This window comes from Coregonus lavaretus (genome assembly GCF_964263955.1).
Source record: "Coregonus lavaretus genome assembly, contig: HAP1_SCAFFOLD_4063, whole genome shotgun sequence".
Classification (NCBI taxonomy): domain Eukaryota; kingdom Metazoa; phylum Chordata; class Actinopteri; order Salmoniformes; family Salmonidae; genus Coregonus; species Coregonus lavaretus.
Window position 1 is genome coordinate 1 of NW_028160592.1, and position 54,462 is coordinate 54,462.

The 54,462-nt window shown below is 42.6% G+C and overlaps 1 protein-coding gene across 1 annotated transcript; it reads left to right on the forward strand.

Moving 5' to 3' along the window:
- Positions 1-12,548: 12,548 nt before the first annotated feature.
- LOC311121646 (TOX high mobility group box family member 2-like) lies at positions 12,549-47,979 on the forward strand (the record flags this gene model as incomplete). Its single annotated transcript, XM_084196107.1, has 3 exons — positions 12,549-12,812; positions 45,077-45,316; positions 47,749-47,979. Coding segments are annotated over 3 exons (735 nt in total), but the record flags the coding sequence as incomplete, so codon positions are not given.
- Between the last annotated feature and the right edge of the window lie 6,483 nt (positions 47,980-54,462).

The window sequence follows — 54,462 nt, forward strand, 5'->3', positions numbered from 1 at the left end:
TAATGGCAGTCTTAATGTGTTTTTGTAGGCCTTTCACAAAACCAAGGCTGAGTCCCAAATGACACCCTATGTTGTGCACTACTTTTGACCAGGGCTCATTGGGAATAGGGAATATGGTGCCATTTGGGACGCAGCCACAGTTGTTGATAAGGAACCAGTTGGATAAAACATGTCACAACAGGCGTGATGGAAACAGAACATTTGCCCGTAAAGTTTCCAAATGTCAACAAAACTAAATGCGCTAGACAAGGTAGGATCTTTTTATGTCAGTAAAATTAATTATACATTACATTACAGTCATTTAGCAGACGCTCTTATCCAGAGCGACTTACAGTTAGTGCATACATTATTTTATTTTCATACCCCCTGTGGGAATCGAACTCACAACCCTGGCGTTGCAAACGCCATGCTCCATCAACTGAGCTACATCCCTGCCGGCCATTCCCTCCCCTACCCTAGACGACGCTGGGCCAATTGCGTGCCGCCCCATGGGTCTCCCGGTCGCGGCCGGCTACGACAGAGACTGGATTCGAACCAGGATCTCTAGTGGCACAGCTAGCACTGCGATGCAGTGCCTTAGACCACTGAGCCACTCGGGAGACTTGAGAAATTATGTGAGAAATGGCGGTGGAAACGCCTTTATGCAAAATTATTTACGTATTAACCATCATATCGAAGTAATCTTGGAGTCATGCAATGATATTATGTGGTTAAAAATGCGATTGAAACCCATTTAGCATATTTTTGATTAGGTAGATGAGAATTTTACCGCAAAAGTTATTTTTAAGTCAATTTGATGGAAACACATCTCAGGTGGGAAAATGCACATATTGTTTTAAAGCTGATTTTAGAATATTCGAATGAAAATCTGTCGCTAATTGAATGGAAACCTAGCTTATGAGATGATAGGCTAGCTTACTAACTACTAGTTTCACTTCCCTTAGACTTTAACATGAATAGCATCACATTAGATTCACAGCTTTTAGCTCAAAGCAGGTAAATACATCCTAGTCAAATCAAGCTTTATTTATACAGCACATTTCAGACATGGAATGCAACGCAATGGGCTTTACAGGAAGAAACTATGAAAAAAATATGAAAATAAAAGCTGAAATATGTATTACACAACAAACACAAGATAAAAAACTAAAGATTTTAAGATATTTTTTTAATATGTCCCCAGTTTCGGCCCCCCTCAGGTTCTCTGGCAGGCTATTCCAGAGGCTGAGGACATAGTAACTAAAGCCTGCCTCTCCATGCCTCTTGGTTCTAGGCTTTGGGATAGTTAAAAGGCCAGTGCCAGAGGACTTGAGGGACCTACTGTTATTGTATGAAAAGCCTACCTCAACCCAATCAGAAATCGAGAAATGCGTTCTTTCTGTTTAAACAAACTATTGGTAGAATTAATGTTCAGGTGTAATTTTATGAATTATACACTGAGGGTACAAAACATTAGGATATTATTGAGTTGCACCCCCTTTTGACCTCGGAACAGCCTCAATTTGTTGGGGCATGGACTCTACAAGGTGTCGAAAGCATTCTACAGGGATGCTGGACCATGTTGACTCCAATGCTTCCCACAGTTGTGTCAAGTTGGCTGGATGTCCTTTGGTTGGTGGACCATACTTGATATACACAGGAAACTGTTGTGTGTGAAAAACCCAGCAGCGTTGCAGTTCTTGACACACTCAAACCGGTGTGCCTGGCACCTACTACCATACCCTGTTCAAAGGCACTTCAATATTTTGTTGTGCCCATTCACCTTTTGAATGGCACACTTACACAATCCATGTCTCAATTGTCTCAAGGCTTCAACATCCTTCTTTAACCTGTCTCCTCCCCTTCAGCTACACTGATTGATGTGGATTTAACAGGTGACATCAATAAGGGATCATGGTTTTCACCTGGATTCACCTGGTCAATCTATGTCATGGAAAGAGCAGGTGTTCTTAATGTTTTGTCCACTCAGTATATGTATGTACTGTGTGTGTCTGTTGTGTCGTTCAGTTGTGCTTGTGACATCTTCGTGGAATTGAGTCGTGAAGGGGCTATATTAGAGAATAGGGTGTGTTTGGGACGCAGCCATAGAGTCTGTGTACAATCATGTCTGAGGAATAAGTGTCTCATTCACAGTGGAGAGATGTCCCCTCCCTCTGCCCCTTGTAAAACAATGGCACCAGAGGTCCAAGCCTCATGTGTTTGCCACACGTTCTCAGCAGATGTGCCCAGCTGTGCCCATCGCCAATACACAGCCACATTGACTATTGACTCCAGGCCCGGGAGACTGAGAAAATAGGGAGACACTGAAGAACACAGTTACATCATGGTGGAAATGCTCGCTATTGTTGTGACACACAAACGTAGGTCAACGTGCACACGCATGTATGCATGCATACACAAACACACACACCATCCCCCACCCATCAGCGCTGTACACCAGTAGAAAACAGTCCTTTACTGGTGACAGTGTACAAACAATCATCAGTATAATACACACGTCTGTGTCCACACGACCGTCCTGTCAGCGTCTTCATTATTATTTCCCACAATTACCTTTAAATGATTAAAGATCCATCCACCAACTGTCTTGTTGTTGTTGTTGTTAATATCCCTGATAAAAAACACAACAACAACACAATCAGCCTTCCGTCAGTCAGAATCAGAAACAACAGCATCATTGTCTTCACACTACACCAGCATTGATCCTCACACTACACCAGCATTGATCCTCACACTACACCAACATTGATTTTCAATGTGAAAACAGTGAAACTGGGATAGAAATCAATATAAAAGAGCTGGAACAATGCGCTGATGTCATTGGATTTGTTTATCCGTGATATGCGGTGCACGGAACTCATCTTCTGCGTACCAATTGGCACCCTATTCACTACATAGTGCGTTACTTTTGACCAAGGCCCATAGAGAATAGAATGCCATTTGGGACGTATCCATCAACTAACTATACAGCAGCAGTGGCCCTGTTAAGCCTAGCAGAAGAGACAACGCAACCAATGAATAAAGTTAAAAAGATTCCTCCTCTGAAGAGACATGGCTGATCTCTATTTGAAGAGACATGGCTAATCTCTATATGCAGAGACATGGCTGATTTCTATATGAAGAGACATGGCTGATCTCTATATGAAGTGACAAGGGGGATACTGCAGATATAATATGTGTGCCAAATGTCATTTTGTAATGCTAAATGGCTCCTGTCAGGCAATGAGTTTGATTATGGTCCTCATTTGAAATGTTGAAATCATCTCTCCCCCCTCTCGCTCCCTCCTTCTCTCCCTCCTTCTCCTTCTCTTTCTCCATCCTTCTCCTTCTCTCCCTCCTTCTCTTCCTCCCTCCTTCTCTTTCTCCATCCTTCTCTTCCTCCCCCCTCTCGCTCCCTCCTTCTCTCCCTCCTTCTCCTTCTCTTTCTCCATCCTTCTCCTTCTCTCCCTCCTTCTCTTCCTCCCTCCTTCTCTTTCTCCATCCTTCTCTTCCTCCCCCCTCTCGCTCCCTCCTTCTCTCCCTCCTTCTCCTTCTCTTTCTCCATCCTTCTCCTTCTCTCCCTCTGTCTCCTTCTCTTTCTCCATCCTTCTCCTTCTCTCCCTCCTTCTCTTCCTCCCTCCTTCTCTTTCTCCATCCTTCTCTTCCTCCCTCCTTCTCTTTCTCATCCTTCTCTTTCTCCCTCCTTCTCTTTTTCCATCCTTCTCTTCCTCCCCCTTCTCTTTCTTCATCCTTCTCTTCCTCCCTCCTTCTCTTTCTCCATCCTCTCTTCCTCCATCCTTCTCTTCCTCCCTCCTTCTCTTTCTCCATCCTTCTCTTCCTCCCTCCTTCTCTTTCTCCCTCCTTCTCTTCCTCCCTCCTTCTCTTTCTCCATCCTTCTCTTTCTCCATCCTTCTCTTTCTCCATCCTTCTCTTTCTCCATCCTTCTCTTCCTCCCTCCTTCTCTTTCTCCCTCCTTCTCTTCCTCCCTCCTTCTCTTTCTCCATCCTTATCTTCCTCCCTCCTTCTTTCTCCCTCCTTCTCTTTCTCCCTCCTTCTTTTCACCCACGTCAGTATCAGAGCATGTAACAATCTCTCTCTAAATGACTCCTCGAAACCAGAGCTTTGTTTCTTTTATCTGATCATTTGTTTACTTAGCATTTTTCTTATTGCATTAGCGAGGATCGTGCTTGAGCTTACACTGTTCTCACTGCGAAGCATCTGCACACAATCACTGTCGGAGGGCGTGAGCGTGTTAACTGAACTCACTCTCCACTGCATCATGTCTTGGCTAAGAATACAATAATGAACGCTTATTACATCTAGAATCTATTTCTGCTGGCTAAGCTAACATCTGCCCCCATCATTTCCCAATTCAAATTCATGCAACTTTATTTGTCCTTTATTTGCCCATGATCTTCGTTAATCACATTCTATTGTCTGCACAGTGTCTCCTATCTCCTCTCTGTGTTTAGTCTGGGAACGTTTGAACAACGTTTTGTTCCACTCCAGTGTACAGCAATAATGACCTGTTAGTGGTGGGCTAGCCCCAACCTCACTGAGCATCCTCTCCCAGTCAAATCAACATGTCATTAGAAGAGGGGAAACACAGAGAGACAAAGAGAGATAGAGAGACAGAGAGATAAAGACAGAGAAAGAGAGAGACAGAGAGACACAGAGAGAAACACAGAGAGACACAGAGAGAGACAGAGAGTCACAGAGAGAGACGCAGAGAGAGACAGAGACACAGAGAGAGACAGAGAGAGACGCAGAGGGAAACACAGAGAGACAGAGAGAGAGACAGAGACACAGAGAGAGACAGAGAGAGAAACATAGAGAGAGACAGAGAGAGAAACATAGAGAGAGAGAGAGAGAGAGAGAGAGAGAGAGAGAGAGAGAGAGAGAGAGAGAGAGAGAGAAAGAGGAGAGAGAGAGAGAGAGGAGAGAGAGAGAGAGAGAGAGAGAGAGAGAGAGAGAGAGAGAGAGAGAGGAGCGACAGGGACAGAGACAGAGACAGAGACAGAGACAGAGACAGAGACAGAGTTGTTTGTTTATTATTTGATAAACCCCACACCATGTAACCCCAGCATGTTGTGCAATAACTCAGGCTTGAAATTAGCCACTCCTGTGGCAGCCTTCTATCTTTGCCAAATGCATTAGTACGCCACTCAGAACTCATGCCACATGGGTTAAATGCAAATTGTATAATTTCTGACAGCCAATCAAATCAGAGTGACTCCACGACCCGGGAGTCCTGTTTCGTAACAAAATGCCTGATCAGATGACAATGACCTCGTGACCTTGGACGAGGAGTGAGATGTTGGTAGACAAGAAGGAAGAGACAAGAGGGGGAGACAGACAAGAGGGGGAGACAGACAAGAGGGGGAGACAAGAGGGGGAAACAAGAGAGGGAGACAGACAAGAGGGGGAGACAGACAAGAGGGGGAGACAAGAGAGGGAGACAAGAGGGGGAGACAGACAAGAGGGGGAGACAAGAGGGGGAGGCAAGAGAGGGAGACAAGAGGGGGAGACAAGAGGGGGAGACAAGAGGGGGAGACAGACAAGAGGGGGAGACAAGAGCGGGAGACAAGAGGGGGAGACAAGAGGGGGAGACAGACAAGAGGGGGAGACAAGAGGGGGAGACAAGAGCGGGAGACAAGAGGAAGAGACAAAACATAAAAGGAGAAACCATTAGAATTAGGATGGTTGTTTAAGTCCATGCTCATTTAGCAGTCAACTCCTTTCTCTAGGATGTAATGGACCTTATTAAGAATTTCTATCTTTCATGGCCTTTCATTCTTTAGATTTTTTTTTTTTTTTCTTTCCTTCTTTCTTCATTTGAGTCTCTCTACAATAGGCATTTCGGTATTATTTGCGTTGATAGCATTGCGGGGCATTGTCGCATCCAAAATAGCCGTAGCCAGCAATGGAACAACTAGCTAGCATTTTGCAGCTATTATTCCTGAGATGAGCCCATGACATTGTGTTGGGGCTGGAGCAATGCCTCACTTTCAACCAAACAGAAACTGAGAGCCGTGGTTTCAGATTCCACAAATTTCCAAATAGTAACAGAGTGACGGATAAATAATGAAGCTAGTCTGTCTGTTTGGAGACAGAGAGAGCGAGAGAGAGAGTGATAGGATGGGATGGGATGGGATAGAATGGGGGGCTGAGGGGAGGAGGGAGGTGTAGGATGGAAGTAATTCTAGAGAGGCTCTTTGTGGTGTGCTGATATCCCTGACATGATATTGTAGCAAAATAACACAACTGATGGCTGTAATTAAAGCCTATATTAGAGCTGAGAGAGAGGGTGTGGGGGGGGGGGGGGGGGGAGAGAGAGAGAGAAGAGAGAGAGAGAGAGAGAGAGAGAGAGAGAGAGAGAGAGAGAGAGAGAGAGACAAAGTGAGAGGATTGTCCACAGATTGAGCTGTCCAATTAGGACACACACAAGTAGACATCCTCTCTTGCTTCTCTATGAACTTACATGATGTGTGTAGTGGCTGTGCACAATTATTACCATTAAAGTTATGTGAGATAAAGTCATACTATGCATCATTGAGTTCTTAGATCACATGCAAAGCATGACATCACCCAGTCATTGAGAAGGATTGTTCCATATCGTCATTTATTGTAGGGTCCATTATTTCCTTAGAATTTTGCTGAATATCTTCAAATGGAACAGACCACCCTCTAAAGTAAACAGGGGTGATGATATCCTCCTCTAGTATTGTCCATGGCATCATTTACCAGACGTAGTATTCCTATGAGGAGAATGAAAACGGATGAGGAACCCAAATTCTTCCCCAAGATAAACCTCCCTTCCCTCCTCCGTTCTCTTCTTAGAAACAGGCCGTATGGAAGCGAGAGATAACTCTGACTTTGTTTTCTGGGCTCAGGGTGGGGTTTGGGGTGGAAAGAGGAAAGAGGAAAGAGGAAAGAGGAAAAGAAGGGTAGAAGGGATGTGTAAACATAAATCATAATTTGACAAACCTCATATATAATTATCTTTATAATTATTATTTATTATCATATATAGTTATCTTCCCCTCTGACTCACCTAGTTACTGAGGTGTATATAAGAACAAATATATAGTAAATACTGCTGGAAACTGGAAATGGCCTGAATTTACTGTGGTGGGTCCCATTCCACCTTAAAGTATATTTCCTTTATTCTTTTGCATATATGTATTACCACATTGTTTGCGGAAATGGAGTATATTTTGATGTGATTTCTTTATTTAATTATTAGAGTGCCATGCATCTTCAGGAATGCCCAGCCCACATGGGCTTATAAGACACTGTATTCCTAAAATTATATGTCCGAAGATATAATAATATGACTTCAAATCATTAGCTAGATATCATTTGTGACACAGAAGGCCTTGACTACTGAAGGCAGCCTGTTCAGATAAGTCCCATTCGATGAGCCCAGCTAGTTGAAGCAGCATTGTGGAAAGTTAGCTCAGTGCCAACAAAGATAACCTGGAACGCTTCCCAATCGATGATATTTTCCCTCTCATTCCATCCCCACACCAACTGTCTGTTCATCTGTTTCTCTTAAATGAAAGGTGCATTAAAATGTGCGCCAAACTCTCTGAAGACCTCCACTTTGAGAAACAGTGGAGGTGCCTTTGTTGGAGTCGACGCCGTACAAGGAGGACAGACTCTGGCCTATATGAGCCCTCAAACACATACGTACAGATGTAGGATCTTAATTTGATCACCCTGTTGTAGGAGAACATTTTAAACTTGTTGTGTATTTGATGTTTAAAAAGGCTTCTGAAGTTTCTAATTTCCACTTAGAAATTTCAGACTTGATCTTGCATTACGAAAAATGCATCAACCCCTACAAAAATGTCCACATAATAATTCACATTTCCTGTTGCTGCAGGATTATTTTTCTGCTGTAGCAAACTGACTCAAATTAAGATCCTACATCTGTATATATATATATACAGTGGGGGAAAAAAGTATTTAGTCAGCCACCAATTGTGCAAGTTCTCCCACTTAAAAAGATGAGAGAGGCCTGTAATTTTCATCATAGGTACACGTCAACTATGACAGACAAATTGAGAAAAAAAAATCCTGAAAATCACATTGTAGGATTTTTAATGAATTTATTTGCAAATTATGGTGGAAAAAAAGTATTTGGTCACCTACAAACAAGCAAGATTTCTGGCTCTCACAGACCTGTAACTTCTTCTTTAAGAGGCTCCTCTGTCCTCCACTCGTTACCTGTATTAATGGCACCTGTTTGAACTTGTTATCAGTATAAAAGACACCTGTCCACAACCTCAAACAGTCACACTCCAAACTCCACTATGGCCAAGACCAAAGAGCTGTCAAAGGACACCAGAAACAAAATTGTAGACCTGCACCAGGCTGGGAAGACTGAATCTGCAATAGGTAAGCAGCTTGGTTTGAAGAAATCAACTGTGGGAGCAATTATTAGGAAATGGAAGACATACAAGACCACTGATAATCTCCCTCGATCTGGGGCTCCACGCAAGATCTCACCCCGTGGGGTCAAAATGATCACAAGAACGGTGAGCAAAAATCCCAGAACCACACGGGGGGACCTAGTGAATGACCTGCAGAGAGCTGGGACCAAAGCAACAAAGCCTACCATCAGTAACACACTACGCCGCCAGGGACTCAAATCCTGCAGTGCCAGACGTGTCCCCCTGCTTAAGCCAGTACATGTTCAGGCCCATCTGAAGTTTGCTAGAGTGCATTTGGATGATCCAGAAGAGGATTGGGAGAATGTCATATGGTCAGATGAAACCAAAATAGAACTTTTTGGTAAAAACTCAACTCGTCGTGTTTGGAGGACAAAGAATGCTGAGTTGCATCCAAAGAACACCATACCTACTGTGAAGCATGGGGGTGGAAACATCATGCTTTGGGGCTGTTTTTCTGCAAAGGGACCAGGACGACTGATCCGTGTAAAGGAAAAAATGAATGGGGCCATGTATCGTGAGATTTTGAGTGAAAACCTCCTTCCATCAGCAAGGGCATTGAAGATGAAACGTGGCTGGGTCTTTCAGCATGACAATGATCCCAAACACACCGCCCGGGCAACGAAGGAGTGGCTTTGTAAGAAGCATTTCAAGGTCCTGGAGTGGCCTAGCCAGTCTCCAGATCTCAACCCCATAGAAAATCTTTGGAGGGAGTTGAAAGTCCGTGTTGCCCAGCAACAGCCCCAAAACATTACTGCTCTAGAGGAGATCTGCATGGAGGAATGGGCCAAAATACCAGCAACAGTGTGTGAAAACCTTGTGAAGACTTACAGAAAACGTTTGACCTGTGTCATTGCCAACAAAGGGTATATAACAAAGTATTGAGAAACCTATGTTATTGACCAAATACTTATTTTCCACCATAATTTGCAAATAAATTCATTAAAAATCCTACAATGTGATTTTCTGGATTTTTTTCCCTCATTTTGTCTGTCATAGTTGACGTGTACCTATGATGAAAATTACAGGCCTCTCTCATATTTTTAAGTGGGAGAACTTGCACAATTGGTGGCTGACTAAATACTTTTTTTCCCCACTGTACATACGGCATTGTTCAGATTGGACTTTTAAAGGGGAAAGGGGGAAGAGTATGCATTAGCTGGAGTATACCATGGCTCTGTATACTATACATGCAATCTCACTCTGAATAGAATATGAATGATTTATCCTGCAACTATTCAGTAGGGAATGTCCTTGATATTTACATTTGATCATCAAGGGCATCCGACTAGGCTCCAGAGAAATGTAACATGTGACACATATTATTCACTAGCCCTCTCTTACGGAATTGAAAAAAGCAAAGGATTTGATTTGATTGGAAGAAGTGTTTTTCTACTACGGACAAACAAAACACATTGTCCATGGTCAATGAACATGCCCTTTGTACTTAAGATATAACATAAGCTATAAGATACTTAAGATATAACATAAGCTATAAGATACTTAAGATATAACATAAGCTATAAGATACTTAAGATATAACATAAGCTATAAGATACTTAAGATATAACATAAGCTATAAGATACTTAAGATATAACATAAGCTATAAGATACTTAAGATATAACATAAGCTATAAGATACTTAAGATATAACATAAGCTATAAGATACTTAAGATAAGTGATGACTGTGCAAAGGGCCTTTTATGGTTTAAGTTCTGTCAAGGCTTAGAAGAATGTCTGGTTAAGACTGAGGCTGTGTACCAAATAGGGGTAAAAAAATAGTGCACTATGAAGGGAATAGGGTGTCCTTTGGGACATAGCCTCAATCTTAACAGTACCTAGTGTCTAACCTCATTGTGAAAGATCATGGAGATGTGAGTTCTCCCAGAGGATTCAACGAGGGACTCCCTTCACACAATGGCTCCAATGTTTACAACAGACAAGTTAGTTTCCTTCCAACAATTATGAGGGAAATTCAATCTCCGGAAATGTTTGTTTTCTTGTCCACTAGACCAAACAATTACACAATCTCCAAAGGTTTACAAAAACATCTGTCTTCAAAGGACAATTTAGAAAATTAATATCCATATCCACTAGTTGCGAGGGAATGAAAGCGTGTTTAAGTGTTGTGTTCGTTCAATGTCTACATCCCTCCTTTACAATAAGTAATAAATTGCAATTGCAAGTTCGTTGGTCGTGACCAGATTGAGGCTGGTTTCTTTGTGCCTATTTTTCAGTTTATGTCTTTCATTTGCTGTAGTGGTTATTTAGGATTATACCCAGTTTAATGCATTGGATTCTTTGATCATTTCAGTAAAAGCTATTGGTGGTGGGCTGACTTAATATGTTCTAGTGTTTCTTAACATTACACATAGTTCAATGCATTTGATTATTGGATGATTTTGGTAAATGTTGCACAGTAGACTGGTGATGGGTTGACATTAAGTCATTGTGCCTTACTACAGCGCTTACAGGGAGGGGGGAAAAAGGATTTGATCCCCTGCTGATTTTGTATGTTTGCCCACATAAAGAAATGATCAGTCTATAATTTTAATGGTAGGTTTATTTGAACAGTGAGAGACAGAATAACAACAAAAAAATGCAGAAAAACGCATGTCAAAAATGTTATAAATTGATTTGCATTTTAATGAGGGAAATAAGTATTTGACCCCCTCTCAATCAGAAAGATTTCTGGCTCCCAGGTGTCTTTTATACAGGTAACGACCTGAGATTAGAAGCACACTCTTAAAGGGAGTGCTCCTAATCTCAGCTTGTTACCTGTATAAAAGACACCTGTCCACAGAAGCAATCAATCAATCAGATTCCAAACTCTCCACCATGGCCAAGACCAAAGAGCTCTCCAAGGATGTCAGGGACAAGATTGTAGACCTACACAAGGCTGGAATGGGCTACAAGACCATCGCCAAGCAGCTTGGTGAGAAGTTGACAACAGTTGGTGCGATTATTCGCAAATGGAAGAAACACAAAATAACTGTCAATCTCCCTCGGCCTGGGGCTCCATGCAAGATCTCACCTCGTGGAGTTGCAATGATCATGAGAACGTTGAGGAATCAGCCCAGAACTACACGGGAGGATCTTGTCAATGATCTCAAGGCAGCTGGGACCATAGTCACCAAGAAAACAATTGGTAACACACTACACCGTGAAGGACTGAAATCCTGCAATGCCCGCAAGGTCAAACTTACAAAATCAGCAGGGGATCAAATACTTTTTTCCCTCACTGTACAGTAGCTAGCTATCTACTACGTTTCAGTTATTTACTTAAATAGAGTAAAAAAGAGCTCTCTGAGAATAATTTTTTCTTTGGCTTTGCCCTGTATTCTCTGGAAGGATTTTCTTGAGATAAATGACCACTCCAGTGCAGAGGATGACAGCCTCTGATATTGAATTGATTTCTGAAATGTTGCAGAACTGACTTTTTTATGTATACGCCAAGACATGAATCATAAAAATTCGATTAAAAACCCCTTGAATGGCTGACACCTGAATATTATTTGTGATGATTAACTTGACTCAGTCATTACAAAGGGAGTCAAGTCAGAGTGCCTCAGACAAAATTGCTATTTCATTCCCCATTGAATTTCCCAGGTATTTATTTTATTTTTTTCCCCCTTTAGAATTCAGAATCATATTGTTCCTTATTGCTGCACACAGCAATATGGACCTATTGATAGTACAGCAATACACAGATATGCATACTGTTATTCTGAAAACATGGAAACAAATGATATACAATATTTAATGTACATTTACTGTATTCAGATGTTTGAAAGCTCATGTTACTGTTATGCAGTAGTCTCTTTAAACATGAGAAGCATATAGGTAGGGTGTAATTGGGGACTGGGGGTGGAGTATGTTTTTTTTAGGGAGGTGACCCTTTATCATTGTTATAACTACCATCCCTGGGGTGGGGGGTGGAGGGCACCATTTCCTCATTAAATAATTGACTGTTCTCAAAATGACCTCTCCCCCACACCTCAACCTACACGTTACATCAATCATTCACTGCTCATGGCTAACCTACCTATAAACTACACATACAGTAAAATACACTATCTCACATCATCTCCCTCTCTGCTTGTCCTTCCAGAGCTATTCCGGACAGGGAGGAGGAGGCGGCGGTGGGAACGGTGCGGGGGACGAGGACTACGAGATCCCGCCCATCACCCCTCCTAACCACGCCGAGCCTTCCCTGCTCCACCTGATGGACCCAGAGTCGGGCTACCTGTGCCACTCCCTAGGGGCCCACCACAATGGTATGATCAACCCGTACTCCTACCCGGAGCTGCCCGCCCTCATGATGTCCAATATGTTGGCCCAAGACGGCCACCTGCTCTCCAGCCAAATGCCATCGGTGAGTCCCCCACAAGCTGTTTGCTTAGATACCACACCTGGGTTCAAATACTACTTGAAATCATTTAAAATACTTAATCTGTGCTCGATTTAGTTTGCCTGTTGCAATGGAGCTAGCAGACAAGTTCCAAAAATGCAAACTCAGCCCACCTGGCACACCAGGCAGCCTTAAGCAAACACTCAAAGTATTTGAAAGACTTCAAGTATTATTTGAAGCCAGGTCCGTCTGATACTGATTCACCCACTCCATCATTTGGTGGTACCAACGACTGGTGGTCAGAGGGTTGTGTTCGTTGTCACTTGCCTGAGGAGACTAGTATGTCTAAGAAAGATTGAGTTTGAAACAGATACAGTTTGAAACGATTTTCTCAAAATGGGCATTTCAGCAAATTGTTTGGATGAGAACATAGATGGTTTGGCTCTAGGGAAAGCATAGCGTTTTTTTGTTTAGACTGCCAACTCTTCTGGTTTGTAACTTTTTGAATAGTAAAATGTTACATTAACAACACAGGCTATGTAAATCATTTCTCTGTTCATTTCATATGACATACAACAATATTCATGCAATATCAAGAGGAAGGCAAAGTAAGGGATTGCCCTGTCAGCTCTGACACACAAAGGTTTGTGGGTAAATCCATCATTTTCAAACATCCAATATGAATACACTGATTGCTATACTGCATGAATACAGCCTCACTCAGCCTTTTTACACAAACTGCTTCAATGTGCCACAAATTGTCATCCTTAGCCATAATTGTATTCATGAGAAAGGCAGGAAATCGACATTGTTTCCATGTGTCTGGAATGAGATCATTCTCTATAAAACAGTCAAATACATCCCAAATGGCACCCTATTCTCTATAAGGTGCACTAATTTTGACAAGGGCTCATAGGGCTCTGGTTAAAAGTAGTGCACTATATAGGGAATAGGGTGCATTTTGGGACGCATGGAACATCCACTGTATACACCATCAGAATATCGAAACTGTCTACATAGAGAGTAGAGACAATTTTATGTACCTGGTCAGAGAAAGAAAGTGTCATTTTAACTGAGAAAATTAAATCTACATTTTTATACAGAAACTGTATAGAGACTGAGAGTTCAAGGTATTAACTTAGGACCACTATATCTGACTGTATACTTGGTCATATCACCAATACACATAATTATGGCTTTGGAAATGGCATCTGCACAAAAAAAACAAATATCAGCTTTTCTATTACTATGGAACGTATTATCCAGACAGTAAATATGGATATTTGATTTTTCACAAAATAATGATGGTTTCCTTTGAATGATGGTGTCTTTTGAGAGTCCAATGTATCCATAGAGAGGACATGGAGGGGTTTTCATTGCTACACTACACTCAACAGGACAAGACATTTAAGCATTCAAGAGTTTAAGTGTCTTTGGGTCTTTGAAAAGCGCTATATAATAAAGTATTATTTATAAAGTATTATTATTGTATTATTATTATTATTATTATTATTATTATTATTATTCACAGCCATACATGTCTTCCACTTATAGCAATGGCTGCATCTTATTTGACCCATACAGATCATCCAGTTCGTCAATATACAGTTGAAGTCTGAAGTTTACATACACGTTAGCCAAATACATTTAAACAAGTTTTTCACAATTCCTGACATTTAATCCTAGTAAAAATTCCCTGTTTTAGGTCAGTTAGGATCACCACTTTATTTTAAGAATGTGAAATGTCAGAATAATAGTAGAGAGAATTATTTATTTCAACTTTTATTTATTTAATCACATTCCCAGTGGGTCAGAAGTTTACATACACTTAAGTTTACATACACTGGTATCATTGCCTTTAAATTGTTTAACTTGGGTCAAACGTTTCGGGTAGCCTTCCACAAGCTTCCCACAATAAGTTGTGTGAATTTTGGCCCATTCCTCCTGGCAGAGCTGGTGTAACTGAGTCAGGTTTGTAGGCCTCCTTGCTCACACACGCTTTTTCAGTTCTGCCCACAAATGTTCTATAGGATTGAGGTCAGGGCTTTGTGATGGCTACTCCAATACCTTGACTTTGTTGTCCTTAAGCCATTTTGCCACAACTTTGGAAGTATGCTTGGGGTCATTGTTCATTTGGAAGACCAATTTGCGACCAAGCTTTAACTTCCTGACTGATGTTTTGAGATGTTGCTTCAATATATCCACATAATTTTCCTTCCTCATGATGCCATCTATTTTGTGAAGTGCACCAGTCCCTCCTGCAGCAAAGCACCCCCACAGCATGATGCTGCCACCCCCGTGCTTCACGGTTGGGATGGTGTTCTTCGGCTTGCAAGCAGACCCCTTTTTCCTCCAAACATAACGATGGTCATTATGGCCAAACAGTTATATTTTTGTTTCATCGGACCAGAGTACATTTCTCCAAAGAATACAATCTTTGTCCCCATGTACAGTTGCAAACCGTAGTCTGGCTTTTTTATGGCGGTTTTGGAGCAGTGGCTTCTTCCTTGCTGAGCGGCCTTTCAGGTTATGTCGATATAGGACTCGTTTTACCGTGGATATAGATACTTTTGTACCTGTTTCCTCCAGCATCTTCTCAAGGTCCTTTGCTGTTGTTCTGGGATTGATTTGCACTTTTCGCACCAAAGTACGTTAATCTCTAGGAGACAGAACGCGTCTCCTTCCTGAGCGGTATGACGGCTGTGTGGTCCCATGGTGTTTATACTTGCGTACTATTGTTTGTACAGATGAACGTGGTACCTTCAGGCGTTTGGAAATTGCTCCCAAGGATGAACCAGACTTGTGGAGGTTTACAAAAAAACATCTGAGGTCTTGGCTGATTTCTATTGATTTTTCCATGATGTTAAGCAAAGAGGCACTGAGTTTGAAGATAGGCCTTGAAATACATTGACAGGTACACCTCCAATTGACTCAAATGATGTGAATTAGCCTATCAGAAGCTTTGTCTGCTAGATAACACCATGATTATATGTCATGTATATGTTTGCCACGAACACGTGATACACGCCAGATTGTATACATACAGATATGTATACATACTCATGTACACGGTATTGTTTCGAGGGCAAGGAGAGTATTTGAATGTGATTTATCACTATATAGTGACTTATCACTATATTCATGTGACTTCACATCTGGTGTATACTGTATATTAGTGTTGGTGTATATATTAGTGTTGGTGTATGTAGTTGTATATATTGGTGTATATATTAGTGTTGGTGTATAAAGTTGGTGTATATATTGGTGCATATATTAGTGTTGGTGTATATAGTTGTATATATTGGTGTATATATTAGTGTTGGTGTATTTAGTTGTATATATTGGTGTATATAGTAGTGTCGGTGTGTATAGTTGTATATATTGTTGTATATATTAGTGTTGGTGTATATAGTTGTATATATTGGTGTATATATTAGTGTTGGTGTATATAGTTGGTGTACATATTAGTTTTGGTGTATATAGTTGGTGTATATAATGGTGTATATATTAGTGTTGGTGTATATCGTTTTTTTGGTTACAGCTCATTAAGTACGCGCCGGAGGGGATGGCTGCCATCTTATGGACTCTTAACCAACCGTGCTATTTTGTGTGTTTTTTCGCATTGTTTGTAACTTATTTTGTACGTAATGTTGCTCGTACCGTCTCTTATGACCGAAAATAGCTTCTGGACATCAGAACAGCGATTACTCACCTTGAACTGGACAAATAATGTTTCTTTAATGAGTCGGACGAGAGGGATTTGCTCCAGACAACCGACAGGGCCCTCATCCCCGTCATTCGCAATAGAACGAAAAGGAGATATTGCGGAAGGAGATCGGGGTGCTTGGTAAGGAGCCGGTGACGAGTGGCTAATCTGCCTTTGCCATCGATACTATTGGCCAATTTACAATCGTTTGATAATAAAGTGGACGAACTACAGGCACGAATATCCTACCAACGGGATATTAAAAACTGTAATATCTTATGTTTCACCGAGTCATGGCTGAACGAAGACATGAATAACATACAGCTGGCGGGTTATACACTGTATCGGCAGGATAGAACAGCAGCATCTGGTAAGACAAGGGGTGGCGGTCTATGTATATTTGTAAACAACAGCTGATGCACGATATCTAAGGAAGTATCAAGGTTTTGCTCGCCTGAGGTAGAGTATCTCATGATAAGCTGTAGACCACACTATCTACCAAGAGAGTTTTCATTTATATTCTTCGTAGCCATCTATTTATCACCACAAACCAATGCTGGCACTAAGAACGCACTCAATGAACTGTATACGGCCATAAGCAAACAGGAAAACGCTCATCCAGAGGCGGCGCTTCTAGTGGCCGGGGACTTTAATGCAGGGAAACTTAAATCCGTTGTACCTCATTTCTACCAGCATGTTAAATGTGCAACCAGAGGGGAAAAAACTCTAGACCACCTTTACTCCACACACAGAGACGCGTACAAAGCTCTCCCTCACCTCCATTTGGCAAATCTGACCATAATTCTATCCTCCTGATTCCTGCTTACAAGCATAAACTAAAGCAGGAAGCACCAGTGACTCGGTCAATAAAAAAGTGGTCAGATGAAGACTATTTTGCTAGCACAGACTGGAATATGTTCCGGGATTCTTCCGATGGCATTGAGGAGTACAGTCACTGGCTTCATCAATAAGTGCATCGATGACGTCGTCCCCACAGTGACTGTTCGTACATACCCCAACCAGAAGCCATGGATTACAGGCAACATCCGCACTGAGCTAAAGGGTAGAGCCACCACTAACCCGGAAGCTTATAAGAAATCCTGCTATGCCCTCCGACGAACCATCAAACAGGCAACGCGTCAATACAGGACTAAGATCGAATCGTACTACACCGGCTCCGATGCTCGTCGGATGTGGCAGGGCTTGCAAACTATTACAGACTACAAAGGGAAGCACAGCCGCGAGCTGCCCAGTGACACGAGCCTACCAGACGAGCTAAATTACTTCTATGCTCGCTTCGAGGCAAGTAACACTGAAACATGCATGAGAGCATCAGCTGTTCCAGACGACTGTGTGATCACGCTCCCCGTAGCCGATGTGAGTAAGACCTTTAAACAGGTCAACATTCAGATTACCAGGACGTGTACTCCAAGCATGCGCTGACCAACTGGCAAGTGTCTTCACTGACATTTTCAACCTCTCCCTGTCTGAGTCTGTAATACCAACATGTTTCAAGAAGACCACCATAGTCCCTGTGCCCAAGAACACTAAGGTAACCTGCCTAAATGACTACCGACCCGTAGCACTCACGTCTGTAGCCATGAAGTGCTTTGAAAGGCTGGTCATAGCTCACATCAACACCATTATCCCAGAACCATAGACCCACTCCAATTTGCATACCGCCCCAACAGATCCACAGATTATGCAATCTATATTGCGCTCCATACTGCCCTTTCACACCTGGACAAAAGGAACACCTATGTGAGAATGCTATTCATTGACTACAGCCCAGCGTTCAACACCATAGTGCCCTCAAAGCTCATCACTAAGCTAAGAACCCTGGGACTAAACACCTCCCTCTGCAACTGGATCCTGGACTTCCTGACGGGCCGCCCCCAGGTGGTAAGGGTAGGTAACAACACATCCGCCACGCTGATCCTCAACACGGGGGCCCCTCAGGGGTGCGTCCTCAGTCCCCTCCTGTACTCCCTGGTCACTCATGACTGCATGGCCAGGCACGACTCCAACGCCATCATTAAGTTTGCCGATGACACAACAGTGGTAGGCCTGATCACCGACAATAACGAGACAGACTATAGGGAGGAGGTCAGAGACCTGGCCGTGTGGTGCCAGGACAACAACCTCTCCCTCAATGTGGTCAAGACAAAGGAGATGATTGTGGACTACAGGAAAAATAAGAGGACCGAGCACGCCCCCCATTCTCATCTACGGTGCTGTAGTGGAGCAGGTTGAGAGCTTCAAGTTCCTTGGTGTCCACATCACCAACAAACGAACATGGTCCAAACATACCAAGACAGTCATGAAGAGGGCACGACAAAGCCTATTCCCCCTCAGGAGACTGAAAAGATTTGGCATGGGTCCTCAGATCCTCAAAAGGTTCTACAGCTGCACCATCGAGAGCATCCTGACTGGTTGCATCACAGCCTGGTATGGCAACTGCTCGGCCTCCGACTGCAAGGCACTACAGAGGGTAGTGCGTACGGCCCAGTACATCACTGGGGCCAAGCTTCGTTCCATCCAGGACCTCTATACCAGGCGGTGTCAGAGGAAGGCCCTAGAAATTGTCAAAGACTCCAGCCACCCTAGTTGATAGACTGTTCTCTCTGCTACTGCACGGCAAGCGGTACCGGAGCACCAAGTCCAAGAGGCTTCTAAACAGCTTCTACCCCCAAACCATAAGGCTCCTTAACATCTAATCAAATGGCTACCCAGACTATTTGCATTGCCCCCCCCCCCCCCCCGCCCCCCCTTTTACGCTGCTGCTACTCTCTGTTTATTTTTATTTTTTTTAAATCCACCTTTATTTAACCAGGTAAGCCAGTTGAGAACAAGTTCTCATTTATAACTGCGACCTGGCCAATATAAACCTATGTATAGTCACTTTAATAACTCTACCTACATGTACATATTACCTCAATTACCTCGACTAACCGGTGCCCCCGCACATTGCCTCGGTACCGGTACCCCCTGTATATAGCCTCGCTATTGTTATTTTTACTGCTGCTCTTTAATTATTTGTTACTTTTATTTCGTATTTTTTTGTATTGTATTTTTTTGTGATTTTTTTTGTATTCTTTCTTAAAACTGCATTGTTGGTTAAGGGCTTGTAAGTAAGCATTTCACTGTAAGGTCTACACCTGTTGTATTCGGCGCATGTGACAAATAAAAATTGATTTGTTTTGATTTATAGTTTTATACACTGCTCAAAAAAATATAGGGAACACTAAAATAACACATCCTAGATCTGAATGAATGAAATAATCTCATTAAATACTTTTTTCTTTACATAGTTGAATGTGCTGACAACAAAATCACACAAAAATGATCAATGGAAATCAAATGTATCAACCCATGGAGGTCTGGATTTGGAGTCACCCTCAAAATTAAAGTGGAAAACCACACTACAGGCTGATCCAACTTTGATGTAATGTCCTTAAAACAAGTCAAAATGAGGCTCAGTAGTGTGTGTGGCCTCCACGTGCCTGTATGACCTCCCTACAATGCCTGGGCATGCTCCTGATGAGGTGGCGGATGGTCTCCTGAGGGATCTCCTCCCAGACCTGGACTAAAGCATCCGCCAACTCCTGGACAGTCTGTGGTGCAACGTGGCGTTGGTGGATGGAGCGAGACATGATGTCCCAGATGTGCTCAATTGGATTCAGGTCTGGGGAACGGGCAGGCCAGTCCATAGCATCAATGCCTTCCTCTTGCAGGAACTGCTGACACACTCCAGCCACATGAGGTCTAGCATTGTCTTGCATTAGGAGGAACCCAGGGCCAACCGCACCAGCATATGGTCTCACAAGGGGTCTGAGGATATCATCTCGGTACCTAATGGCAGTCAGGTTACCTCTGGCGAGCACATGGAGGGCTGTGCGGCCCCCCAAAGAAATGTCACCCCACACCATGACTGACCCACCGCCAAACCAGTCATGCTGGAGGATGTTGCAGGCAGCAGAACGTTCTCCACGGCGTCTCCAGACTCTGTCACATCTGTCACGTGCTCAGTGTGAACCTGCTTTCATCTGTGAAGAGCACAGGGTGCCAGTGGCGAATTTGCCAATCTTGGTGTTCTCTGGCAAATGCCAAACGTCCTGCACGGTGTTGGGCTGTAAGCACAACCTCCACCTGTGGACGTCGGGCCCTCATACCACCCTCATGGAGTCTGTTTCTGACCGTTTGAGCAGACACATGCACATTTGTGACCTGCTGGAGGTCATTTTGCAGGGCTCTGGCAGTGCTCCTCCTGCTCCTCCTTGCACAAAGGCGGAGGTAGCAGTCCTGCTGCTGGGTTGTTGCCCTCCTACGGCCTCCTCCACGTCTCCTGATGTACTGGCCTGTCTCCTGGTAGCGCCTCCATGCTCTGGACACTACGCTGACAGACACAGCAAACCTTCTTGCCACAGCTCGCATTGATGTGCTATCCTGGATGAGCTGCACTACCTGAGCCACTTGTGTGGGTTGTAGTCTCATGCTACCACTAGAGTGAAAGCACCGCCAGCATTCAAAAGTGACCAAAACATCAGCCAGGAAGCATAGGAACTGAGAAGTGGTCTGTAGTCACCACCTGCAAAACCAGTCCTTTATTGGGGGTGTCTTGCTAATTGCCTATCATTTCCACCTGTTGTCTGTTTCATTTGCACAACAGCATGTGAAATTTATTGTCAATCAGTGTTGCTTCCTAAGTGGACAGTTTGATTTCACAGAAGTGTGATTGACTTGGAGTTACATTGTGTTGTTTAAGTGTTCCCTTAATTTTTTTGAGCAGTGTATATTGGTGTATATGTTAGTGTTGGTGTATATAGTTGGTGTATATATTGGTGTATATATTAGTGTTGGTGTATATAGTTGTATATATTGGTGTATATATTAGTGTTAGTGTATATAGTTGTATACAGTACCAGTCAAAAGTTTGGACACACCTATTCATTCAAGGGTTTTTCTTTATTTTTTATATTTTCTACCTTGTAGAATAATAGTGAAGACATACATTTGGTTAAGGTAGGGGGATTGTGGAGGCCAGGTCATCTGACGCAGCACTCCATCACTCTCCTTCTTGGTAAAATAGCCCTTACACAGCCTGGAGGTGTGTTGTGTCATTGTCCTGTTGAAAAACAAATGATAGTCCCATTAAGCCCAAACCTGATGGGATGGTGTATCGCTGCAGAATGCTGTGGTAGCCATGCTGGTTAAGTGTGCCTTGAATTCTAAATTCTAAATCACAGACAGTGTCACCAGCAAAGCACGCCCACACCATAACACCTCCTCCTCCATACTTTACGGTGGGAAATACACATGTGGAGATAATCCGTTCACCCACACCGCGTCTCACAAAGACATGGCAGTTGGAAACAAAAATCTCATGTCCATTGCTCGTGTTTCTTGGCCAAAGCAATTGGTGTCCTTTAGTAGTGGTTTCTTTGTGACAGCACTGGAATAAACTTTTCAATAATATGGACTTGATATTTTACCAAATAGGGCTATCTTCTGTTCATCATAGGTACACGTCAACTATGACAGACAAATTGAGGGAAAAAAATCCAGAAAATCATATTGTAGGATTTTTAATGAATTTATTTGCAAATTATGGTGGAAAATAAGTATTTGGTCAATAACAAAAGTTTCTCAATACTTTGTTATATACCCTTTGTTGGCAATGACACAGGTCAAACGTTTTCTGTAAGTCTTCACAAGGTTTTCACACACTGTTGCTGGTATTTTGGCCCATTCCTCCATGCAGATCTGCTCTAGAGCAGTGATGTTTTGGGGCTGTCGCTGGGCAACACGGACTTTCAACTCCCTCCAAAGATTTTCTATGGGGTTGAGATCTGGAAACTGGCTAGGCCACTCCAGGACCTTGAAATGCTTCTTACGAAGCCACTCCTTCGTTGCCCGGGCGGTGTGTTTGGGATCATTGTCATGCTGAAAGACCCAGCCACGTTTCATCTTCAATGCCCTTGCTGATGGAAGGAGGTTTTCACTCAAAATCTCACGATACATGGCCCCATTCATTCTTTCCTTTACACGGATCAGTCGTCCTGGTCCCTTTGCAGAAAAACAGCCCCAAAGCATGATGTTTCCACCCCCATGCTTCACAGTAGGTATGGTGTTCTTTGGATGCAACTCAGCATTCTTTGTCCTCCAAACACGACGAGTTGAGTTTTTACCAAAAAGTTATATTTTGGTTTCATCTGACCATATGACATTCTCCCAATCCTCTTATGGATCATCCAAATGCACTCTAGCAAACTTCAGACGGGCCTGGACATGTACTGGCTTAAGCAGGGGGACACGTCCTACACTGCAGGATTTGAGTCCCTGGCGGCGTAGTGTGTTACTGATGGTAGGCTTTGTTACTTTGGTCCCAGCTCTCTGCAGGTCATTCACTAGGTCCCCCCGTGTGGTTCTGGGATTTTTGCTCACCGTTCTTGTGATCATTTTGACCCCACAGGGTGAGATCTTGCGTGGAGCCCCAGATCGAGGGAGATTATCAGTGGTCTTGTATGTCTTCCATTTCCTAATAATTGCTCCCACAGTTGATTTCTTAAAACCAAGCTGCTTACCTATTGCAGATTCAGTCTTCCCAGCCTGGTGCAGGTCTACAATTTTGTTTCTGGTGTCCTTTGACAGCTCTTTGGTCTTGGCCATAGTGGAGTTTGGAGTGTGACTGTTTGAGGTTGTGGACAGGTGTCTTTTATACTGATAACAAGTTCAAACAGGTGCCATTAATACAGGTAATGAGTGGAGGACAGAGGAGCCTCTTAAAGAAGAAGTTACAGGTCTGTGAGAGCCAGAAATCTGGCTTGTTTGTAGGTGACCAAATACTTATTTTCCACCATAATTTGCAAATAAATTCATTAAAAATCCTACAATGTGATTTTCTGGATTTTTTTTTCTCAATTTGTTGTCATAGTTGACATGTACCTATCATGAAAATTACAGGCCTCTCTCATCTTTTTAAGTGGGAGAACTTGCACAATTGGTGGCTGACTAAATACTTTTTCCCCCACTGTATATAGTTGCTGTATATATTGGCATATATATCAGAGTTGGTGCATATATTGGCATATATATCAGAGTTGGTGTATCGGTGTGTATGTTGTTGAATATATTAGTTTATTGCTGTATATATGTTTGTATCATGTTGTGTTGGAACACGGCTCAAGCTGTTGTTGTGGCCTCTTATTCTACTTCTTCCTCTCCATAAACAATATCTCTGCTCTTGAAATGGATCTAGTACATCTGGAGGTCAGGCCTTATATTCAATCTTGAGCCCTTTTATTCAATCTTGAGCACATTGAGAGAAAAAAAATCCATTAGGTTTCATCTTACCTGCATCAGCCATTCTATTGTGGCGCTGCAGTGAGATCTGTTTTCATCAGAGAGATTCAATACGTGAGCTGGTCAATGAAAAGAGTGCAATAGGGATGGATGGAGAGAGAAAGAGAGAGAGGGAAAGGGGAGAGAGAGAGAGAGAGAGAGAGAGAGAGAGAGAGAGAGAGAGAGAGAGAGAGAGAGAGAGAGAGAGAGAGAGAGAGAGAGAGCGAGAGAGAGAGAGAGAGAGAGAGAGAGAGAGAGAGAGAGAGAGAGAGAGAGAGAAATTGCAGAAAGGGAAAGTAGCTCTCATTTTAAATGGCCAAATATCAACACTTTTCAACACATTTGTTAAGGATTTGAGTGTTGGTGTGAATTAGCATGTATTATCTGAAATCAATGGTTTTGTTAGCTAGTGATGAACCTGCAAGTAAGCATTTCGTTGCACTGTGTGCACCATGTATATCATGTGTATATGACAAGTAAACAAACTTGAACTTGAACTTGAAAAGCTAATAAGCTAAAAGCTAATAATATTAGCTCAAATCTAACAAGAGTGGGAACATCCACTTGTCAGCTAAAGCTGATAGCCTCTTCTTTCTGAACACTCCCAGACCTCCCTGTGTGCTAAATGCTAATGCTAGCTGTGGATGCATACCTACTGTACAGCTTTACATTTTAGTAGACGCTCTTATCCAGAGCATACATTATTTTTATTTTTTTTCATACCCCCCGTGGGAATTGAACCCACAACCCTGGCGTTGCAAATGCCATGCTCTACCAACTGAGCTACATCCCTGCCGGCCATTCCCTCCCCTACCCAGGGCCAATTGTGCGCCACCCCATGGGTCTCCCGGTCGCGGCCGGCTATGACAGAGCCTGGATTCGAACCAGGATCTCTAGTGGCACAGCTAGCACCCCTTAGACCACTGCGCCACAACATCATCCCTATACACCGACACCTCTTCTCCACAAACTTATTTCTTAGGGTTTGTGCTTCTTTTCAAAACTCTGCTCAGCCGCTTACCCAAACACACTTAAAAACACAGAGTGCTGCGAGACAATAAAATGCTCCCTCTCATCTGCATAGGTACTAACTATGCTGTTGTAGTTCTTCCCCCAACTCTTAGGTCTGAAACACGTCATTGACTGTATTTCCCTCATTTCATTGAGAGGCATTTTCAATTCATAAGGGCCTAAACTGATGGTTATGTTGTTGCAGTACCGAGCCCCTCCTGGACGAACCCGATATCTTTCAGAGAGCATTTTCTCTGATGCTCATATGCACTTGGCAAGCCCTCCACTCTCTCTGTTAATGTGCTAACTGTCATAGCATCTTCCATAAGTTCCAAAACAGATTAGACATTTAATATCCACGCTCAGGTTGCACTGATCTTATCCATACAGCTTAGGGAGATACCCATCGGCCGGTGGTGGAGGGTTTCTGGACTAGGATTAAATAGTGGGTCCCACAATTGTTTATTGTGCCATGTCTTCATTGGCTTGTGCATTTGCTGCTGAGGTGCCCTTTATCTGTTAACAACCAGAGTGCTAGTTGTATTCCAGTTTATTAGGCCTACTGCTGGTCTGTGTTACCTAGCCAGTCTACTGCTGGTCTGTGTTACCTAGCCAGTCTACTGCTGGTCTGTGTTACCTAGCCAGCCTACTGCTGGTCTGTGTTACCTAGCCAGTCTACTGCTGGTCTGTGTTACCTAGCCAGTCTACTGCTGGTCTGTGTTACCTAGCCAGTCTACTGCTGGTCTGTGTTACCTAGCCAGTCTACTGCTGGTCTGTGTTACCTAGCCAGTCTACTGCTGGTCTGTGTTACCTAGCCAGTCTACTGCTGGTCTGTGTTACCTAGCCAGTCTACTGCTGGTCTGTGTTACCTAGCCAGCCTACTGCTGGTCTGTGTTACCTAGCCAGTCTACTGCTGGTCTGTGTTACCTAGCCAGTCTACTGCTGGTCTGTGTTACCTAGCCAGTCTACTGCTGGTCTGTGTTACCTAGCCAGTCTACTGCTGGTCTGTGTTACCTAGCCAGTCTACTGCTGGTCTGTGTTACCTAGCCAGTCTACTGCTGGTCTGTGTTACCTAGCCAGTCTACTGCTGGTCTGTGTTACCTAACCAGTCTACTGCTGGTCTGTGTTACCTAGCCAGTCTACTGCTGGTCTGTGTTACCTAGCCAGTCTACTGCTGGTCTGTGTTACCTAGCCAGTCTACTGCTGGTCTGTGTTACCTAGCCAGTCTACTGCTGGTCTGTGTTACCTAGCCAGTCTACTACTGGTCTGTGTTACCTGGATATTTCAAGAAATACTGCATATGATAGTGCCCTGAGTTTTTCCTGATCATGTGACCTGATCAGGAAAAATGCTGTAACTCTTTTTCTAGAAAGCGTTCTTTCTGAACACAGTATGTACATCCGTCTTTCATCCTGAAATTGCTGTCATCCTAAACACAAACAGTACTACAACTTGAATCATTAATCTTTGACTGGGTATCTTATTCATGCCCTGCATTTATGTATATGTTAGTCATCATCATTGTCAACATTAAAGTGTTCATATTAAATAGTTTATTGATAAATGCATAGATCAACCAAGGGATTTTGTTATTAGCTTTCATTTTAATATCAAGGTATTAGCGCTATTAGCATGTTGTTATACTAAAATGCTAATGATTCTTATTTCTTAATTGCATTTATTGTGTGTTTATTGATTGATTAATGCATCGTTATATGAAAAATGTATGAAAAATGTATGCACTCACTAACTGTAAGTCGCTCTGGATAAGAGGGTCTGCTAAATGACTAAAATGTCAAAAGTAAAATGTTTATGGCTCGCAAGAAATGTGTTTCACTGTACTTGTGCACGTGTGCACATGACATTAAAACTTGAAACTATGCTCATGTACCCTGTTACAGGATGCATGAGGACAGTGAGTGAGGCCAATTAGTTGACCCCCATTGTCATGGAAGTTCATTAACGATATTATAAAGAGGTAGACACCAAGGATTCTCATATTCAGCTTGCAGCTTTATATGGGCTTTTGTTCCAACGTTTTAAATGCAAGATCGAATTAACAATCCTTTAATCTCCTGACTATTATTCCGAGGATTAATTGAATGGAATTAATATTGACCCGGTTGTCATGTTAAAGGTGGCAGCTTGATGGGTTTTCGGTCTCTGGTGCTTACGGCAGGTGTTCGCTAAGTGTGCGTGAATGAAAGATGAGCCACAATGTCAACTTAACTTGTCACAGACAAGGCTAATGATTTAAGGAAAATATACTAGAGGTGCATCTTAATGTGTTCTCCCTAATGCCAGCTTTCAGTAATTTAACTAGATTTGCACATTGCCCACCAATGTGGAGAGATGACGCAAGGTAGATTAGCAAATGGATAATGCATTTGACTTTTATTATGTGCTTTGTTAAAATAACAAATAGACCATGGCTACTTGCCGTACATTGATTTTGCTATTGTAGTTTCAAATTAGGTTTGATCAAATTTATAATTTTTCAAGGCAAGATTATTTCTTACCCAATCTACTTTTATTGAACTCTTTAATTGAATGTAACTCATGAATTGATGAATTGCAAATCATTGATGCTTGTGGTAAAGAAAAAGATGTCTAAAGTGTCTAAAAAGGTAACAAGCATTAGTTTATGTCAACAATATACACTGCTCAAAAAAATAAAGGTTACACTTAAACAACACAATGTAACTCCAAGTCAATCACACTTCTGTGAAATCAAACTGTCCACTTAGGAAGCAACACTGATTGACAATACATTTCACATGCTGTTGTGCAAATGGAATAGACAACAGGTGGAAATTATAGGCAATTAGCAAGACACCCCCAATAAAGGACTGGTTTTGCAGGTGGTGACCACAGATCACTTCTCAGTTCCTATGCTTCCTGGCTGATGTTTTGGTCACTTTTGAATGCTGGCGGTGGTAGCATGAGACGGAGTCTACAACCCACACAAGTGGCTCAGGTAGTGCAGCTCATCCAGGATGGCACATCAATGCGAGCTGTGGCAAGAAGGTTTGCTGTGTCTGTCAGCATAGTGTCCAGAGCATGGAGGCGCTACCAGGAGACAGGCCAGTACATCAGGAGACGTGGAGGAGGCCGTAGAAGGGCAACAACCCAGCAGCAGGACTGCTACCTCCACCTTTGTGCAAGGAGGAGCAGGAGGAGCACTGCCAGAGCCCTGCAAAATGACCTCCAGCAGGCCACAAATGTGCATGTGTCTGCGCAAACGGTCAGAAACAGACTCCATGAGGGTGGTATGAGGGCCCGACGTCCACAGGTGGGGGTTGTGCTTACAGCCCAACACCGTGCAGGACGTTTGGCATTTGCCAGAGAGCACCAAGATTGGCAAATTCGCCACTGGCGCCCTGTGCTCTTCACAGATGAAAGCAGGTTCACACTGAGCATGTGACAGACGTGACAGAGTCTGGAGATGCCGTGGAGAACGTTCTGCTGCCTGCAACATCCTCCAGCATGACCGGTTTGGCGGTGGGTCAGTCATGGTGTGGGGTGGCATTTCTTTGGGGGGCCGCACAGCCCTCCATGTGCTCGCCAGAGGTAGCCTGACTGCCATTAGGTACCGAGATGAGATCCTCAGACCCTTGTGAGACCATATGCTGGTGCGGTTGGCCCTGGGTTCCTCCTAATGCAAGACAATGCTAGACCTCATGTGGCTGGAGTGTGTCAGCAGTTCCTGCAAGAGGAAGGCATTGATGCTATGGACTGCCCGTTCCCCAGACCTGAATCCAATTGAGCACATCTGGGACATCATGTCTCGCTCCATCCACCAACGCCACGTTGCACCACAGACTGTCCAGGAGTTGGCGGATGCTTTAGTCCAGGTCTGGAGGAGATCCCTCAGGAGACCATCCGCCACCTCATCAGGAGCATGCCCAGGCGTTGTAGGGAGGTCATACAGGCACGTGGAGGCCACACACACTACTGAGCCTCATTTTGACTTGTTTTAAGGACATTACATCAAAGTTGGATCAGCCTGTAGTGTGGTTTTCCACTTTAATTTTGAGGGTGACTCCAAATCCAGACCTCCATGGGTTGATAAATTTGATTTCCATTGATAATTTTTGTGTGATTTTGTTGTCAGCACATTCAACTATATAAAGAAAACAGTATTTAATAAGATTATTTCATTCATTCAGATCTAGGATGTGTTATTTTAGTGTTCCCTTTATTTTTTTGAGCAGTGTATTTCTGTTAAGAAGTCCATAGTACCATAAGGTTAGGTTTTAGATTTCCGTCAACTTCTATCATGTTTACCAGGTTTTACTAGGCTACTATAGGTTTTCTGCTAAAGGATGCTACATTATTCTACCCTCTTTATTCAAATAGAATACTTTATGGGCTAACGGTATAAAACCCATTTCTCAATCAAGACCTTCATTCTCAGTGATTGTAGCGTCTCTAGGGAAAAGATAGATCAGTTTCTTTAGTTTAGTTTTTTTATCACAGTTCAACAAGCATGATATAGGATGTATCTTATATATTGTATGAAATCTTCCAATAGACTCAGATAGATGATCAATGCCTCCAAAACAAATGGGAGAAAACACGTTTGTGTTTGATAGCCCTTTGAAACCTGAGCGAAAGAGAGAGAGAGAGAGAGAGAGAGAGAGAGAGAGAGAGAGAGAGAGAGAGAGAGAGAGAGAGAGAGAGAGAGAGAGAGAGAGAGAGAGAGAGAGAGAGAGAGAGAGAGAGAGAGAGAGAGAGAGAGAGAGAGAGAGAGAGAGAGAGAGAGAGAGAGAGAGAGAGAGAGAGGCCTGCTTTTTAAACAGCTTTTCTTTTCACCTTTTGCGATTATTTATTTTCAAATAGTCCTTCAGGCTAATGTTCCGTTTTCGTATTTCACAGGCCCTTTTCCATAAATGAAGCATCGCCGTAATAAATCATTGGACAAACAGAGACTTGTGCAAACCCTGAAAGGTCTAAAGATTTATGTAACACGTTTTCCACTTCCTCATTTTAGTACTCCACTGGTAAAGCTTGGCTAATAAAAAGTCCTATTAATATTTCCTGTTGCTAAGCAACCGCCGGCAGTCAAGTAATAGCATTCTGCTGGAAAAATAGATGACCGATAAGGAAAAATTCAATTATTTTATCATCTCCTGGGAAAAGGTGCCTTATTTCTCCGGCAATGTGATATGAACTGTAGTTGTATATTATGAAGAAATATTTGAGCGAAATAGAAAGTTATTTCCAATTTCATTATGTCAAAGAGGACATTCATTGCTGCTAGACAGCTAGAACAAATATCTTTCTTATTTCTGATCAAGTCAATTAACTTTAGGATTAATTAAGCTAATCAAGGGATAAGGTATGGAATACATTTTATTTTCTTAACCTCTAAAGTCTAAGCCTTAGGGGGTGGGGTTCTACTAAGCTAACATTTGGAATTGTTTTAAGATGGTCATACCATGGATCATTTAACTATTTGATTTGAATAATAGGACCCCTGTAAGTATATATACAGTGAGGGAAAAAAGTATTTGATCCCCTGCTGATTTTGTACGTTTGCACACTGACAAAGAAATGATCAGTCTATCATTTTAATGTTATGTTTATTTGAACAGTGAGAGACAGAATAACAACAAAAAAATCCAGAAAAACGCATGTCAAAAATGTTATAAATTGATTTGAATTTTAATGAGGGAAATAAGTATTTGACCCCTCTGCAAAACATGACTTAGTACTTGGTGGCAAAACCCTTTGGCAATCACAGAGGTCAGACGTTTCTTGTAGTTGGCCACCAAGTTTGCACACATCTCAGGAGGGATTTTGTTCCACTCCTCTTTGCAGATCTTCTCCAAGTCATTAAGGTTTCGAGGCTGACGTTTGGCAACTCGAACCTTCAGCTCCCTCCACAGATTTTCTATGGGGTTAAGGTCTGGAGACTGGCTAGGCCACTCCATAACCTTAATGTGCTTCTTCTTGAGCCACTCCTTTGTTGCCTTGGCCGTGTGTTTTGGGTCATTGTCATGCTGGAATACCCATCCACGACCCATTTTCAATGCCCTGGCTGAGGGAAGGAGGTTCTCACCCAAGATTTGACGGTACATGGCCCCGTCCATCGTCCCTTTTGATGCGGTGAAGTTGTCCTGTCCCCTTAGCAGAAAACACCCCCAAAGCATAATGTTTCCACCTCCATGTTTGACGGTGGGGATGGTGTTCTTGGGGTCATAGGCAGCATTCCTCCTCCTCCAAACACGGCGAGCTGAGATGATGCCAAAGAGCTCAATTTTTGTCTTATCTGACCACAACACTTTCACCCAGTTCTCCTCTGAATCATTCAGATGTTAATTGGCAAACTTCAGATGGCCCTGTATATGTGCTTTCTTGAGCAGGGGACCTTGCGGGCGCTGCAGGATTTCAGTCCTTCACCGCGTAGTGTGTTACCAATTGTTTTCTTGGTGACTAGTTCTGGGATGATTCCTCACTGTTCTCATGATCATTGCAACTCCACGAGGTGAGATCTTGCATGGAGCCCCAGGCCGAGGGAGATTGACAGTTATTTTGTGTTTCGTCCATTTGCGAATAATCGCACCAACTGTTGTCACCTTCTCACCAAGCTTCTTGGCAATGGTCTTGTAGCCCATTCCAGCCTTGTGTAGGTCTACAATCTTGTTCCTGACATCTTTGGAGAGCTCTTTGGTCTTGGCCATGGTGGAGAGTTTGGAATCTGATTGATTGATTGCTTCTGTGGACAGGTGTCTTTTATACAGGTAACAAGCTGAGATTAGGAGCACTCCCTTTAAGAGTGTGCTCCTAATCTCAGCTTGTTACCTGTATAAAAGACACCTGGGAGCCAGAAATCTTTCTGATTGAGAGGGGGTCAAATACTTATTTCCCTCATTAAAATGCAAATCAATTTATAACATTTTTGACATGCGTCTTTCTGGATCTTTTTGTTGTTATTCTGTCTCTCACTGTTCAAATAAACCTACCATTAAAATTAGAGACTGATCATTTCTTTTTCAGTGTGCAAACGTACACAATCAGCAGGGGATCAAATACTTTTTTCCCTCACTGTATATAGGGATAAAATATTGAATTTGGCCTTTACTACTACAGCCCATAAAATCGCATTGAATAGCACATTCATAAATGGCAAAAAAATGATCATAAGGAATAAGGTTTTGAAGTGTCTGACCCATATCTAGGAGACATAAGGAAGCTCAGGAAGTATTCAATTTTTTTGGACACATATTTAACCCCTTCTTTTGTTGGCACAAACCATACTTCCATTAATTGTTTCAACCGGTACCGGGTTACCTTCAGACGAGTCCCATGATGGTGTTCGTGAGAATCTCCCTTTTCCATAATGGGGTCGTATAAGTTTGTAGCCCAAGCGGTTCGGACGCTACAGACAGAAGTTGGCACATCGGCGGTACCGACTTCAGACGAGTCCCATTGGGGTTGTGGGGGTCGTAGAGCAAAACGGAGAACACCATCATATTAGTTTCTAGGCCAAACCATTCAGATGCTACAGAAGTTTTCGTGAGAAGACCGATTTTTCGTCTCTTGATCTGACAAAACACCGCTGTAGCTTGCCCACCTTCCACCACAGATGAGGAAGGCCGACATAGGCGGATGCGGTGGATTGAGACAGCCCATCTCTAGCTTAAACTGATGGATTTTGATGGGGATTTTGTTATTATGTTACTTAGACTGACGCACGGGTGCGTCAATATACTCTTAATCATGCACACCCTCGAAAATAGTGTAGGGTTGCATGTACTGTATTACCGTGTTATAAAACGAGCCAGATCCATTGCATTACAGACACGTAAGAGTGTTCATACATAATAAAAAAAAATTCAATAGGTTGATTTCAATTAATCGATTGTTTTCATTGATTAATTGCAATTACTTTTCCATTGGTTGTTTCATCGTCTGTGGTCTGAGTGCCTACCTACAGCCCACTCATTTCACTGTATCATATCAGTGTGGTCAGAAAAGGTCAATGCAACAGAGTGGAAGTGAAAACACATCTCCAAACAAATTATGAGAACTCATAGAAAGCTTTCAATTCCTAACTACAGCTAGATATAGTGTTGACATATCATCATGTTTATGCCCATCACCCGAGTTGCCCATTTGGGAGGCATTAAAGCCTCATTGGGTGAAAAAATAAACAATGTGTGATAAATTGCACCCTATTCCCTATACAGTGCACCCTGTGGGCCCTGGTCAAAAGTAGTGCACTAAATAGGGAATAGGGTGTCATTTGGGATGCAGTCAACGAGGACACCAAACAACCCAGTTAGCAAATTTGGTTCCTTGGAAGTTGTGGGAATGTATGTTTTTGGTTTCCCATTGGTTCTGGGAATGAAGCTATGTTTCCTGACCGGTAAAACTGAACGTTTTTTAAATGTTCTAAGAACAGATGTGAACATTTTGCCTGTTTTGGCTATGTTCATTTTTTAGGTTGCAGGGAGGTTCTGAGAACGTTTTACTAATGGTTGCCTGAAAGTTTCCTGGGAGGTTTTATTAACGTTCTGAGAACGGAAATTATAGGTTATCTGGAGGTTTTTGAAACTTTCACTGAATGTTTTAATAAAACAGCAAACTTATTTTGGGTTAACTTTTTTGGAACTCCAATTGCAGATAGGACACATGGAAATTCATTTCCATAGGTATTAACGGCATCAGTGAGATTTGAACCTATTCTTTTCTGTTTTTCTTTCCATGCAATTAGTCCACTGCGCCACCAGAATGGAGCAAACTTGCCACGTCTTTTTACACATACAAAGCTTTTCATTTTAGTCTATTCAAACAGACCACATTTCAAAGGAAACAAGAACTCATTAAGATCAGGTGTGGCCAATTAGTGGGTGTGGCCAACACACCAGAACACACTTAAGAAAATAAAGGATAGAGAGAGTTTTCTTTATGCTGAGAACGGAATGTATATGTTTTTAAATAATGTTCTTAGAACATTCTCGGAACGTTACTTATGTTATCTTGTGGTTTTATGGAACGTTTTCTTGACGTTCTCTGAACAACTTGAGAACATGACTTTAAATAGAGCCATGAGGAAACCTGTAGGAAACGTTAAAATTAAATGTAACCATGTTTGAACTTTTAGGAAGCATTCTGTTAAAGTAATGAATACCAAGAAAAAAATGTTTTTTTTGTCAAGTTCCTTAAATGTGCTGAGAATGTTCCAAAGCCAAGCAACTATCCTGCACCATTCCCAGAAAGTTGTGGGAAGCTTGTATGCAAATAAATAGCCATAGAACAACCACACTCTCACCAAGCTCTAAGAAACATATGGTTCTCAGAACGTTATGTGCTAGCTGGGAAAACTCAGCTGCAGCAGAAGATGGCCGAGTCCTGTGACGCAGTTACATAGATAAAGGATTTCATATTTCATATTACATTCAGCCACAGGTCCCTGCTGCAGCTTATCATCCCATGAAATCATGTCCATATTGCTCGGTGCCATATCTTCACTATCCATCAGCTCATTCTGTTTTATTTGGAGGAATATTCACCCCTGGTGGCTATTGGAGAAGATCCCACATGATCGCAGCTTCCCCCACTGACTAATGTCCCCTCCAGTGTATAGTACTACTTTGGCTAATAGGATTTGCAACTGTAATAGTGGGCAGATCCAAAATGGTGACACTATCTCAGCTATACCATTGACATTGCACTGTCAGATGAGCCTGTTCAGACATACAGTCTCATCGGTATGGTATTTCTACAGCTGGCTCTTTGGAGGTCTACAGTTGCAGTAGGTGAAGAAGGCTGCTGTCAACAACATGTGAAGACAGTGTGTGAGGACTTAACACTCTCGCAAATCACCTCCTGGTTAACTTAATTGTTGCTGTGACTCCCTCCCCCCTGTGTGAAAACAGTGTGTGTGTACGAGGAGAGAAAGGGGGTAGGGGACGTATTTGACTGTAGTTGGGGCTCTCATTAGAAGAAGCAGAGCTGCTCAGATCTGCGTCCCAAATCACACCCTATTCCCTACATGCACTACTTTCGACCAGAGCCCCATGGCACTAGTGCACGGTGCGCCACGTAGCGAATTTGGTGCCATTTGGGACACAGGCTCTGTCTTACTGTCAGTAGCATGTGTACCTGCAGCTCCTGGCATGTCAGACAAGACATTTGCTCAGATGCTCTCCCTTCGTGAAGGTGGGAGACAGTCATGTGATGAGGTGCTTTGAGACAGAGAAAAGGGGGCCGCTGACCAATAATGAGGAAAACACATAGGGGACACCACGACATTTCACATCTGCAAATCACCATTTTCAAGGTAGTTGGTGGTTAGTAGTCACTATTCAGTCATATGTGATAGAATATCAACCCTCTTTTTTATGGTACCGGAAGCACTCCAATTTGTTCCTATTCTATTCAACGGCACATTGCTGTTGTAGTGCAACCAAGCTTGGGAAATGTGCTTGCACCTATCATTGCCTTATTAGTGACTCTGTCTCAGCATATCTTCAAAGGAGAGACTTAGTGGCTTAGAGTCCTACTCAGGGTGGCTCAGGTGTGTTTAAATCAGTGCTGATGAGAGAAACTCACCTGCTCTCAACTCAAGGCTAATTCCATGCCTCCATATCGAGTGCCAGGTTAGTGTACACTGTACAGCTCCCAACTGAAAAACATTCACATGGTCTTTTAAAATCTCTCCCCAGAACCTTGACACTCAGTGATGTACATTGACAGAAATATAAAAGGGACACTTGCAATGTGTGGACACATTGGAACTGAATTCCGCATGCTTTCTTTTCAATGTCATCGTGAGACATTACAGCTACGTTGAATTATTTTCTGATACTGCTCATTTGAGGAGCGTTTGTCATTTCTCAGCCAAAGGGAGTGAACGAAGTACAGTATGTTCATCTTTGATTAGCATCCAGTTGGAGTGATCGGAAGTTGTTTGCTTGGTTGTTGCTTAGTAAATACAGGTGAACTTTGCCATGTACAGTGGGGAGAACAAGTATTTGATACACTGCCGATTTTGCAGGTTTTCCTACTTACAAAGCATGTAGAGGTCTGTAATTTTTATCATAGGTACACTTTAACTGTGAGAGACGGAATCTAAAACAAAAATCCAGAAAATCACATTGTATGATTTTTAAGTAATTAATTTGCATGTTATTGCATGACATAAGTATTTGATCACCTACCAACCAGTAAGAATTCCGGCTCTCACAGACCTGTTAGTTTTTCTTTAAGAAGCCCTCCTGTTCTCCACTCATTACCTGTATTAACTGCACCTGTTTGAACTCGTTACCTGTATAAAAGACACCTGTCCACAGACTCAATCAAACAGACTCCAACCTCTCCACAATGGCCAAGACCAGAGCTCTGTGTAAGGACATCAGGGTTAAAATTATAGACCTGCACAAGGCTGGGATGGGCTACAGGACAATAGGCAAGCAGCTTGGTGAGAAGGCAACAACTGTTGGCGCAATTATTAGAAAATGGAAGAAGTTCAAGATGACGGTCAATCACCCTCGGTCTGGGGCTCTATGCAAGATCTCACCTCGTGGGGCATCAATGATCATGAGGAAGGTGAGGGATCAGCCCAGAACTACACGACAGGACCTGGTCAATGACCTGAAGAGAGCTGGGACCACAGTCTCAAAGAAAACCATTAGTAACACACTACGCCGTCATGGATTAAAATCCTGCAGTGCACGCAAGGTCCCCCTGCTCAAGCCAGCGCATGTCCAGGCCCGTCTGAAGTTTGCCAATGACCATCTGGATGATCCAGAGGAGAAATGGGAGAAGGTCATGTGGTCTGATGAGACAAAAATAGAGTTTTTTGGTCTAAACTCCACTCGCCGTGTTTGGAGGAAGAAGAAGGATGAGTACAACCCCAAGAACACCATCCCAACCGTGAAGCATGGAGGTGGAAAAATCATTCTTTGGGAATGCTTTTCTGCAAAGGGGACAGGACAACTGCACCGTATTGAGGGGAGGATGGAAGGGGCCATGTATCGCGAGATCTTGGCCAACAACCTCCTTCCCTCAGTAAGTGCATTGAAGATGGGTCGTGGCTGGATCTTCCAGCATGACAACGACCTGAAACACACAGCCAGGGCAACTAAGGAGTGGCTCCGTAAGAAGCATCTCAAGGTCCTGGAGTGGCCTAGCCAGTCTCCAGACCTGAACCCAATAGAAAATCTTTGGAGGGAGCTGAAAGTCCGTATTGCCCAGCGACAGCCCCGAAACCTGAAGGATCTGGAGAAGGTCTGTATGGAGGAGTGGGCCAAAATCCCTGCTGCAGTGTGTGCAAACCTGGTCAAGACCTACAGGAAACGTATGATCTCTGTAATTGCAAACAAAGGTTTCTGTACCAAATATTAAGTTCTGCTTTTCTGATGTATCAAATACTTATGTCATGCAATAAAATGCAAATTAATTACTTAAAAATCATACAATGTGATTTTCTGCATTTTAGATTCCGTCTCTCACAGTTGAAGTGTACCTATGATAAAAATTACAGACCTCTACATGCTTTGTAAGTAGGAAAACCTGCAAAATCGGCAGTGTATCAAATACTTGTTCTCCCCACTGTAAATGCTATGAATTCGATGTTGTATTTACAGCTAATTTGGAATGACTGAATTCATTAACAAAGAGCTACCGTATTAGAGTTCCTTTCACACAGAATGCTCATTTTCTGTCTAGAATGATAACCTACCTTGGGAATTGTCCGCTTCATATTCCAAATAGCCCCTGGATCCAATGTTCCAATACATGGAATACTTTAATTACTGCCATTATCACAAGCCTTGCCTGTCTTTTCCCTTTGTGAGCATCCAAGGCATCGTCTGCCTATCATACTTTATTACTTTGCATCCCTCTGATGACGCTCAGAAGCCTAAAGAACCAGCAGCAGGCGGTTTGCCTTTTCTGCTTTGAGTCTTTAAGCAGCGTATGATTTCTAAATCTTATTAGTACTCCTGGCCTTTTATAAATGAACCTCCCAGGTAGATGGAAGCTTGATGGGGTTCAGAAATTGAGGGAGGGAGTGAGGAGGGAGGGACGGAGGGAGGGAAAGGAGGAGGGGAAGGAGGGAAGGAGGGAGGGAGGGAGGGAGGGAGGGAGGGAGGGAGAGGAGGAGGAGGAGGAGGGAGGGAGGGAGGGAGGGAGGGAGGGAGGGAGGGAGAGAGGGAGAGAGGGAGAGAGGGAGAGAGGGAGAGAGGGAGAGAGGGAGAGAGAGAAATGAGTGAGGGAGGGGGGAGCGAGGAGGGAGGGAAGAAGAGTGCTGTTAGCACTTTGCCCCCTAGGGCGAATAAGGAGTTTTCTTTGAGGGCTGGGTGGTAGGCAGTATGAGAGCTGGATGGCAGGCAGTATGAGGGCCGGGTGGTAGGCAATATGAGGGCCGGGTGGGAAGCAGTATGAGGGCCGGGCAGTAGGCGATTATGAGGGCCCGATAGCTGGCTGGCTGGCTCCCGTACTACCTAAGGGGTGTTTACTGTTGCTTTTGATGTATCAGTCTCGAACGCAGCCCTAATTAAAGCTGCCACGGCTGGGTGCCTGCAGAGATAATGTTCTATTATTATAGTAATTTGTTTCAATTAAACGCTCAGTGATTTTACAAGAACAATTGTGAACCTGAGTCAGTGAGCCATCACTCTCAAACAAATTTGCTCCAATCAGGGAGGGTGTGAACAGGGGGATTGAAGGCTTGGTTAGCCTGGGCAGTAAAGTAGGGGCGCTATTCAATCACACTGCGTTTGTACATTGTGTGAAAATACTCTCTTCAGCCAAAGGGAGCCATTGAGACCATCTTCCACTTGGCTCATGCTGTTTCTCTGCTTGACATGACAATGCTAAGTATGGCCACGCCTACTGGCAATGCTATGTATGGCCACGCCTACTGGCAATGCTATGTTTGGCCACGCCTACTGGCAATGCTATGTATGGCCACGCCTACTGGCAATGCTATGTATGGCCACGCCTACTGGCAATGCTATGTATGGCCACGCCTACTGGCAATGCTATGTATGGCCACGCCTACTGGCAATGCTATGTATGGACACGCCTACTGGCAATGCTATGTATGGCCACGCCTACTGGCAATGCTATGTATGGCCACGCCTACTGGCAATGCTATGTATGGCCACGCCTACTGGCAATGCTATGTATGGACACGCCTACTGGCAATGCTATGTATGGCCACGCCTACTGGCAATGCTATGTATGGACACGCCTACTGGCAATGTATGGCCACGCCTACTGGCAATGCTATGTATGGACACGCCTACTGGCAATGCTATGTATGGACACGCCTACTGGCAATGCTATGTATGGACACGCCTACTGCAATTCTACTACCCTTCCAATACTACAACGAGCAAATAGTCCATGCATAGTGGTGGTCCAGTCAATGTTATTTTACGAAGCTAGAGCCCTGAAACCTTGTATAGCATTGGGTCCTAAAAGTTGTCCTTTGTAGCTCAGTTGGTAGAGAATAGCGCTCGTAACGCCAGGTCAGTGGGTTTGATTCCTGGGGCCACCCATATGTCAAATATGTATTGGATGGCATGTATTATATATCCATAGTGTTATCTGTGTAGCTTTAGCTCTCTAGTTATTGGGTCCTAAATATAATTACAGATATGGAGATGATTTGAATGATATGAATTCATTCTTAGGACAAAAGCAAGAAGTATCCACTCCATACTGTCTCTCTCTGGGAAGCTCTAGCTCTCTAATCTCCTTCACTGTGACATCACAGTTGCTGGTCAGATCGCCTCTGCTAAATCACACGGTGCAGCCAATCTAAGCTGCGATGAAACCATTTCAAAGGTAAGGCTAGAGGATCATAGCTTTCTGATGTCCCGTCATAATTGGAAAGCTGTTGTTATTTGACTCCCATTTCACTATGATGTACAGGATGTGAATACAAACATGGCAACCATAACAACAGCGGGGGAGAGGGGAACAGATTCACCCCGAAGTTTTGTCCTGCTTGCCTTGCATCACAGTTAGGGTCAGCTGGGTGTTCATTCTGGATGTTAAAAATGCAATATCCAACTGTCTCCCAGCCGAGTGTGTGTGTGTGTGTGTGTGTAGTGTGTGTGTGTAGTGTGTGTGTGTATGTATACTGTACGTGTGTGTGTGTGTGTGTGTGTGTGTGTGCACATTTACATGTGTTTGTGTGACTTCTACATCCAGAAGTGTAAAACAATAAAGTGAAAATCTCAGAAAAGTGCACCCTTTGACAATGGAGATGGCTCATTTATTATATCATCGCCCGTTGCATCATCATTGCCCTATTAGAATAAAGAGAACATGTTGTCTGTCTGTCTGTCTGTCCTGGGGGGGAGCGAGTCAGACAGTAATGGACAAATATAGCCTGTTACCCAGACAGTAGTCCCCCCCCCCCCCCCCCCCACCCCCCACCCCCACGTACAGAGATGATACCATTTACGAATTAGCATACAGTACCTATGGCAACCGTCAACCTTTGTGAGATTCTTTCATAATGTTTGTACAGCCGTCACCCACCTGCTTCATTTAGCTCAGGGTGACTGACTTTTTTCTCTCTCTGAGTCTCTGAAAGGGCAAACAGAAAACACTCAAAAACATTTAATAAAAGCGCCTTTACGATAACGATTTGGTTAGACAACAGTTGGGAGTGTAATTATGTGACTTGTAATCGTGATGCATTGCATGGATAGGGTTTCTACAAGTAGTGTATAGAGGATCTTGCATTATGGTGTTCATATCGTAATGGTGTGAAATGTACATGTTTGTTGGAAAGGTAATACCATACTGAACAAAAACATAAACGCAACATGTAAAGTGTTGGTCCCATGGTTCATGAAATCCCAGAAAATATCCCAGAAATGTTCGATGCGCACAAAAAGCTTATTTCTCTCAAATGTTTTACACAAATTTGTTTACATCCCTGTTAGTGAGCATTTCTCCTTTGCCAAGATAATCCATCCACCTGACAGGTGTGGTATATCAAGAAGCTGATTAAACAGCATGATCATTAAACAGGTGCACCTTGTGCTGGGGACAATAAAAGGCCACTCTAAAATGTGCAGTTTTGTCACACAACACAACGCCACAAATGTCTCATGTTTTGAGGGAGCGTGCAATTGGCATGCTGACTGCAGGAATGTCCTCCAGAGCTGTTGTCTGATAATTGAATGTTAATTTCTCTACCATAAGCCGCCTCCAACATTGTTTTAGAGAATTTGGCAGTATGTCCAACCAGCCTCACAACCGCAGACCACGTGTAATCACGCCAGCCCAGGACCTCCACATCCGGCTTCTTCACCTGCGGGATCGTCTGAGGCCAGCCACCCGGACAGCTGATGAAACTGCGGGTTTGCACAACCGAAGAATTTCTGCACAAACTGTCAGAAAAACCGTCTCAGGGAATTTTATCTGTGTGCTCGTCATCCTCACCAGGGTCTTGACCTGACTGCAATTCAGCGGCATAACCGACTTCAGTGGGGAAATGCTCACCTTCGATGGCCACTGGGACGCTGGAGAAGTGTGCTCTTCACGGATGAATCCCGGTTTCAACTGTACCGGGCAGATGGCAGACAGTGTGTATGGCGTTGTGTGGGCAAACGGTTTGCTGATGTCAACGTTGTGAACAGAGTGCCACATGGTGGCAGTGGGGTTATGGTATGGGCAGGCATAAGCTACGGACAGCACCCAATGTCACAGGAAGGCCAAAAAGATCATCACCCGAGCCACTGCCTGTTCACCCCGTTATCATCCAGAAGGCAAGGTCAGTACAAGTGCATCAAAGCCGGGACCGAGAGAATGAAAAACAGCTTCTATCTCAAGGCCATCAGACTGTTAAATAGCCATCACTAGCACATTAGAGGCTGCTGGTGCCTATTGAAATCACTGGCCACTTCAAGAGGTGGAACACTAGTCACTTTAATAATGTTTACATATCTTGCATTATTCATCTCATATGTATATACTATATTCTATAATATTCTAGCCACTATTCTTAGTCCATGCCGCTCTGTCATTGCTTGTCCATATATATATATATATATATATATATATATATATATATATATATATTCTTAAATTCCATTCCTTACTTAGATTTGTGTGTATTGGGTATATGTTGTGAAATTGTTAGATATTACTTGTTACTTGTATTACTGCACTGTCGGAGCTAGAAGCACAAGCATTTCGCTACACCCGCAATAACATCTGCTAAACATGTGTATGTGACAAATAACATTTTATTTCATTTGATTTAATTTGACAACGAATACAATTGCATTCTATCGATGGCAATTTGAATGCACAGAGATACCGTGGCGAGATCCTGAGGCCCATTGTCATGCCATTCATCCGCTGCCATCACCTCATGTTTCAGCATGGTAATGCATGGCCCCATGTCGCCAGGATCTGTACACAATTCCTGGAAGCTGAAAATGTCCCAGTTCTTCTATGGCCTGCATACTCACCAGACATGAAACCCATTGAGCATGTTTGGGATGCTCTGGATCAACGTGTTCGAAAGTGTGTTCCAGTTCCCGCCAATATCCAGCAACTTCCCACAGCCCACAATCAACAGCCTGATCAACTCTATGTGAAGGAAATGTGTCGCGCTGCATGAGGCAAATGGTGGTCACACCAGATACTGACTGGTTTTCTGTTCCACGCATCACTTTTTTTTTTTTAAAGGTATCTGTGACCAACAGATGCATATCTGTATTCCCAGTCATGTGACATCCATAGATTAGGGCCTAATGAATGTATTTCAATTGACTGATTTCCTTATATGAACTGTAACTCAGTAAAATCTTTGAAATTGTTGCGTTTATATTTTTGTTCAGTGTAGTTACCAGACGCGCCATGTACTACTGTTCCTTAATTTTTAGAGGACCAAATTAAATTTCTTTGAATTGATCACATGCAAAATAAACTACAGTGTATGTTGTATATGTTTACCCTTAGTTTCAATTGACACAATGCTTCTGCTGTTTACTTCTCAGTGTACCTTTTGCTTCCTTAATTGCTATTTTCTTGTGTTGGCATGGTGATTGCACAAGGGAATACAGTCGATACAGTGTTTGCACACACCATCTGAACCCAGTGCAAGGTGTATTAACCTTGGTACATTCATTCAACCCATTTCTCACAAAGAGACACCATTTATTTGCAATATATGAAGAGATGAGAGGATATTTTGGAAATTAGCTATTTTAAAAGTTAAAATGTTGAATAAATTCACAGCCTGAAGCTCCTGACATGTAGAAATATTACAATATCCTGCTTTTCAAGTGATTGATCAACTGATCAACATCTGGCTTTTATGCCTCATATTTTACATTTGAGTACTCAGCTTTAATGGAAAAGGAACTAGAATTTAAGCAAATGCTATGAAGAACCAGTTAGAATATGAATAGTGGCAGAATGTGTCTATACTGGATTCCAAACAAATATTATGAATTATTCATGTTTTGGTTGAAAGAGAAAATGATTGATAGTAGTCCGCTATGGCTTCTCCATCTTCCTCCTCTAACAATAAGAATTAAATGGGTAATTCCTTTTGTCCCAAGAACTCCTCCACAGTTCTATTAAAACAGATAGCTCCCAATAGGAAACTACAGAGGACCCCTGTACCTTGCCACTCTGCTACTTTTCTGTTCCGCAGGTCTATTTCGTTTGTTTATATGAAACATAAGTGTGCTCAGATTAAAGGGTGACGATTTCGCCAAGAGGCTGTTGCTATGGAAATAGGTCTGCTGTAGTTATAATAGGCCATTCGTGTTTGATTCATTGGTTTTTCAACGCTTCTTGGTTTGTGGAGACCCTTAAAGAGCAGCTCCACCAAAAATGGAAAAATAATGGATTTTTTTCTTTCTTTCTCTTTTTTAGCTAAAGCTGTTTGAGAAGTGGAGTGATGGTGGTTTGAATTATGATTTGAGGTTGCAAGGTTGTGTTTTGGATGGGGTGAGGTTAGAGCATGGTTATTTGAAAAGCAAAAGGAATGTCTTTGTTCAGGCAGCTTTTTGTTAGCTGCTGTTGAGGCAAACAAAAAAAATCTTACGTCCTGTAAATATTTTGGGGGTTTTCAAAGCCGAGAGTCTGTACAACATTACATTACCAGTACATTTTATTCTCAGCAGCCTACTGAGGCCAATTATAATTACAGCACTGCAGACCCTTCATCTCAGAGGCTCTACTTGTGTTTATCTAGATCTCATATGCTAGGGCCCCTGCAATTAGATATTTTTAGCACGGCACTAATGTGTAATGTGTTATTTAACTCATGAATGTTTACAGGGCTTATAAATGCTAGTTGATCAATTTCGGAGCTGTAAATTGACAAACATTCCCCAATTATGATTGCATTAACGCCTGCTTTGGCTGGTGTACGTCCTGATAGATTTTGAATTAATTTTATTTCAGAAGATCTGTTAGACTACTAAGGACTCATTAATCAGTTGAAAGCGTGTATCCTCCTTTAATGGGTCAACTACCAACAATGAACTTGGAAGCAGCGTTTTTTCTACTTGAATGACAAACCAGAGTAATTGTAGTCTATAGGCTATTATTCTATAAGCACAGCTTGTGCTCTGAACCATCCTGGTACTCAGTGGAAAATTGAGTAAACGTTGGCCATGTTGCCACCTGCTTGTCCCAAATGATCCTAATGATGTTCTACAGTGGCAAGACGCCTCCCACCTCACTTTGAAAATGGTTATGTGATTAATTGGTTTGGATCGTAAATTCCAGGCAGGGACATCAGAGGGTGTTGACTTAAGTCCAAGGGTGGCAGTGCAGATCTCCATAAAAAAACTATATTTTTTAATGAATTCACAAGTAAGATAAAGGAACAGATAGTCTTTGATTGTTGGTGTGATTAATGATACTGTATGTTGTTCAAGGTCATTTGCACCACAGGACTGGACTTGATATTCAACACATCAAATCTTGCCTCAAAAGCGTAATCAAGATAAAAATGGGCAGAAAAGTGCAGTTTAGTGCAGGAACGTATATGGTGTGTGTCTCAGTCATGACTGAGGAGAGTGGGAAAATCTAGATACGTTGACTTCCGACCAGTCCTGAGGAGAACAGTGGGACCAGTGAACCCGGAACGGCACACTCACTTTCTTTGATCTCCTACCTACCGTTTGCCCTCATTAATGCAGGCTTCAAGTTTTTTTGGTAAATTGGGAATGTACAATTGATAAAGTTAAAGTAGTAAAGCTGGTCTTCTTCTCTCACCCAGATCCAGGAGATGACTCGCCACGACGGTTCACATTATGACCTCAGCCGTCACAACCCCCATCTGATAAACATGTCACCTAGGATACTGTCCCATCACTCCATGAGTGCACTGTCCCAACTGAACTCTCAGGTTGGCCGGAGTGCACTTACCCATGGTTCTCCCTCACCTCCCGGAAGTAAATCAGCCACACCCTCTCCCTCGAGCTCCACACAGGAAGAGGAAACCGATTCCCACCATAAGGTACTGATGTGGCAATGCTTCTTTGATTTCGCTGAACCTAGGGAAAGTCAGGGTGTTGCTCTTGTTGGTGTTGGGTGTTGCAAGGTGGAAGGAAAATTGTCAAATTGTCGTTAACCTATAACTATATTTTCTTTCAGACAGGGTTGTGTGACTTGCTGTCACGTTGTTTAATTTGTGTATGTATGGCAGAATGACAGTGAATGTATGGCAATTATTCAACAAGCGACTTTGTGGGGTTTTAAGCGCGGTAGTATATTTATGAGCACAGACATATCTCCAATCTCATAGGTAATTAGGGATCATCTGGTATTTTTTAGATTGGCTTCGAATCCTAGTTCAAACTGAAAGCAATGTAGCTTTTTATTTTCCCTTTTTGTTCTAATTGTTTTGCTGTCTAAATTATTTCAATTGAAATGTCCCCGTAATGTGGGATTTGCTGAGAATCCGTTATCACCATGTCATCTCCTTAATTGCACATTGTTAATTGTCACATCAAGAAAGGAGATGGAGAAAGAACTTCTTACTCCCTTTCCAGTTATGTTGTGGATCATTTTTTTCAAATTCCCTTGTTGATTATACTGCTTTATGTATGTTCACATAACTGGTGTTATTGTTGTTCTCTGGGCCGTATCCATAATGATTTACAGAAGCTGTGTTCCATTCTTTATATTGCAGCAATGGCAACAGGGATGCATTTGGATGTTTTCCTCTGTGTTCGTCTGTAAGACGTTGCTATAAGATGTGGGAGACAGAACTTGAGGCAACATACTGTAGTTCCAAACCAAATGACTTGAAGCAGAAGTGTTCTACATCGTGTATTGTAGTCTTCTAGAACTCTACACACCTATCAATAGATGTGTTTCTCAGCTGTGGGGTAAACATGTTGAAAAGGACAGCAAAGCTTGAGGGAGTATATGTGTGCCTCAATCCCTCACAGCTCTTTCATTTGAAACAAGGACACAGGAATACATACTCAATAAGTGACATTATTTAATTTATGTAAATCCATACAACAAAGCATACAGAAATGACTCAACAATCAGGGCTCTCACTGGATTTGTTTTCCATTTACCTGGGGGATTATAAAATATGAATATGAATGTATAATTGAATCCGGGGGTTTCTATAGTGTTGTTGCATATTTATCAGCATCTGTACACAAGCATACAGCGATACAACGTTAGACCAGCACATTTTCTGAAACACAATTTTTTCTCCACCATACAAGCTCCCCGCTGTGCAAGACTGTTCATGTATGAAAAAACCCAGATTACAATTTCTCCCCTATCAGTATGTAATTCCATTAGCCTCCAATGTATTCAACATCCACATCAAAGCTAGTAGAAACAAAGGTGATTTTTAATACATTTTGCTCCATTGCACAAAAGTTGGAATCTATTATCTAAATGAAACTCTTTAAGAAGAGTGTCGTCAGGAATGTTAGGTGAGAAATGTACATTTTTACCTAGTACGGGAAGAAATGTGTTTGTGTTGTTTTGATAAATAATTTTTGACAATGTAAACGAGGTATTGCTGAAGAAAAACAGCTTCAATTGGAATAGATAATGGTAGTGTTATATTAGACTTGAGAGATTGAATCTCAGTTTCTGTTCATAGAGTACAATTCAAAACAAGAGAGTATTAATAGTATCATACTGTAAATACATGTTCTACATATAAATACAACATTCTGTGTTTGATGTGAACAGGTTTAGCTTATTACATTGAATGTTTCTTTACTGAGAATTCTAAATGAAACCGAATACTGCACTGCAAATCATTGTTGAAAAGGGGAGTTGTTTGCATTTTGACTGTGGATGTCTCAATAACTTGGAATGGATTCAATCAAACGGTCATTACGATGAAAATGCACACTTTCATTAAAGTCTAAATTAGTTTTATTTTGTTTTTCGCTGCAAAAGTTCATACACATTATTGTCTATTAACCTAGTGAGAAGATAAGAGGTAAGTCATACTTATTCTTACACTTGACTGGCAACTCATCTCTTGATGTTGGGGATGCAAGCTTGTTTGAGCTGTCTGCTGGGCATAGATGTGGATGAGTTGGCACACTGACCATGATCATTTGTCTACGTGAGGCAGTGAAACGTTACCAATGGAAGGAGGTGTGAAGTGAGAGGAGTGGGGAGCGTCTTGTCACTGTGTTCTGTTGATCTCCTCATGTAGTAGAGAGGTGTATGCACATAATGGCAGACACAAGTGACATCACACCAAGTCTGATAGCCTACCATTGTGGAGAGCACTGTCAAAAGGGAACAGTTGAAGTTTACCACATCTCTTACCTGTGTCATACAGTACATTCTCTGTGAGTGAGCAGTCGTCTTCTTGTAAGGAACTACAAAGTTCAGTCTCCAAACAGAAAGACGAGAGACAAATTAATAACGTTTATTTTATTTTTTATCTTCTTCCAGATGACGGGCGAGAAGCGGCCCTCCTCGGAGATGACGAAGCCCAAACCCAAACCACAGAAGAAGAAGAAGAAAAAGGACCCCAACGAGCCGAACAAGCCTGTGTCGGCCTACGCCCTCTTCTTCAGGGACACCCAGGCGGCCATCAAGGGCGCCAACCCCAACGCCACCTTCGGGGACGTGTCCAAGATCGTGGCCTCCATGTGGGACAGCCTGGGGGAGGAGGCGAAACAGGTACACAAACACACACCTATACACACACGTGCATACACACACACACACACACACACCAACATACAGGTATATACATACATACATACACACACACACCAAACACACTCTGAAATTAGTGGATAATGTTTTGCAGGTCTTAATGACATAATTGCATTCCTGATGTAATAACATTCACTTTAACGCCATAACACGTTGACAGACATACAGTTGAAGTCGGAAGTTTACATACACTTAGGTTGGAATCATTAAAACTTGTTTTTCAACCACTCCACACATTTCTTGTTAACAAACTATAGTTTTGGCAAGTCGGTTAGGACATCTACTTTGTGCATGACACAAGTAATTTTTCCAACAATTGTTTACAGACAGATTATTTCACTTATTATTCACTGTATCACAATTCCAGTGGGTCAGAAGTTTACATACACTAAGTTGACTGTGCTTTTAAACAGCTTGGAAAATTCCAGAAAATTATGTCATGGCTTTAGAAGCTTCTGATAGGCTAATTGACATCATTTGAGTCAATTGGAGGTGTACCTGTGGATGTATTTCAAGGCCTACCTTCAAACTCAGTGCCTTTTTGCTTGACATCATGGGAAAATGAAAAGAAATCAGCCAAGACCTCAGAAAAAAAGTGTAGACCTCCACACGTCTGGTTCATCCTTGGGAGCAATTTCCAAACACCTGAAGGTACCACGTTCATCTGTGCACACAATAGTAAGCAAGTATAAACACCATGGGACCACGCAGCCGTCATACCGCTCAGGAAGGAGACGCGTTCTGTCTCCTAGAGATGAACGTACTTTGGTGCGAAAAGTACAAATCAATCCCAGAACAACAGCAAAAGTATCTATATCCACAGTAAAACAAGTCCTATATCGACATAACCTGAATGGCCGCTCAGCAAGGAAGAAGCCACTGCTCCAAAACCGCCAAAATTCCTCCTGACAGAGCTGGTGTAACTGAGTCAGTTTTGTAGGCCTCCTTGCTCGCACACGCTTTTTCAGTTCTGCCCACACATTTCCTATAGGATTGAGGTCAGGGCTTTGTGATGGCCACTCCAATACCTTGACTTTGTTGTCCTTAAGCCATTTTGCCACAACTTTGGAAGTATGCTTGGGGTCATTGTCCATTTGGAAGACCCAAATGGACAATGACCAAGCTTTAACTTCCTGACTGATGTCTTGAGATGTTGCTTCAATATATCCACATACTTTTCCTTCCTCATGATGTCATTTATTTTGTGAAGTGCACCAGTCCCTCCTGCAGCAAAGCACCCCCACAGCAAGACTCCCGAGTGGCGCAGTGGTCTAAGGCACTGCATCGCAGTGCTAGCTGTGCCACTAGAGATCCTGGTTCGAATCCAGGCTCTGTCGTAGCCGGCCGCGACCGGGAGACCCATGGGGCGGCGCACAATTGGCCCAGGGTAGGGGAGGGAATGGCCGGCAGGGATGTAGCTCAGTTGGTAGAGCATGGCGTTTGCAACGCCAGGGTTGTGGGTTCATTTCCTACGGGGGGCCAGTATGAAAAAAATAATAATAAATAATAATGTATGCACTCACTAACTGTAAGTCGCTCTGGATAAGAGCGTCTGCTAAATGACTAAAATGTAAATGTAAGACGCTGTCACCCCCGTGCTTCACGGTTGGGATTGTGTTCTTCGGCTTGCAAGCATTCCCCACCTTTTTCCTCCAAACATAACGATGGTCATTATGGCCAAACAGTTCTATTTTTGTTTCATCAGACCAGAGGACATTTCTCCAAAAAGTACGATCTTTGTCCCCATGTGCAGTTGCAAACCGTAGTCTGGCTTTTTTATGGTGGTTTTGGAGCAGTGGCTTCTTCTTTGCTGAGCAGCCTTTCAGGTTATGTCGATATAGGACTCGTTTTACTGTGGATATAGATACATTTGTACCTGTTTCCACCAGCATCTTCACAAGGTCCTTTGCTGTTGTTCTGGGATTGATTTGCACTTTTCGCACCAAAGTACGTTCAGCTCTAGGAGACAGAACGCGTCTCCTTCCTGAGCGGTATGATGGCTGCGTGGTCCCATGGTGTTTATACTTGCGTACTATTGTTTGTACAGATGAACGTGGTACCTTCAGGCGTTTTGGAAATTGCTCCCAAGGATGAACCAGACTTGTTGAGGTGTACAAATTTTTTTTCTGAGATCTTGACTGATTTCTTTGGATTTTCCCATGATGTCAAGCAAAGAGGCACTGAGTTTGAAGGTAGGCCTTGAAATACATCCACAGGTACACCTCCAATTGACTCAAATGATGTCAATTAGCCTATCAGAAGATTCTAAAGCCATGACATCATTTTCAGGCTGTTTAAAGGCACAGTCAACTTAGTGTATATAAACTTCTGACCCACTGGAATTGTGATACAGTGAATTATAAGTGAAATAATCTGTCTGTAAACAATTGTTGGAAAAATAACTTGTGTCATGCACAAAGTAGATGTCCTAACCGACTTGCCAAAACTATAGTTTGTTAACAAGAAATTTGTGGAGAGGTTGAAAACAAGTTTTAATGACTCCAACCTAAGTGTATTTAAACTTCCGACTTCAACTGTATATATGATATGATATATGATCAGTCAAACACAACATAAAGGTACACAAAATGGCCGACCTTCACTTCAGGTGTTTTCTTCCAGACAGAACCATGGAGGCCTACAGTATATCAAAGTAACAGTGTATTTACAATCATCACAATGTAGCTAAATGTAAGTGAACACAGTCATCTCTCGCCAACACCTCACACATCTGTCAGAACAGAAGCGCCATAGAATCTCCTGTCAAAGAGAAGAAATGTCATATTCACACAGTAATCACAGAAAACAATAGTTAAACCAACAACAAACCCATCTTAGACAATCATCTTTGTTCTAGACATAGAGGAGGAGGCAGAATAACGGCTCAGGTCAAAGAAAATAAATATCTAATTTGTTGTCACAAATAGTAGCACATACATCAATCTTAAAGTGGTAGTTCACTTCAAAAGCCAAATTTGTCAGATGTTTCCAGTCCATATAGCTGCATCTACGCTACCGAATGTGTGGACATGGACTGATCTCATTATTAGATCACTTTTTAGGCCTGATAGCAGCTGAGGAACTTTGATTTCGAACTGAACTGTCACTTTAATATCAAATTTATTAGGATCTGCCCATTTCAGCCGATGGGAGGGGTCTGTAGGAGAAATGAATGCTCACAGATTGTTGGGCTGCATCTCACCAGTTTCAATGCGGTCTGTTTTTAATGATATGACAAGCAGTGAAAGGGCATCATGATTGTCATGCAAATGTCCTTATTCGCCTTGATTTGAACTTTGAACTGTGGAACATGCACAGGTACAGCAACAGGATCATTTCCATGCATTTCATTCGAATATTTAGCATCGCTACGCCTTTATTTACCTATAAAATGGTGAATACTGTGAAACTTTGCACAATATGAATTGCACCGTAGATTAAAAGGGTTGGAAACAAAACAACCAACGACTATGTACCATATGGAGAGCTTGGCACTATAAGGCTGCATCTGCAAAAATATGATTCTGAGATAATTGGCTTTAAAGTTCCGAACCCTTATTGGTTTGAGTGGTGTCAGCAATTTTTTTATTGTATTCTTTTGAACTTAACAACATGAATTGCGGTATTTAGAGTAATACAGTGCATTCGGAAAGTATTCAGACCCCTTGACTTTTTCCAAAAAAAAATCCGCATTTTGTTACGTTACAGCCTTATTCTAAAATTGATAACATTGGTTTTGTTGCTAATTTAAAAAAAATACAAAACTTAAATATCACATTTACATAAGTATTCAGACCCTTTACTCAGTACTTTGTTGAAGCATCTTTGGCAGCGATTACAGCCTCAAGTCTTCTTGGGTATGACGCTACAAGCTTGGCACACCTGTATTTGGGGAGTTTCTACCATTCTTCTCTACAGATCCTCTCAAGCTCTGTCAGGTTGGATGGGGAGCATTGCTGCACAGCTATTTTCAGGTCTCTCCAGAGATGTTCGGTCGGGTTGAAGTCCGGGCTATGGCTGGGCCACTCAAGGACACACCTGTACTTCTCCGTTCACCTTTCCCTCGATCCTGACTAGTGTCCCAGTCCTTGCCGCTGAAAAACATCTCCACAGCATGATGCTGCCACCACCATGCTTCACCGTAGGGATGGTGCCAGGTTTCCTCCAGATGTGACGCTTGGCATTCAGGCCAAAGAGTTCAATCTTGGTTTCATCAGACCAGAGAATCTTGTTTCTCATGGTCTGAGAGTCTTTAGGTGCCTTTTGGCAAACTCCAAGCGGGCTGTCATGTGCCTTTTACTGAGGAGTGGCTTCCATCTGGCCACTCTACCATAAAGGCCTGATTGGTGGAGTGCTGCAGAGATGGTTGTCCTTCTGGAAGGTTCTCCCATCTCCACAGAGGAACTCTAGAGCTCTGTCAGAGTGACCATCGGGTTCAGTATGAAAATGTATGCACTCACTAACTGTAAGTCGCTCTGGATAAGAGCGTCTGCTAAATGACAAAAAAAAAAAAAAAAAAAAATGTAAAAATGTTCTTGGTTACCTCCCTGACTAAGCCCCTTCTCCCCCGATTGCTCAGTTTGGCCGGGCGGCCAGCTCTAGGAAGAGTCTTGGTGGTTCCAAACTTCTGCCATTTAAGAATGATGGAGGCCGTTGTGTTCTTGGGGACCTTCAATGCTGCAGAAATGTTTTGGTACCCTTCCCCAGAACTGTGCCTCGACACAATCCTGTCTTGGGGCTCTACGGACAATTATTTCGACCTCATGGCTTGGTTTTTGCTCTGACATGCATTTTCAACTGTGGGACCTTATATAGACAGGTGTGTGCCTTTCCAAATCATGTCCAATCAATTGAATTGACCACAGGTGGACTCATCTCAAGGATGATCAATGGAAACAGGATGCACCTGAGCTCAATTTCGAGTCTCATAGGAAAGGGTCTGAATACTTATGTAAATAAGGTAGTTCTGTTTTCGCTTTGTCATTATGAGGTATTGTGTGTAGATTGCTGAAGAAAACATTTGATTTTATCAATTTTAGAATAAGGATGTAACGTAACAAAATGTGGAAAGAGTCAAGGGGTCTGAATACTTTCTGAAGGTAGAGAACATTGAACAGAACAAGACTATGTCAAGAACTCAATTTTGACAAAAATGCAGATAGAAGCTTATAGTCCCAAGCGCAGATAGAAGCTTATAGTCCCAAGCGCTCGATATGCTTATGTGATGCATAGCTTATGTGATGCATGGCGTGTATGAAGGAATGAGGTGTTATTCATGAAGTATATACTCAATGTCGATCTCATTATTACACATCAATTACAATGGCAATGCAAGCGTAGTGTAATTACTGCAGATACTCCTTCCCACTATTGACAAACCCGCAGCCATAGGGTTACAGCAATGTCAAGTTTAAGAAACTTCTCTTTCCATTTTCTTAGTCAAAGGGCCCCATAGCAACAAATTAGATAGTCTGATGACGTCAGTCCAAAGCAAGACTTATTTTTAGAATATCCACTCAGGCAGGGACCTATTGCATGTCAAGTAAATGCACCTGTCTCTATGACAAAGTGCATCGCCATCGCACACCGTATCTCCCTCTGTAAGTGTGTTTTTCCCCAAACCTACTCTATACAGCTGGACTTTGGGATGCTGGGTGTTCTTTTATTTGCAGTTAATTCTTGCCTCCTTCACCAGGCCCTCTTCAGCATGAATCTTCATTTCGCTCCTGACACCCTTGAATGCGAATTCCTCATTTCCTGCCCTTTTATTTATATCTGTTGCCCTGGTGATTTGATCATGCTGACAATACTAGATTAGCAATTGCCTCGTCCTTGAATCCGCCTCAAGGACATCTGTTCCTGAAATGTTATTGTTTGCTGGGTTCTTAACCCTTTGGTGTCCTGGCTCTTTCAAAATGTTATGTTCAACACCCTGTATTCTTTTTCTGAGGTAATGTTATTCTCCAAACAAAGATTACATTGAATGGGGTTAGTCCTTCACAGAAGGATTATAAAAAATAAAAAATAAAAAAGGGAAACTCCTCCATTGAAATAATAATTTGATAGGTTGTTCTACACTTAATTGTACTCAATTTGGTTGTGCTCTCATGTGTTAAATCACATTCCTTAGCTCACAACGGCAAAATCAACTTTTTCATCAGCAACAATATATCAAATCAAATTGGCCACCATATATGAAGGGCCTTTGAAATGGAGCTATAGACTGCCTATTTCTATACAGACATTTTCAGTCTTTCCTGAATAATAAAAAAAAAATCTCCCCTCTCAAACTGATGAGTGCTGTTTCTTCTAGTATTTGACTGTCATGTCAGTTCTACAGTATCGATGAGGTGTACTTTAAACGTCACAGACACTCTGGGGCCAGTATAACTAGAACGTAAACACATTCCCTTGCCGCAGACATATTTGTTTTAACAAAGGAAT